The sequence below is a fragment of the Meleagris gallopavo genome, chromosome 4 (assembly GCF_000146605.3).
Source record: "Meleagris gallopavo isolate NT-WF06-2002-E0010 breed Aviagen turkey brand Nicholas breeding stock chromosome 4, Turkey_5.1, whole genome shotgun sequence".
Taxonomy (NCBI): Eukaryota; Metazoa; Chordata; class Aves; order Galliformes; family Phasianidae; genus Meleagris; species Meleagris gallopavo.
Genome location: NC_015014.2, coordinates 67,390,558 through 67,448,979, shown reverse-complemented (window position 1 = coordinate 67,448,979; position 58,422 = coordinate 67,390,558). Strand labels below are relative to the sequence as shown.

Sequence of the window (58,422 nt, the reverse complement as noted above, 5' to 3'; positions counted from 1 at the left end):
AAGTAGTGTTGTTAATTCTGGTGAAAATAAGCTAATACAAGCATGTTCAGATATTCTGATTGAGCTTGCCTCTATTTCATCTTTTCAGAGCTGTTTAAAACACACTGAGAAGGCTAAACAAAGAAATCTGTAGAGATTCCTGGAGTAGAAATCCTTCTTTAGAAGCAGCCTGAACACAACCTTTGTTTCAGTGAATATAAGTTGAGTGTGTCTGTGAGGAAAGATATTTAAACACCACCATTATTGTGGTTAAACTGTTCTTACTATATTTTCACACCAATTTTATTGAGTAAAAGTATAAGCTTGAGTATTGTCACAGTGACATCTCAGTGAAATAACTGCTCACATTAAACTTTCTTCTAAAAAAAAAAAAAAAGTTAGATGGGAAAGAGGAAAGGAAGAATAGCTCAAGAAGAAGGGATAGAGGCTGGGAAAATGTACTTGGGGGGCAAAGGGAAGTAAGAAAAGTAAAAAGGGAAAAGAAGATACAATTAAGTAAGAGATATCTGACAGGAGTTCTGTTAGAAAATGCCTCAAGATCAGAGGAGAAAATGCTTGAAAGTTTCAAAAATCATGACGATAATGATATGGTTAGCATGTAGTTCAATCATTAGTGCAAATGCACTGCTTGCTGGACTACATCCTTCCTTCAGCAGGTCATTTCTGCATTGCCACTGAGTTTAGTTAGACCGAGGATTTTGTTACTGGGTAAGTGGAAAACTTTTATCTGAAAAATTGTTGCAAAGTTATTTTCTTAATATCTTCAGTCAGTATTTTCTGTGTGATATCTTCCTCTCAGATTCTCAGTTAGCCATGAAAGCTTTTAACTCTTCAGTATTCTAAAAACTGTAATTCTCAAGAAGATTCAGCTTTAGATTAATAGTTTCACATAGCCCACTTCTATATTTTATCTGCTTGAGGATAGGAAGGCTATGAAGAGGGATCTGGGTAGGCTAAATAAATAGGATGTCGATCACAAAACTTGTCAAGACTAAATGCTGGGTGCTGTATATTGTCAGAACTATTTCATGCATTGGTATAGTCTTGAGGAAGAGTGGCTGGAAAACTGCACAGAAAATGATCTAGGGTTGCTCTTTGAAAGCTGGCTGAACATGAGCAAGTATCATGCCTAGATAGCCACCAAGATCCATAGCGTTCTAATCTGCGTCCTTCAAAAGATGTTCAGCAGGACCTGAGAAGCTATTGTCTCAGCAGTAGATTGTACTAATCTTGAGTATTTTGTTCAGTTTTGAGTTCCTGCAGACCTCTTGCTGAAGGGAGGCCTCACAAGTCTCTTCCCCCACCTGAAAGGGGGCTGCAGTGAGGAGGTGTCAGTCATTTTTCTCAGCTGTGAAGTGAAAAGATGCAAGGAAATAGTTTTAAGTTGCACTGGGGTGGTTTAGTTTGGACATTAGGAAGAACTTATCAACAAAGAAGGCAGTGAAGCATTGGAAGTGACTTTTCAGGGAGGTGGTGGAGTCCCTATCCATGGAGATATTTGAGACATGTGGATGTAGTGCTTACAGACATAGACATGATTTAGTCATGGGATTTAGTAGGTCATTTCAATGGTTGGATTTAGTCATCCTAAAGGTTTTTTTCCAGAGTAAATGATTCTGTGATTCTGACTCAATTATAGCATTGAGAGTCCAACTAGGCATACTCTTGGTAACATTGGGTATTAAGATCAGATTTTAAAGTCAAGAAGATACTTTATGTGAAGGCTATGTAACTTCAATTACCTCATGATTTGGCCATAGTTGCTAAGGGTATTGACTGACTGCTTCAAGTGAACAGTCAATACTTTTCATTCTGAAAGTTGTATGCCTCGCCCCTAATTTTGAAAGACAAACTTTCTCAGAAACATATTTATTTTCTGCACTTCAGAAAAATAGACTTAAGAATAAGAAGCAAAGCCTAGAAAAAAATAAAGCTAGAGTATATGTAACTGAAGTTTGAAGTATAGAACATCATTGGAATGCAGCTCCAGATCTCAGGTGAAAAGTAATTATTTAACTTGAAAGAAAGTATCTTATGTTCATTGAAACATTTCATGGAAAGGAAAAATTCTAACAAAATAGCATCTAATCACAATGAGGGAGGGATTAGCTGGAGAAAGGGAGAGAAGAAGCTTGAAGGGATGAAAAGAGCCATTAAGTGAATTGTGTGTGTTCACTGTCTCGCCTGTGAGCTGGAAAACTGTAGCCAATGCATGATGAATTATACTAAAGTACACCAATTAAATGGGTATTTTTGAATCAAAGCATCCTGACAGCTCAGCTTCTTTCCCATCCCATGCCATTCCTCACTGCCACATTGCACAGCCTAATATTGTGTGACCTACTCCCTTCTGCTTTTAGCTTTGCTGGATCTTAAATTGACATATTCTTCACAAACAAAAAAAAAAAAGCTTTACTTCTTAAAACAGCCCTTGGCTGACAGCTTTCTTACAGATGGATGGATATTTAATACAAAAAACATGTTTCATAATGAAGCGCAATATCAGTCTTAGTTTCTGTGCAGTCTCTACAGTCTTAGTGTTTTCAACTCATCTGTATGATTTCTTTCTTCCCACCTACATCTCCTGAACAATGTGCAAGTCTTGTAATATTTCTTCCCTAAGTTTTCAAAACCATTTCCACATTTACGTGTTAGTATCTTCACCTTGTTCTTACTTTGTAGCCTTGGAAGCATAATTCAAAATATCATTCCTGTGTTGACTTGGTTTACATTAGAGAAGATCCCCACAGTCAGGGTAAGTTAAAGGTCTGTTATTATTACCATTCCTATATTTGTGGATTTCTTCAACTTGCATGATCTTTTCATAGTACCTACTGCATTAAACAGTCAGAGGAAGTTCCAGAAGGAGTTCTAAAATGCTATTCCATCTTTGATTAACCTACTTCTCTTTTCACTCCACCAGCTCATAGTATTGCTGCCTCTCTTTATCCAGGAGCGTGGGCAGCACCTCCTACCCTATGTAATTTTCCACCGTATGGGGACCACACAAGCACCACTTGTAGGACATGCCTGAGCATCTCTTCTGAGGCATCTCCCAGTGGAGTAGTGCCTGTCCGAAGTACCAGAGAAAACCAAAGGAGTCTGGAGATGCTTTGTTTCCCACTTGCTAACAGCATTAGGATACATCATAGCCATCCCACTTGGAACTGACATGTTTATCCATGAGTGGAGTAACATGTTTTCTGCAGGTAAAGTGATGTAGTTGTCATCACCAGAAGGCTGCTTTTCCTCCAACATTGTTTCTCTTATAAGAGGATGATATGGAAAGCCTTTTGGGATCTCAGTTGTAACATTCCTTACCTGTGTCTTCAGCATTTAACATGTGCTTTCACAATCAGATTATATATCACTTATCGTAGTAGTCTTTACTTTTGAGCCATTCACTTCAATCTTTGTCATCTGTTTTTTGTTTTTTTTTTTGTTTTTTTTTTAACTTGCATTAGACCTGCCTTATTCCTCCTGTTTGTTTACAGTTTCAGGATACCGTGGACAGCTTGATGCACACTGATATAATAGAACAGTGTGTGGAAAGTTCCATTATTTTGGCTTTTTTTTGGTAATGAGCTTTTATCTTCCAACCACCTAATTTCTTAAGAGCCCAGTGCTTTTAACTTTTTTTTTTTTACTATTACAGAGTGAAGCCTAATGTCTTCATTTCTAAACCAGTAGCCACATAGCTCACTTTCCCTTTACTGACTCTGCTAATGATATTGCTGTAAGCAAATATTTTCCCATATTCTTTCATGGGACTGTAGTCTGTTTATGCCTCAGTGTCAATTTTGGATTGTGTAAGTAATTGATCTGCGTATAGACGATTACACAGAAGTAAGCACTATTATTTCATTACTCTGCTTTAATGCCTAGAAAGGAGGTTGCAATATCCTTGACGAACTCCTCTCCTTCAAGGCATCTGTAAGTGTTTCTCTCCTACTAGAATATGATTTGGAGTTTGAATGTGTCTTTTGCCACTGCATTGATAACCCCTCTGGCCTTATGAGATGCAAAATCTTATTGCCCACAACACATGTAATCAATTTCTTGGAGAGTTAAAGGGATAGAGATCATCCAGACGTGCTCACAGGTAGAATACAAGGCATTTCTAGAATTCTCATCTTTAAGAACAGGGCTGTATAACAGTAGCTGTCCTTGAATCTTCCTGCCCTTGTTTCATCTCAGTGAATGCACTCTGAGTCTTACGGTCTTCTACCTATGTCAGATACCTGGGTTGTCTCAGGACTTGCACTCATTTCCACTTGGGCTTGCTCATTGAAATGTGTATGTTTTAAAGCCTATCAGTAGCACACTTCTGGACTATTTTTCATGAAAGTCATATTTTGCTTTTACTTCAGCTGCTGTTTATTATTTGAGACTCTTCACAGGATAAGAGATCCATGTAGATATGTTTTGTTGCATTTCATCATTATTTTAATAGGCTTGCACTATAAAATTAATATTTGCATGTCCAGAGTTGTTCGTATCTGCAGCTTGGCTGGGTTTGTTTGGCTGTGTGAGCTTCCAGACACGTGAAAATCCCAGAAGATCAACCAAAATAGTCACATTTCAAGGGAGGAAAAGACATACGGGTCTTACTGCCCCTATGTTGGGTAAAATACATGAGCTTGCTATTAACAAACCATTATTAGGAAGACTGTTCTCATATGCTCTGGTAACTAAAGCACAGCCAGAATCAGTTTCTAAATTAACTTTTTTAAGGGATTGTATCTTTCACGTTTTAGCCACCATATGTTTGATTTTTCTACTGAGCTCTGTTGTCATTTGTGACGTTTCTTGACATCCAACTCCCTGGTTTCTCATGCTACTTGTGCTTCTGCCTTTTCTAAAAAAAAGAAACCTGGCAAGAATTTTAACTGAAAGTTAAATATGGGTATTAACTAAAAGCAAAGGGTACACTGATGCCCAGTTCTAAAACTGATACCTGTTCCAAAATTACTGCTACTTGAATCAAATTTAGTGAATGTCCTCAAACACTGAACTGTACTGAAGAAGTGAATGAGCAGGATCCTCTGGCAGTCTGGGAGGATGAGTGCAGATCACTCAGAATGGTCTCCCCAGTGTTCTTCCTTGCTGTTGCTCATATTCACATGTAACAGAACTATCCCCTGTGCATCTATGTCAGAGTTGCCATGGTTACTTTGAACACAGTTTATTTCCTAATGTGAACACAGTTTGGTACAGAGTGCACAGAGGGAACTGCGGTATCCTCTGAGGTGCACAAATGTCACAAATATCACCTCCATTGCATTCATGGCTGTGCCAAGGTCCTAATCTTTAGGTGTCAGCCAGTTTTAGAATTGCTGGGTAAGGTCACAACCTCTTTCTTTCCCTCAAGTATCAGTCGCATTGTAACTCTGTTAAGTTCTCCTGCACTTTCACACATGGGATACACGAAGTGTCTCTTTATAAAGAGGTGCAAAACAATGTAAACGTAGGGCAGTTTTGTTGTCCTGAAAGTAACAATAGAACCTAATTCACAGAATTCTGTCAATGCTCTCCACAATTTTGAGGAAATACTACTTTCTTCCAAGAAGATGTGCAACGTTGTAATGGAGGCTGTAAGTTTGGGAACTTTTTTTTTTGTCATCCTCTGTTTCTCAACTTATCTAGTATGTAATATCAGAACTAGGCCAATTTTATGTCACTTCAAGGACAATTGTGAACTTCTATATGCATTTTTTTTTTAATGGATGGAGTGTTAATTTTGCTTTTATCTACTTTAAAGAAAGCAGTTCCATGTCTGCCTTTCCTGCTTAGAAATGTAGAGCACAAGTCAGTCAAGCCCTGTGCATATTCAACTGCGTGTGTGCCTTTTGTAGCTTTACCAGTGCTAATGCTGCGAATGGAGCAGAAAAAGTAAAGGACTGGTGATTGGCCACAGGGCAAAGAATGGAAGATCAAGAACAACATTCTAAATAGATACAGTTGTTTTTTTTTATTTCCAACTACAAAAATGCATCCAACTAAAGCCCAAGAACATAGTGACTTCTCACCCTTTCCCCTATAAGTAGACTTTTCTGTATTGCTTTTTTTTTTTTTATTCAGTCATTAGACCTGTTGGGATATTACAAGCCTATTGGCCTATAAAGCCCTAAAGGATTTTAGTTGAATCTTAGGACAGGTTCAATTTAATGAAATGTCTTTGACATGCGCTTAAGGGGGCTTCTTCAGATTTGCCTGAATACTTGGTGAGATACCTTGTGATTTATTTCCATTAATTATCAAGATAGGTGGTATAGGATGTCTTTATCAACTGGAGATTTTTACAGTGTAATCATAAGAGTTAGACTGAGTTTGTTCTTACCTAGCTAGACTGAAAGGTTAGCTGGGTTCCAGCCTGAATGACTGAAAATAGTACATAGATCTGAGGATATATTCCCACTTAGCACACACTGGGGGGGAGGGGGGAACTAAAAAATGACTGACCCATGAAGCGTCTCTCTGCCAACTGTTACATATTAAATCAATCCTTAAATATCAAAGGGGAAGATGCTTTTTCAAGAGGGTTTGGAAATACGTAAGAACATCATTTCACCACCTGCTTCCACCCAGAAGAATGTGGAATGAAAGTTCTGCCCAGGAGAACCTATAGCATTAGAGGATATGGGAAACATGCTTAAAATGGATAATAAAATATTCCCTTTTCCCAAAAATTAATAAAATTAGAATGAGAGAGGTTGATATAAACTTCAAGAGAGAGAGAACAGCAGCACAATTTCAGAGAATAGCTGTTGCTAATCAGCAGTTGGGAGAGTCATAGGTGCTACTAAGCCTATTTAAGAGCATTTTCATCTGATAGGATAAAAGATTTTTTGCCACCAGTGATAACTTCTCACCTGTACCATTTTTTTTTTTTCTCAGAAACTTCTTTGAACTTTAACTACAAACTAATTCTCCAATCACATGGTACACAACAGAAAGGTTTTAGCAGAGGCCTCTTGTGAAACATAATTAGGAAGTGGATATTGAAAGAGTGAATGGATAAATCTAGGTATTTCTTTGGCATCAGGAAATAAATTGTAAGCTTCTACTTTAGTGATTAAGTGCAACATCATTATGAAAGTTTCTCCCCATCTCTTGATTAAAACATAAATATTGTGTATTTTATTAAATGTCTCTTCTGTAAGTTTCTGACACAATAAAAGCAAAAGTTTATTGGTTTTGCAAAACTGGTAATAACTCAAACAACTTCTGATCTGTTTAAAACAACCTAAATACCTACAGTAATGCTAGTAAAAATGAAGGTTCTTTAGACCATGGTGATCTAATATATTTAGTACATTGCTGTTAAATTATGTTTTCATTATTTTATACACAGAAGTTAGTTTTTAAATTTGAAAATTTCTGGTTTAATACTTTTTTTTTTCTGTTAAATTCTCCTTTGAAATGAGAGAAATGCGAGAAAAGGAATTGAGATCGCTGAAGTATGTCAAATTAGAATTTTGGTAAAATTACTATCCCAAATTCAAAATTGAATTGAGAGAGGGAATATTAAATAGTGACAGTTAGGAGATAGCTAGAGATCTCATATAACAAAAGATATCTATGAAGGTTATAAAAATGCATGCCAAAAATTCCTTAGGAAAAAAACGTGCTATCAAAATTCTAGCTGCAGTTCTTAGAATACATTTGATAAAAGCAGGGCAAAAAGGTTGAGCGAAAAAGACTACAGAGCTGTAAGAAAATAGAAGTGTGGGAAATGGAAAATGGACATGATCCATACAGTAATATGAATTTTAGTGGTTGCTTTGGATCAAAAGAGAAAAGATGTCCTGTAAGTCAGTGAAAATGAAATGGGAGCATAATAACTCCCTAGAAATCAATGGGAGGAGGAGACTATTCTTAGTTATCAAAGACCAAAGCAAGGCTTAGATCTAAATGCTGTTGGACAGGAAAAAATATATATGAGAATAACTCTGTGTGAGGTCTGAGGGATTGAAAGATTGGAGATGTTTTCTAGGTAACCTGCTTGAGCAACAAAATTTATTTAAAAATTATCAGAGATGGTGGAAAGAGGCTGATTGGCAGAAAAATGTGATGTGTTTGAGTGTTCGGTTTTATTAAAATAGAGGAAATGCAGTGTATGAAAAGCAATGCCAGCGAGAATGTCCAGGGACTTGCTGCTGTAACAGTGTGCATGCACGTGCATCATACCCCATAATTCTTAAAAATAACATATGCAACCTATTAATTCATACAGCAAGGCTATGTTTTCTTTTGCTTGTTTCACTGCACCAGCTTAATTCTTTCTAAAACTCACATTTCTAATACTTTATATCTGCAAGATCCTTTTGGAATTTATATATTCTCACTGATCACCTGATGTAAGGCTGATTTCTAACAGTCTGTCTCTCCCAGTAACTCAATAGTAACTGAAATGTGTGGACCTCAAGAGAAAAACTGAAATTTGTGTTTATCTATTTGGATGTACTCAGGAGGGAATTCTAAAATTACTGGAGGAAGAAGTTAGTGAACTGTTGAAGCCTTCAAGATATTTATAAGCCTGTTTTCCACCATATGGAGCAATATAAGAATCATGGTTAAGCAGGACTTCTAAAGTGAAGCGAGAAGGTAAAACCCACGTATCTTGATTCAAAGGAATACAAAATCCTATTGCTGTGGTAAGCTTCAAAACCTTACAAACAGAAAAACAAAGTGCTGCTAAGTTGTCTGCATTATAAATATTAAACATGAACCTAACTAATTTTGTTGGCTTTATGCCACTATAATTAGAGTCTCTTCTTGGGGTCAGAAGTAGATTTTGCAGTGGAAATGTGCAATTTGCATAGAAATAATGTGTGGTTTTTTTCCCTGTATGTACAGAACCAATTGGTATCTTCTAATTTTGAGGTGCTAACAGATGTCTGGGCAATTGATTCATTTTCTGGGGAATGGATGCAAGATCCAATCAACTTGTGTTGCAAGACTGATCAGGATAACAAAACTGAATCAGAGAACGATCAGTCGTTGCTGGTTTCTTTCTCTAATATGAGGAAATAGAATAGATTCTGTAAATGCAGCTCTTCACAAAGATTTCTTCCATGGTTATTGTAGGAGTTGAATCACAGAATTATAAAATTGCTCAGGTTGGAAAAGACCTTAAAGATCATCAAATCCAATCTCAACCTAACTATACTACCCTAAAATGGGTAAAAAAAAAAAGTCCTAAAATGGACCATAACATTGTGTGCGTGTATTCATCAATGGAGGAGGATCCCATTTTTTTTGCATGTATGGTATTGCATGTATGGAATTACACAAAGATAAGAGCTCAGTATAGTGATTCAAAAAGCAAATAACACCAAACGAAATAAAAATTCTTTGGTGCCAGGATTGGTAATCACTGAATGTGATTAGCAGCATGAGGGACGTTTTGTACCATGCTTTGTATCAGTCTGTATGCTGTGCTTTGCTCTTTGTATTTCTTTCATATTTTTAGTGTCCTCACACTGAAAAAGTAAAGCGGAAGAAAATTATGCTTCTATTCTTCCATTGTCTTAGAGGTAGACTTATTCTCTACAACATGGGTGCTGGTGTAGTTGGACAGAGACTGTGGGACCACAGGAGCAAGGGGAGAAGTGAGGTTAGAATAGGATGATCTATACATCAAAAGAAACAATAAAAAATAAAACAGCTCGCTGTTTCTGCAGCTTCTACCAGTGGTGATGCCTTGCAAAAACACCTAACTTCAGTAATTATTGTGTGGAAAGCATCCTTTTGGATATGCAAAGAATTTGTAGCCTCCTGAATACTCACTTTTTTTAAAGTGTTACTTAAAGTATTTGTGATATTTTTCACAGTGTTTTCATGGAGAAGGGAAAAATGTTATGCCCTATGAATGATGAGACCAGACACAGCACATCCAGAATATAATTGTTCTGTGCAAGTATGATAAATATGTTCTTTCAGCCAGTCTAAGCTTGTGACACAATTGCTTCAAGACAACACTAAATTCTTCCTAAGAATCTCAACTTGCTTATATCCTGGATAAAAAATGAAAAGATGATGATGAAAATTAGATGTAATGTAGCATGGCACTGGCAAAAGAGGAGGAAAAATTAAAACTGAGTTTCCCACCTAATTGCTCAGAAAAAAATCACGAAGATTTTAAGGCTCTCATTAGATATCCTGAGATATCTAGGATGACATGTATAGTTGACATGGTGAAGTGACTAAGTCATATCAAATGATGTTCACATTTTCTTTGACTGCTAATTCATCTACTTTGCATAAGAAAAAATAAAATCTTTTCCTGTAAAGAATTAGGCACTATCAAAATTTGGCTATTTGTTTGTGGATTCTTCTGAACATACTGAATTATGTTTAACTTCATTACAAATCTCCAAAGACTCTGTTAGCTTCTAATCAGACCCAACTATAAACAGCATAAAAAAACATGAGTAAGTATTCCGGCATGCTTTCTAATTACAACATTTCTAACCCTCAGAGCAATATTTGAGGGCTTTGATTTCATCATATCTTAAGCAAAAACCTATCTGGGCTAGTTTTCTAGTTTCCTAGAAGGAGGGGACAGTCGAGCCTGTTAGCAGCTCATTATGCAGCAGTCTACTCTCTGTCTCACTACTGACCATGGTAGAATGGAGTAATGTTTCTTGGATGACAGATAAAATTATGTTTCTAATCAGTCATTATCAAAGTACGTATAGCATGTTTGGCAAAAGAAAGATGATTAGCTTTGTTGTCCTTGCTAGTTTTCAGTTTTAAAAAGCTCTGTTCAACAAAATGCACATCTATCAGATAGTTTTGAGGATAGTTCCTTCTCCTCTTACACGTCACGTACTGTGGTTCTATGAGTTATTGAACAGCTACCATATTCCTCCTTGGGTTTAAATATAAAGAATCATTTAAAGACTTGGGGGATTTAGAAAAAAAGAAGTGTTAAATTGATAATATTTTTAGATTGTAGGGTGGAGAGGGAAGATTTGTTATCTTTTTTCCTACCATCAAGAAGGGAATAAGAAGAACTAAAGAAATGTTCAGTAGTGCTACAGATTCTGTATTTTTTTAAAATTAGATTAATTGTTAAATATCCAGAAGTCATCCATAAACACTATATTCATCTGACGCACAATCTTACTAATATTTTTAAATCAAATCTTGAAAGGGAAAATCCCTGTTTCTTTTACTGCTCTGAGTCTGTGTTTAAGACAAAATTGAGAATTTGTCTACCACAAACAAAGTAGAATTTTGGAAAGACCCAGGATTGTGGAAAAAGTATGAATTGGAGAGTTCTATGTGAAAAGCACTTCTTAGAAACAGGATTTATCCAAGATGAATGGCAGAATATGCAGTTTTGATTCTGCAACCCAAGTGCCCAGATCAGTTCAATAAGGTTGTGGTGTTTTTTTTTTTTTTCATCTCTATATTTCATATATCTGGACCACAGGTAGCAGTGAAGTGATCTTCCCAACTTCAGGTTTTTCTAAGCCAATGCAATTCACATTTTCAATCCTTAGAACAGTTGTAGCAATGATTAAAACCAAGGTATTGACACACATTTGTTCTGTTCACAGAACTGTGAGGGGGTGAGGCAGCTACTGTTTATGCTCATGACAGTAACTTAGATGGGATCATGTGATCCCAATTGTAGGAGCCTAAAAAGCAAGATGCAAATGACTCAAACTATAAGTTTGTTTCATTTTGCAGATTATTTTAAAGATTAAGGAAAATATTATTGGAATGAGATATATTCGTGTCAGTATTTTTACTCTTTGATTTTTGATACTTTCTGCCTTTTTGTTGGAAGTTATTTACTGAGTAAGCATAAGTAATTGTTTCTGTATGTAACAAAAGAGTATGAGGAAATTCACTTACTCTAAGCTTTCAATCCAAGCACAAACATACTGCCCAAACAAACACTTTAATGGACACATGATTTATGAGAGCTGCTCTGAAGTAAATGCCTCCTATTTTATGATGTTGGCCTCAAAATCAGAGGTAGGTGTTGGTAGTATGGCAATACGTGTTGAACTTTCTTATCAGTTTTCCCTTACATTTTGTTGCTGTGTGACAGATAGCAGCAGAGGAGCAGTCTGACAGAATGGTACCTCACATGGGAGTGTGTATGGAGCAAAGGTGTGTCACTGTGTTTCTCCACGCAGATAAAATGGTACCCATTGATGTTCATTGACAGTTGAAGATTTATGGAGACCAAAGAGAGGTTGTGAGCATAGCGAGGTGGTAAGCTGAGTGTTTTAATAGTGGTAACAGTGACAGTGGATCACTTCTGTTGGTGCAGACTTTTACAAGTGCAGCGTGCAGGCTCCTGTTCATCATTGGTGAAAATACATAGCTAATGCTAGTGACTGTGTTGAAAAACAATATTTTGTAGCAGAGAATTTGCTTTCTCAAATAGCGTTATTGTGGTCTTTGTTTCTGTTGTATTTTCCATGGGAAGAAAAAAAAAAAAGTCAGAGACATTATTTTTGGAACAACCTATGCATATTATAATAGGCATTACTCAGTGAAGTAAGAGTTTCCGAAATTCTCAATGAATTTAATTGGTACAATTAACAAAAAACAAATAGCAGGTCACTGGCAATGATGTGAGTATATTCAACCAATGAACATTAATTCAAGCAGAGAGTATGCTGCTAGGAAAATAATTACTTTTAATCATATTAAAGTTTTATTTCTGAGAAGTGGATTGTTACTGAAATAGGATGCTTGCTTTTTTTTAACGTCGTTTCACCCCTATACTTCTAAGCATCTACTGTATTCATCTCACAGTGTCAGCATCTGAAGAATGCTTGTTTGGACTCTGGAGGAAGGTGTCCCTGACTGTAGCGGATGGGTTGGATTTAGATGATCTTAAAGGTCCCTTCCAACTGAAACCATTCTACAATTCTAAAGAGTACTGATAGAATGCATAAGGATCACGGAAAGTTACAAAGTGTCAGTGTTATTTTTCAAAGTAGATAATTAAAGGAATAGCAATAGATGTAGATGTAAATTGTAGATGTAGATGTAAATGTTCTAGGTATTTTTGTTGTTGTTGGTTTCTGAGCAAGAAATGTCAAAGAAGAACACTTTTGCTGAGAATTGGAGAGAGTTATTTGGTACGTACAACCAGTATAGTAAGCTTGGCTCAAGAAGAGTAATTTAAGATAGGTATTAATAACTTAATTTGAGGAATTAGGATTAACTGATGAAAAAGCATTGCTGTAAACTTCATATTAAATAAATATATAGCTTATCGTTCCTAACTGTCCTGTGACCTTGTATCCTCTGTCAGATTCTCTATTTGATATGTATGAAAATCATTTTCAGTAACAATTCTTCATCACTGGAAGTAAGGGAAATAGATAGAAAAAGAAACATAACAACCTTAATATATATATATTCAGTTACCTGGATCATACTGAATGATAGATGATAAGCTTCATGCTTTATTTTATGAACAATTAGCTTCAGTAAATAAGGTCCTTGTATGGACTAGTTCTGACAGAACTTTATTTTTTTCACCTGTGTGGAATCATCATGATTTTAAGTGGACTTGTAGGGCCAGCTGTGATTTAAGGTAGGGGCTGCTTACTATTCTAGGCTTGTGCCCCCTCTGAACTCCCACGTTTGCAACTCTCAGCATTTACATGACTAGAAGAAACAATTTCGTAGTATTTTACTTAGCAGATATAAACTACTGGTGTTTATTCAGTCCTTCATCTCCCCTCAAAAATACTTAACACAAAGCTACCAGTTAAATCTATTGAAGTTGCATTATAAAAATACATGTACATTACTGAAAATGATACAGAACATGTTTTCTTATATATAAGATGAGTGTATAAGGGGTGGAGAAAGAAGATTACGTATTCTTTTTCCAAATCTTGGCATTTCACTGTTTCTTTTGAAATGGAAATTTAATGCAAGCAAGAAATTTGTGGCTGGCAGGAAAACTCCTCAGTTTGCATTTTGCTTCACAGAATGCATCTATCAGAACTAGTACTTAGCATTATATTGCCATAGTTTTGCTTTGCAAATCCTACTTGCAAGTGTGAAATGGTGCTCCTTTTTTAACGCCTGCCTTTGACCTCTTTTCTGAGAAGGTAGTTTCCTAGAACTAGTTTACAAAAAAAAAATTCCTTGAAAATGAATGGTTTCTCCACTGATACAAAGCAATCTGGGATGGTACATGTTGCCCTGACCTGGGCTGAGCAGGGACTTTGAACCAAATATCTAATGTAGCATGGAATTCTCATCTACTTATTGCCTACCTCATAAATGCATGTACTCTTTTGAATCAAAGTGCTCACCTTTTCCACTGGGAAATAATTATTCCCTATGCCTGAAATCATTATGAAGATTTGGTGTTTTCTTAGAGGGCAGCTTAAAAGACCTTTTGAAAGTTTCTATGAAAAAGAGTTTTTTTCTTGTGAAGTGGACTCCTCTATTTTGCAGTTGTCAGCCATCTAAAAGCTATCCGGGAGATTTCAACCATCTAAGCTGTATTTATCACCTCTTTTATCATTGTAACTCTAAACAGTGACTCATTCTGTCCTGAGACAGCTGAGATGAATGGAACAAACTGGCCTCTGGAACTCTTCTTTGACTGCAGAAGACATCTAGACAATTAGCTGTATTATCTGAAGTTAGATGGGATGAAGCACACTCTTGTCCTCTTATCCTTTTGAAATGTTATGTTTTTAAAGAAGATATGACTTAAAAAAAAAGAAGCAGGAAGCTTAGGTTTTATATTCTCCCATTGATCTTCTATTTGGTCTTGGGTAAATATATTCCACTTCATATACCAGTATTTCACTGTTTGTTTATTTAGCTTATCCTACAAATGTGTTGGAGGTGGGAAGAGTGTTAAGTATAATCAGGACTTGCTCTTCACAATCATGCATTTTAAAGAACAAGAAAATTAATTCAGAGGGATTCATAATGTTCATTTAAAAGTTTAGCAGTCTTTACGGTACTGGCCAAGAACCCTTCTGTTGTCCATACAGAGAGATGCAGATTATGAAGGCAATGCAATGCATGAAATCTATTGTACATAGAAAAAATGCTAGATGAATTGAATTCAATACTAAAAGACAAAATATTGAATTTCTTGATTTTTGTTTTCCCACATGTAAATGTTTTCTTTGCTACCACTCATTTGAACTACTATGACTTTAGTTTACTACTTCTCCAATACACTGAAGTTACTGTTAGTAATCCAAGAGATTAAAAATACTTGTAAAATTATAAGAATTTACTGTTTCATTTGGGATATAAAAAGAATGAAATCAAAGTATCTTTTTCCTACTGAACAACAGCTTTTCTTCATAATGTGAATAAAAGCTTGGAAGATGTGTGCAAGGTAGACTGTATCATCCCTTGGGTCTGATGAAAGTAGAGAGAACAGTCAAGATGAATGTGGCTAAGGTGAACATATCAGAACTAGCAAACAACCTTCTTCTGTCTGTGATACAAGTGTGCAAAGTTCTCACGTCAGTAAAATACAGGCTTTGCTATGGTACCATAAGGAATTCATGTCCTTTGTCATGTCAGAGACTCCCAAGTGCTCACTGTGGAGAAGTTCATCTGAGCACAGTTTTTCTATGAGCTTGCCAGTTCACGTAAGGGAACAGTAACATTCAGAGCACAATGGTGGCCCAATGAGCTGACAGGAAGAAAAAAGATTATTTCCCACTGGAAATGAAAATGAACACAAACTTCATCATTGCCTATCATTGTCCAGTCCAAATGCAAAAGACGTTCTTTGTGTTCTGGCATAACAGGGATACATTAAAAACCACACTCATTAAACTTCAGAAAACTAAGGAGAATGAAAAAATCTTTATGTTAGAAGGTCCATAAAAGTGTTTTGAGATCTTTCATTCTTCACATACACTGATTTTTCTTAAAGATCAACTTTCAAGGGAAACAGAAAACATTGTTTTCCTAGATGTATCAAAGGCAGAGAAGATATTGTATTTGAGTTACCTACAAAGCAGCTTATTAAAGAGAACTGTGATTCTCTACAGGAGTCAAGAAAAGAACTGCAGGTGAGGAAATTGTTAAAAGTAAATAGTATCAGCAATTTTTTAAATTTCATGTCATTTGAAGAGTAGGATCTAAAGCATTCATACAATGAGGTACTACTTATCTGCACCGGAATGGAAAATGAGGTTTATGGAATGGAATCTCAATGGAAATCAGAGGCTCTGTGAAATTGTAGATGTGAGTCTAGATTTTGTATCAATGTGTACATTTACATTAGCTGTTTCACTGGTATCTCTAAGAAAACCCTGAAAAAATCTCTTAGTTCCCACATTTCCATAGTTTATTTTTCTTATTGATTTTTGATATTGTAAGATCCACATCTCTTTCTGGATACAGACCAGAACATGTCATAAAATGTTTTGTAATTCATATTTTGTAGACACAACTGAATTTGAATTTCTGTATTATGCATGATTGGTATATATGCATTAATGAAAGTCCAAGTTTTGGTTAAATGTCAGCTCCATGTTTTGGTACGAATACCATCAACCATAGAGACAGTTGTTCCTTCTTTACTGCAGTATTTTCATAGTGTGCCTGGTTTTGGGATGTATGGCTTTAATTCCATCCTTTGGTGGTCAGGATTGAAACTGAAATAGAGAATATTTCAAAACCTATGTTTAAGTATTCAAGAAAAGCATCTCTAAGCCTCCTGCTGAAATTGCTCAACTTTATAGAACAACTAAATATTCATTGGACAAAAGTGTCCAAGATAATAGTGATTAAGGTATTCATGTGACAAGGGAGACATGAGTTCCTGACGTATTCTAATGAATATTTACATAATTTTATATGAAGTATTCACTGGAGCAGAAATGCCAAGTTGCCTAATAGCTTACCTATAGAATCATAACTTTCTTGACTTTCAGCTCAATTAATTTTTAATTGTTACTCACAAAGAAGAACAGCCTGAAGAATAGGAACTCTCTTCCCAGAACATTCCAGCATTTTGAGCATTTACCTAACATCAGTGTTTAAAGTCCCTCAAACACTGTAGATATTTGAAGTTTTTGCTTATGCTTCCTCAGGATCCTTGACAAAGAAAGAACATTGCTGCATCTCCTCATTTTTTCTAGGCTCATAATTTTTGGAAAGAGTTGTACTTCATTGGTGTTTTTATTGGAAGTTTCATCATTTTGGTCTCTTTGATTTGTGATTCAAAATAACCTCTGATCCCAGTCTTGATTATGTCTTGCTATGCTAAAGCATTTGTTCTGGACTAATATGATTTCCGATCTTGGTAGTTACTAGCATTTCTGTTTTCATGTCCATTTCTGTGGAATACAAAAGCTGTGCTTATGTATATAGTGTTTTTTACTCCCAGGAAATCCAGAGGTACATAAAGATAAATTACCATAAATGTCATAAATATCAGACCTGAAGCAACCACTTGTACTCCATGTGTCAGGAAATGAAAGTGCAATGGTTTGTGCACATTGATTTTGCAGTGTGCAGGACAAACCCACTGACATATGGGTAGAAAATATTTTTTCCACTATTAATAAAATAAAATACAACACTATTTTAAAATAAGGTAAAGATGCAATAGAAATATTTATCCTTTCTCATCTTCCAGTTTTTGAGCATGTCTTTTACTCATCTTTGCCCATTTTATCCAGAAGGCATTTTAGATTATTTAGGAATCTGGGGAAATGGGAGCATCTCAAGATTTTTAAGTGACAACACTGCTCTGGATGGTACAAGTCTAATGCATCCTTCTGTTCTTTGATCTGTTTCATTCTGACAGTTCTGCTTGCCATTATGAGGCATCTTCCAGCAATGGTAGCAAAAGAAATGGAAAGCTTTCTGTTGGTGGTTCTGGTGTAGCGAAATTACTGTGGAAGTTCAGAAGCTTTCTTACTACAGAGAGACTGCTCATGGGACTGTTGATGTGTTTTTACCTATTTTGTTTTTGCCTGCTAAATGCTACTATAGATAATCTGTAATCTAGATGCGTCTATCTGCTCATTGCAGTGATGTCCAGGCAGCTTCCTTCTCAGTGGTGAGAACCCTGAGAATTATGAGCTTGTTTACCATGATTTTTCATTATATTTAATCACAAATAAATTTATTTAGTACTCCCTAATGTATCTAGTGTTTATTTCCAACTTTACCATTTCACTGTTGAAGTAGAATATTGTCTATAAAGTTGTGGAAAGATGTGCCAGTATAGGAACAGGAGAGAAAAGGAAAATCTGTTTGTCATTACAAACAGCATGCGTATCTATTTTACCTCATGATAAAATGCCATAATAAGTGTTTATTTCTGAATAGAAAAAGAGCAGTGAGAACAGTATTTTTACATGAATGATTTTTGGAAAGTCTTTCTTCAAAGATAAGAAATTTGGCCACTCTTCTGCTCCCATTGTTCCAATAAGAGGTTAGTCTTCAATGGTGGTAAATATAAGACATAAATGGAACAGAGAAAGTAAATAAAAGGTTGCATGTGGGACTTTGGGGAGAAAAAGTTCAGTAACTAGAATTCAACTTGCTCCTGGATTCTCTTTACTTGTGAAACACTATACAAGGCATCTGAAGCATGTCTAAAAAGGCTACAGTCCCAGAAAAGGAGATTGACTGGGCTTTGGCCCATAATTTCAAAAGTCCTGAAAATTACCGCTCTCATTCAGGCTTAATTTAAGCACGTTTTACATTTTAAGTTTATCTTTTCAATTTGTTCACTTACTGGTGAAAGGAGAGAGCAGCTCAACACCTCATTTGTGCCCAAGCCTATGCCGAGTTGACAAAGAAATCTGTCTTCTCCCTCTGTTGCTTGAGGAACTCCATGTTGGAAGTTTTCTTAGCTCATGTACAAAATGCACTTGCTGGTTCCCCAGGGTCCCAGAAAATATAGCAATAGTTGATTTTTTTTTTTTTTTCAATGCAAAGTCCCTCACAAGAATAATAGGAATATTTTTATGCAGCAGATTAACAGCTATCAGAACTTCAGATGATCTGTATTCAGCTCTCTCCTCTATTTATTGGGTTAATGGGACTTAACTCCCCGCCTCTTGCATTTTTGGCAGTCTGCTTAGCCAATACACTGGAGGCTGCTTGGAGGGAGGGCAGAATGCCTCAACAATGCCAGCTGAAAAGTCTTGCAGTGTGCAGAAAAAACATCCAGGCTTCATTGGGCTGGAAAAATAAGATGGTAACAAGGCCAGATCCAGCAGCAAGGCTAGAGACCTCCTCTAGGAGGACATGGATGTCTAGGCTCCTGTTCCAAGGGTTGTTTATCTGTTTTTCCCAATTGTGATTTCATGTAAAATGCATAACGTCCTAGCATCAGTGACTGGGACCTCAGTCTATTTCTACCCACAGCTACTGACAAGTGTTATAAACACTAGATTGCTCTATGAAGCAGGAATTAAAATGTCCCTTGAGGCAGCTAGGGCAATCCTCCCTCTTCAAAGTTAAATTAGGTTAACTAACTTCTTCCACTTATTGAAATGAAGGCCATCAGCAAAAGTTATGTCCTCTATCTTTGCTATCTTTGTTCTTCCCCTTAAAACATACTCCCTTTAATCAAGTCCTGGCAACACTATTATTGAACATATTTATCATCCCTAGACTTTCTATTTGCAAGTCACTCCAGCAGGATCTACAGAAGGTTCATTGAGAATACACAGCTGGTATCTCAGCTGCCTGATTCCTAAATGGACTGAGCCAACAGCAGCCTGCCAGCTCAATGTAACCAGCACTAGCTTGCTGTTCACAATCAAATTTACACAATTCTCTTGTCACTGGCCTAGGAATGCCTGGATTTACTCAGGGAAGGCAGTAGAACTTGCTCTCTCATTTCATTATATCCCTGCATCATGTGTTATAACTAGAACCACTGTTAAACTCCTGGGTATAGATGTGTCTTCTGTTGGAAAGGGAAAGGAAGGTAATAATTTCACCCATTGCTGATTGCTCATAAATGTACTCTGAGCTTATGACTGCTGTCAGATGAGAGGGATCAATGAACTGATACAAAGTAGGAAGAATACAACATTTGTTTCCTGTGCGATAGTCAATAGCACTGGAGTGAAATACAGAGAGATGTCCAGAAACTGAGCTGAGTCTCCTAGGAGATGAATGACTCGCTGTATCTCTAGTTAGACATAAATAATTTTGTTAAATACACTGATTATTAGATTTAATTTATTAGTTACACAAGGGATTAGACTGAAATATTGCTGTATATCTTTAGTATTTTTTGTTGATAGTCTGTAGATAAACATGAAAACTGTTCCATATGATAACACATGGGGCTATGTTGATCATTATATAAGCTCTCTGTTACTTGCCAAGTTGGTCTGTGTGCATTGCATGTTCATCTGCAAGTTATTAGTCTTTTGCTGATTTTACGGTATAGAAATTATAAGACTTGCATCAGATACTGATGTTTTAATGTTAAATAAAATTATGACATTTCTTTTTGGCCAAAGTAGTAACATTATGTTTAACTTCCCTCATCTCCATTAGAAAGCAAACAGATTGCATACCTTGATATTAGGAGAAAACAAGATTATTTCCCTCTCACCAGCATCCAAGAGTGAGGAAGAACACTGTCCCTTCCTTGCTGACCAGCTTATTAGTGAAATGAGCAATGGACAACAATACAAGCAGCTTCCCCAGAATAATTATGAACCAGAAGTATAATGTTCATTTTATCAAAATTCACTGGAGATGCTGATCTCCTGCTATTTAAAACATTTAAAAATCAAAGAATTATTCATAAACCACACTATTTTAGGAGGTTGTGGAAAGTGTCATCTTTTTATTGAGTGCATAATTAGTCATTAGATCTAAAACTTATACTGAAGATTCAATCATCCACACAAAATATCTTTATTTCACATATCATGATCAGCCTGAATTTTAATAATTACCCCATGGCAGGTATGGGAGGAGCAGTGAAATTTAAGGGTAGCCACCAATCTCTGTTCACAGTCACACTGAGCATGAACTCTGTGACATCTTTCACACAGATTAAGGGAAAAGCTCTACTTCTAAAAGATTTCCTCTCCCTAAATTTCAATGCTGTTGTAACAGTGTAGTGAGGTAATTCACAAGCTCCATTTTATTTGCCAAATGGCATATTTGACTCTTGTTATTTTAAAAAACTTCAGTGCAAGTTTAAATAAACAAATAAGTTAAATAGGCACCTGTTTTTGCCGGCACTCACCTAAAAATATTCATTTTTGTCCTGAAAGCGATTTTTCATACCAATACCAAAACAATATCATTTCTGTACCACAGATTTTAGTCATTGCCCTGGAATGGGTCTGTTGGGACCATTTGCGTAATCATCTACATTTTCTTGGCTAGATACAGCATAGGAACCAGCATGCCTTTCTGTAAAATATATTGAAGTCTTTCCTGCTGTTCTATCAAGTAGTTTATTATTGCTAGAGCACCATAAGTGAACAGAAAGCCTTAGTAACACATACAGAGGCATAGTGCCTGCTGAGATATATTTACAGTGCAGCCAGTCAAGTGATAAGAAATCAGGTATAAGAACTCAAGTTGCATACACCAAGCAAAACTCAGCACTTCAGTTCTCTTTTCCCTTTACTTCCCTTCCCTTCTCTTTTTTTCTGGCATACTGCAGCCAGTATTTGCTTACTACTTCTTAGTATTGTTTGATTTTTCTTTAACTTTCTTGAAGTTTCTTGAAAAGGAGAAAGACATTAAACGTAATATGAATGTGTAAATATAAATGTATAAATAAAACGTACTTCCTGACTCATCCCATGTAGGTTCTGAGATTTCTTCAGAGGAAAGGACTGTGAAAAGATACTTTGAAATGCATTTGCCTGATCCCTATGAGCAAATGTTTCTGAACATGTCATTTTACAAGTTTCACAGCATCAGGCTCTGCACATTCTTTGTCTTGTCATCTGTCCTCTTTTTGTTGTGTACGTGAATTCCCCAGATCAAAGGAGATTAACAAAATTTATAAGAAAGAGATGGGTTGTAGAACAATCTCCTAAATGCTGGGAGAGAGATGTAAGACTGCTTTTCTCATTACACAGCTTTGGTGTTTAGTATCTGTGTAGGATTAGTTATGCTCTCTTTATATGTTTTAGCTTTAAGGAGAATCAAGCAATACAGCCTGCAACACTAAATCCTCAGAAAAATGCCTTATCCAATATTTCTCTTTGGGACCTATGCCTCAGTCTCAACCAAAACATGAGGCCTAAAGGTTCACCTTCACTTGAGGTGAAATTAGCTAAACTGTAGAGTATAAATTGTGGAGCAATTGGGCTTATAAAGCTGAGGATAGTATCAATTTCTTTTTCAAGAACAGAATACTTGACTTACAGGCATTCGGAGTTAAACACCTGAAAAAGCAGGCTGTGTTGGCTAACTGCAGGACTTCTGGCTTGGTGTGTAAGGTCTCCAAATCTTTTCCCAGTTTCATATTTTTATTAGTCAATAACTTCAATTAATTCACTGAATCCTGAGACATATCTTGCAGAATCGCCCTTGTAAAATTCACAAGTAAGATCTGATGATATGGACTGAAAATATTTGCAATACACATTCTATGGTAGAACCAAAGTGTCTAAGTGCAGTATTTTCCACTCAGATTCATTAAATCTTTTAGAGTCACTTGGGGCATATCGCTTGAACAAGAGATGGCAGCAGAACCGTGGCAGTATAGACTGCTCCAGTAGGAAACTCTTCTAAAAGTCTTTTTGGCTATCTGCATATATTTTATTTATGGGAAACTCTAAGCTAGTATGGCACCCACAGTTCATCTTTGTTCTTTGAGGCATTTTGAGGTGTGCATAAAAGAAGGGGCTTATGCTTTCAAGAAGATAAGATTGGGCTTTCTTTTCACAACTATTTTTGAATGTGTAATTAAAGTTATTTCAGTGGAGTAGTTCCTGGCTGATTTCTGAGTAAGCAAAAGAGAGAAGCATCTTTGCCAAATGCTAAGAACAATGAAAATTTGCAGGAAGTGTATTGTATTCTTGCCTGATTGAACTGACTGCTGAGCACTCTTGTACAATTCTTATCTTCTTTCAATTTTACAGAAAGGAATATCAACATCTCTTTGTAATGTACTTTGAGACATACTTATGAAAACAGCTCTTTAGGAGATAAGTGGCATTGCTATGATATTACAAGTGGACCACATGCAGCAACAAATCCTATTTTCCTGGATGTTAAAGGATATATTCATCACTTTGTTTTTATTTCTTATTTTACTACTGACTTTCTAAGGTTTGTTTATTGCAACAGTAGAGTCATACAGAAATCTTCGTCTGTTTAGAATACATCTGTGATATTTAAAGATTTGCAAGTAACTATCTTTATCTTTATGTATAGGAATAACTACCTAAACAGGTGATTACACAGTGACAAATGACATACCTGTGACACAAAGGGCATTGACATTTATCTTTGTTTTGATAGGGAAAATAAAGACAAATATAATTTGTGATATCTTTAAATACCTCCACTTAATTGACCTAAATTTTATAACATGCTCTACATAGATGACTTAGCATAATAGACTACTTTGCTCTAGAACCCCAAACTGCGATGATTGGTTCACTTCTCTTCATTATGAGAAGCATCATTCTAAGCATCTACAGTGTCATATTTCCTTCCATTAAAAAATCAGCAATTCTTTTCTGGGTGGGTCAAACATAAAAGGTTGCGAGTCTGAGCTTAGTGTTAACTGATAGATCTCAGGATCTAGAGTTTTATATTTAATCATGGAAGGTTCAAGGCCAGAAGATAACTTTTGATAGAGTAAAAAAAAATTTCAATTCACATTGTGCATCTCTATGTGTACAGAGCCCAAGAAACTGTTTTCTGTAATGCTTAGTCTGCTTCTTTTTTCCTTTATGGCTGTTCATTGGAAAAGACATACTTCACTTATTACAGTATATGTATATACATCAAAGATACTAGAGTAAATAAAATCAAAGAAGAGATATATCTTTTTCTGGTTTCTCTCTCTTTTTTGTTTCCCTTTTTAAATAATTTATTAAGAATTGATTCATTTCACAGGAAGAAAAAACAAAAAACAAAAAACAAGGTAAGAAAACTACTTGGGAATTCAAATAACTTTCTATTTCAGTTTAAATGACCAATAGTCTACAGTTGATTCTAGCTGTTCAGCAATGTTTCATATCGTTTTCTTGGGATCTATGAGGCCAGTCTTCAAATAAATTTCCTTATCTGATTTATTGCATGTCACATCTATTTTTAGTAATGTAAAATGTTTACATAAAACGTTATACCATAATTTATTGTATATTCTGTGGACAGAGGTAGATTTCATACTTAAGATGTTTTAGACAGAAAACATTACTTTCAAATAGGTCAAGCTGCTTTCTCCACCTCTTAGTAAAGTAATTTTACTTCCTTGGATTCTTGTCTGGAAGAAATGTAAAATGTTGATTAATCTGCTTTGCTGAACAATCTGAAATCCATGAAGAAACAAGGAATTATGTCCACCCATGGTTAATTTATTGTTGGTTATCTGCATCACCTTGTCAAGAAATACACAAGTATCTCATTTTATCAAGGTGTAAATCAATATTTGTATTTAGCAATTTTGAGAATGAAAGATAAAGAACATCTGTCTGTAGATAAGGACATTCAAATGTATTCTTTGCTCCTATTGAAAATGAAAACAGGTACAATACAGAGAAAGGGTGCATCCTGATTTTAAAAAGCCGATAAAAAGGGAAGGCAGGACAGGCACAAAAGTAAACCCTCCTGACAGTTTAGAGAAGGCACAAAAAAGTGTCAGCCCCCAGAAACCAATTAATTGAAAACTGAGTGACCTTTAGATTCCCTGCAGAGTGTTAAGAGGTTCTGGCTAAATGCCATCGTTATGAGTCACTCCAGTCCTATTGGTATAATTACTGCTACCACCAGGCAAATCTTCTCAACCTTTTGCTGATCTCTTGTTTAAAACAAGCTGCCCACCAACAGCAGATTTTGAGATGTGTATCACCAGTTTTTTTGTCTAAATTAGCAGAACGAGGGGAACTGGCCTCAAGTTGCACTAGATGAGTTTTAGGTTGGATATCAGGAATAACTTCTTTGCAGAAAGGATTGTTAAGCACTGGAATAGGCTCCCAAAGGAGGTGGTTAAGTCACCATCCTTGGGTGTGTTTAAAAACCGTTTGGATGTGGTGCTCAGGGACATGATTTAGTGGAGGACTGTTAGAGTTAGGGTAGTGTGGTTAGGTTGTGGTTGGACTCGATGATCTTTAAGGTCTTTTCCAACCTGACCAATTCTGTGATTCTATGTAGTTTGACATCTAACTGCAACATTCTCACCATCGCAATAGGTAATTAAAACCCAAGCAAATAAATTAGATTGGATGAATAACTATTACATTCATCCTCATGGAAGCCATTTGCTAGCCATCCCTGCCTATAGGCAGAAATACACACTGTGACCAGGTCTGTAGCTGGACGATTTGTAGACTATGGAAATGCTTGCTACTTCCAGGAACAGAAAACAATTTGTCTATACCAGTAGATTGAAAAAAAAAAAAGGAAGTACTTTAGCTGACTGCTCTATCCAATGATTACTCATCTGAATCATAAGTTCCCCTAAAAGTCATGTTGTGGATACAATTAGTGTTAAACAGTTGTATAGCAGTATTTAATGGTTCATCTCTTAAACTGGACTATTTGTCATAGACATGATACTTGTCCATTGTTTCTGAAATGCATCTTTTGTGAACAAGAGAAGCAGGGGCACAAGAGGTGTCTCATCCTTCCTCCTTTCATCTCTCAGGAAAAATATGCCCCAATGTGAGAATCTCCAAGATGTCGGACTGCTTTACTGCTATTATTAACTGGCTTCTTGTTTCAGGAGGAATGATCATGCCACTCGAATATGATACAAACATTACAATCAATTCAACCACTTGTTCCCATTGTTCCCATGATTTTTATATCTGACTTACTTTATTTCTGAACTATTCCTAGCCATACTGGCAAAAGGGGACCACAGTGATCAGAAGTAGTCCGTAGCATATATATATCATCCAGAGCAAATGGGGCTCTTCCCATCCTAGAATACTTTCTTTCCTATGACAATTCTATTGTACTTTTCCATCCTATAACATCAGTGGGTTTTCAATGATTTCAATTTCAGCATGCTTCTGATCTTTGTATAGGTGTCTTCTTATCTGCAGCCTAAAAATAATAATCTTAAAAATATTTTCCTCCTTTCAGGATTTTGCATAACAGGGTGAAAATCTTACTTATTCGAGAACTAGAGATAAATCTTAGTCCCAGACAGTGAATCATTACCCCAGGTTCTTGTAAACAAATCACAGAGCAAGTAAAACCTGACTATTTAGATTAATGAAAATGGTTTCCTTTTTTTTCCCCTTTTCTTTTTTTTAAATTTTAAGAGAGAAGCTGACAAAATCAGAGCAAACACAGCTTGCTGCTTTTTATTTTTGTTTGCTTATTCTATGGTTTGTTAGAGCCTCTTGAATTCAGAAACAAACCCAAAGCTCTCAAGGCTGAGACATGTGCAATTTATTCTGCTTCTTCAACCACAAAGGGATCTTTTTCTGCCTTCCGGCTTGAAAACCTTCTGGTCATGAGTCTCGGCACATCTTCTTCTTCAGTCTTGACATTTTCTGTTTTTGCCTGAGGAACTAAAGCACGGCGAAGTCATTTAGGGTTTGCACTAGAGAGCCAGGTAAATGGTAGTTTCATTTGTTTTATTCTAAACTGACAGAGACTGCAGGCACTTTAAAGCAGGCAGTGCTGTTGCCTGGTCTTCACTTCTGATGTTCTGGTTTTACCTGCTTATTATTTACTTCTTTTCCTCTAGCAATGTCACTTACTTTAGGCTGTAAATCAAATTCAGACTTGTTCCAATTTTTTAAGATAGAAGGAGAGTAGTCAGGGAAAAGAAAGGGAAGGAATCACATCCTCTGAGTGGGATACTCTTACTAATATATGCAGAAACACATTCACACACACCCACATGCATGCGTATTCACATTTAATCTAAAACAAGAATTGGAAATACAAATTGCTAATCTTTACATAATTTAAAACTAGACCACCTAATTATCCATGGCAAGCATTGTCTGGAAATTACACATAGAGTGAAGCACGTGTCTAAAATGAAGTGCCTATATAGATTCATTTTTACATTTCTCCGGAAGAAACTGAAAAAAAGGCCCCTTTTCTAATACTGCAATATACATACAACATTAAACTCAGAACCCTTGGCTTTCTGTATTCAGTTATTTCACTGTAAGCCAGAACTAATTTCACCAAATCTAGTTTCTCCTTATTTTTCAGGCATGTAAGCAATATATACCAAAATACAAAGTAAAAATATTGGAAGTAGAGCATCTGTTTTGCTGCTGGATTTCTTCTGATAATGTCAACAATGCTGTTTGCAAATACCACTGCCTGTCTTCTTTTCTGAAGCGGGTGAGATTCAAAAGCAAATGTATTATACAGGAACAGAGAGTGAATTCACACACTCCCCCATCTGCTGATGGGCCTGTATAATGAAAGTTGGTGAGACAGGAGCTTTTATGACCAAGACACTCAAAACTATCTGAGATTTTTGTCCCCAAATAATGAAACCTGATAGGGAAAAGAATCATCAATCAGAGTGAACAGAAATTAAGAGACAATCACAAAGATGATTTTTAAAAAGAAGTCAGCCTGAAAAGAGGAACTGAAGCAATCTGTCCTAGTTTGCAGGATGCAATGCATAGGAACACTGTTTTGTTATGCAAATGTGATCCTATAGAATCTTGCTCACCATTTAGAAATGTGTAGATATTTCTAATATTTTGTGTGTGCCTGGTGTTGCGCTTTATCTGATGTGTTGTTGATATCAATGCCAGATATATAATTCACTGATTGCTGATTGTACATACAGTACAATGTAGTCAAAAAGCTACTAACTCTTATTGATAACTCTAGTTTAGTAGAGGCAGTCTGTATGTGTGAGTGATAAAGATTTGTGCATTATTTGTTTTTTTGCTTAAAAGAGCTCTTAAAATATGTATCAGAGTATCAGAGAGGTTGGAAGGGACCTCAAAAGATCATCAGGTCCAAACCCCCTGCTAAAGCAGGTAGCCTACAATAGGTTGTAGGCAGCCAGCTGGGTCTTGAATATCTCCATAGAAGCAGACACCTCAACCTCTCTGGGCAGCCTGTTCCAGTGTTCCATCACCCTTACCGTAAATAAGTTCCACATGTCATTTCAGAACTTCCTATGTACACCCATCTCATTTAGTAGGGAACCCACATTTTTCCTAGTCTTCCTTTTACTGTTGACATAGTTAAAGAAAACTTTCTTGTTATCCTTTACCTCCTTCGCAAGGTTTAATTCCAAGAGGGCCTTAGCCTTTCTCATTACATCCCTACCAGGCCCTGACAACATTTCTCTATTCTTCCCACTTGGATAGGCCCTTTTTCCACATTTCATGGACCTTCTTCTTTCCTTTCTGTTTATCCATGAGTTCCTTGCTCATCTATGCAGGCCTCTGGCCATCTTTCCCCAATTTCTTTCTCTTAGAGATGCATCGATCTTGAGCTTCGAAGAAGTGGTGTTTAAACACCAACTAGCTCTCATAGGCCCCCTTATCTTATAACACTCTAGCTCATGGGATACTTCCAAGTAGGTTTTTGAAGAATTCAAGGATGGATCTCCTGAAGTCCATAGTAGCAATTCTACTTATTGCTTTGCTTCTTCCACACAAGACCTTTAATTCCACCATCTCATAATCCCAAGAATCCCACAACCATCACATCCTTGACCAACCATTCTTTGTTAGTAAAACCAGGGTCAATTAGCACACTCCTCCTCGATGGATACTACTCCAGAAGGTTATCACCAATGCATTAGAGGAACTTCCTGGACCTTGTGTGTCTGGCCATGTTGCTTATCCAACAAATACCAGGATTGGTTGAAGTCCCCAAAAAGAACCAGTGCCAGGGATCATGAGGCTACTTCCAGCTGTTTGTAGGCCTCATCTGCTTCCTCCTCCTGATCCAGTGGCTTGAAGTACACATCCACAAGCTCTCCACTTCATCATTCCCCCCCAAGTGGAGCTCAATACATTCTAGGTGTTCTCTCACATAAATAAAGAGCAACTCCACCACTTTAACTTGCCAGCCTGTCTTCCCTAAAGAAGACATTGCCATTCATGACAGCATTCCAGTCGTGTAAGCTGTCCCACCATATCTTAGTGATTGCAATGATATCATGGCCCTTTGACCACACACAGATCTCTAGTCCTTCCTGTTTATTTCTCATGGTGTATGCACTGGTATACAGGAACTTTAGGGAAGCAGCAGGTTCAGGTATCTCTAGATAGATGCAAGAAGGTTTAAGCCTGGTTACTGACAATGTTATCTTCTCTTAGGAGTCCTCCAAGATCCAGTTAGACAACAGTGTCTTTTCTCCACAGTTTACTAAACAGGCAGCATGACCAGACCTCTCTTTTTCACAAGGAACTCCATCGCCTTCTCCCGTAGAATCTAGTTTAAAGATCTGGTAGTCAATCCAGTGAGATTGCTCCCCAGAACACTTTTGCTCAGCCAAATTCCATCCAACGCCCACAAACGTGATCTCTCAAAGGCCTGCCCAAGATCACAGTGCCCAAAACCTTGATCCCAACACCATCCCCTCAACACGTAATTTACCTTGCAGTTTGGCACTTTGTAAACATGTAGGTGGAGTCACTCCTACTGTGGAGATTTCCCAAGAGACAAAAACGTAAAGGAACTGGAAGACTGCAAATCAACTGGATATAAATCAGTGAGATGATAGCCTGTGAATAGCATAGCAGCAGTAGGGCTTTTGAATTGAGAATTAAACTCAAGGATATCCACACCCTCCAAAAAAGTCAGCAGCACATTTAATGTTAACTGGCAATCCCAAAGACATTTTACTGACCCCCTGTTGGGACCACAGATGATGAGAACTGAATGTACACAATGACTGAACAATCTTTTTTCTTCTGGCAAGTCAGCGGGGGACCGAAAAGGATATTTGCCTACTGTTTGCTATTCTCTGTGGATAAATCCAGGATTTCTCCTGCTGCCTCCCACTGTGAACATAAATTCATTTGAAAAACAAAATAGAGGAGGGAAAAATAAGTTCCTAATGCAAATTGCCTAGTACTATGCAAATAAGAAGCTAATAATAAGTGATAGCAATATAGTCTCATATTAAGAAAAATGAGAGAGAGTCATTTAGTGTCAATCACATTTACAAATTAAAGATGGAGGAATTTCTTTTGTGTGACTACTGTTTATAAATCTTCACCCTTTCTCTTCATTTTCAGATCAGCAATTTCTTTCATCTTATTTGATTATCATATAATAAGTCACTTACTGACTCAGGTTTTTTTTCCCCTTCTTCCCTCAACGTAAGTTTCTTTTACCAATTAACAAAGCTTACGCCAAGTGTTAATAATGTAGGGAAAATTTCCTTTTAGTGTAAAGAAAGAAGTGAGCTGCCCAGAGAAGTGGCAGAGTCACTTTCCCTGGAGGTTTTCAAGAAAAGGGTAGGTGTTGCACAAAGGAACAAAGCTTTGTGGGCATAGTGATCGTGGGTTGGTGGTTGGACTACATGATGTTAGTGGTCTTTTTTGATTTAATGATTTGCCATTGTAACAGAACCTGTAATACAGATTCTAATGTATTTCTGAGAGTTTCTGTGCTGGTGAACCATGGTGCTATTAATCACAAGACACAAAATGCTTCTGTCTCACAAGCATGAGAATGAGCTAAAAGTAGGCTTAGAGAGATGCCAAATTGCAGCTGTCTAGTAAGTTATTATTCATTGGCTGGGCTATAGTAAATGACTATTTGTACACGTATTCTTAGGCCATGGCAAATGTGAGATAACACTTCTGATTTTAGGACATAAAAGCACCTTCAGAGTAGGTCACAGTAGCTCAGATGAATTATGATAACTCATTGACGACCACTAATTAATGGTTACTACTAATCTTGTTTAGAGAGCTTAGAAATTGCAAAGGCTTACCTTGAAGAACAAGGGGATTCATGCAAGAGTAGTTGGCACCATATATTGAAATTTAATAAAAGTGTTCTCTGTTAGACTTCGGGACAAACAGGGTGTAAACCTAATAAATTGCCACACTGAGTCTATATATTTCCTGTGCTAGGTACAGTGCATTTGTATGTTAACCAGATGATTTTCTATCACTGTGAATAATACATAATCTTGTATATACTGTTTGAGAAGTAGTAAATCCTCCCATATCTTTCTGTGCAAAGACATAAAAGTTACTGGATAGAACTTCATTTTGCTCAGATCAGATTCTTTGCTGATAGACATGAGGATAGAGGTAGGAGTGAGTAAAACTAGCATTTGAAATCTCTGTTTTGCCAAAACTGCAATTCCTATACAGTTTCATTAACTATTTCCTTTTGTTTTTCTATGAATAGACACACTAGAGTCAAATTGATCAGGTTATATTTTGGCCTCATTCCACATGGGGGAGAGAAAGTATTTCTGGCTGAGGAAATAATCTTTGCTGTGATTTGTCTGCAATAGTATTTTACCCAAAATTAAAAAAAAAAAAAAAAAAAGAAGAAAGACAAGAAAAAGGAAAAAACCACAAACCCACAACTCATGGGTTCCACAAAACAGCATTCCCTTTTTCAAAAATAGCTTAATTTAACACAATTTAAAAAATTCAGCTGATTGTAAACAATCTAGAATTGCATAGGAAGGTGTTCTGTCGCAAGTCTATTGTAAGTTAAAACCATAGAAGAAAATATCTGGAACCTATAAGACCACTTGTAGCAGAAGTATCTTCTGATGTCCTGAATTTCAGTGTTCAGACAAACTAGCTTTGAAGCAGTCAGACATCTTGCAAAAATCCAGTATTCAGATGGATACCACTTTGGCAAGTACAAGCAGAAAAAGAAATACAAAATCTAATTTACTATACCAATCCATAAAAGGCACTATGAAGATTTCAGGGAAACAGGAACAATTCTGAGTCTTTGGCCTTGGATACACTGGTTACCGCAACTAATATATAGTCTGAAACCAGATCAAATAGAATTAAAGAAACAGACTGTAAACTTCGGTAATACAGGATGTGTGGCTTCCAATATCAGTCACATCTAAAGTAGTGGTAAGTGCTGGATTCCTCTGAGGGGAAGAAAATGCCTCCTTGAATGCAATTGGCACATCACCCACTCAGCACAGGGAGCACTCACTGTCTCCATCGAGAGTGGCTGACTGCAAAAAATGAAACACTTCTCAACACTAAAAGGAAGAAAATAACCCAGAGGTATCCTGAGTGGAGAACTGCCTTTCAGGGAAGAAGAGCTATTTCTGAAAGATTATTCCATCAGTACTTTCTCAAGGTCTTGTTGACTTTGAATTTCTTTTCATAGATACTCCTACATGTAGAACAGGATGAGGTTGAGTCCTTATACCTTTCACAAATGGAGAGTTAAAAGTTTGTTAGCAATTCATTCTATCAAAATTTTATTTTGCTGTTGTGCAGTCCATGCTTTGTAAGTAAATTCCTCATGCCATGTAAACTAACCTCTGAAAAGAAATAAAAACTCTTGTGACCATAATGATCTACTATTTGCAATGTTCACCTTTGAAATTCAAAGCTTGTTTTCTTTCCTTTTTGAAAACACAGATTTGAAGATACCTCAGTGTAAGGATTAAATTTAAACTATTTAAGTTTAAATAGTGAGAAATTATTAATAATCCAATTCACTTTTTAACAAGAGTAAGAAATTAATGCTACCCGTCAATAATTTCCAATTTACCTGCTTAAAAGAAATCTTGCAGCTGTTATGGATTTTAATCTGAAACAAAATAGGCAGATTTTGATGAGGCATTTCCTTCAGTAATAGCTATTCATCCAAAATATATTAAAGTAAGTAATTAAGTAACATAATTAAATTAATTTCCTTTTTAAAATTTAATTGAGATTAAGAATACCTTTCTCCCATAGTCCACTGAAACTTCAGAAAACTGATATCTCTAACCTATGTCAAGGCAAACAAAATCTGCAGGCTTGGGGACTGGATAATTAACAAAACATCACAGCAACTTTATTTCCTATAATATAAATAACTAATTTTAGTTGCACTGAAGCCAGTGGCAACTCTCTAAGTGTGTAATTCTTGGCTAGTAATTATCAAGCAATTAAGAAAAGATCTCCTGTAATGCAGATTTTGCAGCACGCTCGTGCAAATTGCTCTTAGGTCCCAGTAACGATATAAGTAGAAAATTTTATCCTAACAATAAAGTATCCTTTCTTTTCATATAGCACAATTACTTATTGCACAATCAACAACAGTTATGGAGAGCATATATTTTCTTTCTTCTTTTTTTTTCCTTTCCCAGACCACTTTCCACATTTTCACACTTAGAATCATAGAATCCTTAGAGTTGGAAGGGATCTCTGAAGGCCATGTAGTCCAAGTCCCCTGCAATGAACAGGAACACCACAGCTAGAGTAGGTTGCTCAGTGCCTTATCCAGCATCACCTTGAAAGTTTTCAGGGATGGGGCACTTGCCTTATTTTCTCCTGAGTTATCTCTTTTCTCAAGCTTCACAAACTGCAGTTTTGCAGTTTATTTCAGTCTTTCTTGTGAGTGATATTTCTTAAATTTCTAGAATTTTGTTTAATCCTCCTCTCTGGGTACTTTCCATCTGCTCACAACTACTATAAAGTATGCTGTGCAACACCGAGGAGAGAATTTCAGCTAAAGCCTCTGAGGAGATCAGAAGGATTACTGAAATTATTCCATATGTCTTACAAGATACAATTTTTCCTTTCATCTGACCTAAATTCCATTCATCCCTTCATTTTTATTTTACAGATGGAAAACTCACATAGAGGTAGACTAAGTAAATTACCCTGTTCCATGCAGGAAATTTTGTTATCTGGGAACTGAGTGCACATCTGAGAGGTCTGGAATTCAATTCAGAGAGAAATTTTATATATTATACCGCATCTCCATGGTTTCACACAATATTGTTTCTCCCTTGCTATCTTTCTCCTTCAATAGTTTCACTACTCTTTTAAGCCTTTTCACTACTGTCAGATACTTTCTCCTTGAATTCACTTCAGCTAGAAAAATCTCCCTTTTTCTTGTATTAAAATTCTCAGAAAGATCAAATTCTTTCACTAGTTACAATGACCTTATGTATTACTTCTTTCTTGTCTTTCTTTTGCCTATTTGGAGTCATTCTGCACGGAGACTGTCCATTCAGGTAGCTGAGAAGTGACTTTTATACACTGAAAATCACACCAAAAAGCATAAGCCATCTTTCCTTTTCATTCCCACTGTCTGCTATTGTAAAGCACTGGATCAACTGGAGGCATTTTTACTTGACATCAGTACGAGAAAAGTCTAAGAAAGTTTATGGCTATCAAATGAGAGCATCTGAAGAACAATTTGCAATACAAATTGGATATGAAAAACTGAGTTATCATTTGCTATTAATCTAGTTATTACAGCACAAATAGCAAACAAACAATCAAGTTTAATTTGGGGAACATTTGCATCTTCGGAAATGTTTTCAGAAAATTAACCAATGATGTAATTTCACAGCAATAAAATGTCTAGGGAAACCATGAGAAAAATGTAGTTTGGAAAACCAGAAAATTTTAATAATAAGTCTAAGTCATAATAAAAGTCCTTCAATACAATACCAGCCCAGAATGTGAGATATGAAAAGTTTGTTGTAATACAGCTATGTAAGTTAGAAGAGCACATCTCTACTTGTTAATACATACAAAAACATGGCAGCACGTTTAACAAGTCAGTGATCTGAAGCTGTTTTTTCCTGAGCTGTTGCTTCAGGAAAAGTCTTTCCTTCTGCTCTAAAGTCTAATCCTCCAGCATGCAGGTTACTCTACTCTTTATCCAATTTAATTTGAATTGCGGAGTGTCTTGAAACCTATTAATGTCATTTGATTTCCTCCTAATTTTTCTTATTCTAAGCATGTTAAATTGTTCTTTCCAGAGCATTGACTTCCTGGCAAGACTGTTGCTTAACTGATCACGTGATTCTCACCTACCTGAGATTTTCAGAGAATATATCATAGAGAAAACTATCAAATATCTCACATACTTAGGTTTTTATTTTGTTTTGTTTTGGGAAATATTTACAAATCCAGATGAAGTGCCAAAACATTAAATCTATTTGTCATTTTCAATTTAAATCACAATAATCACAATAATTAAATCTTCTGTTATTAAGTATTTACCTAGGCTGCAGGCCAATTTAGGATTCTAGAAAGGCTCAATGAGATGGATCACCTACACTAGTATGGAGGCAGTGTTGATGAAGTGCCTTGAATTTTCCCCATAATGTTCTCACAGAAGACTGATGAATAAGATCCTCAGAAACAATTACAAAAAACAGATATCCATCAGCAGTCAAAGCTAACTTTTTTCCTCCTCTTTTTTCTTTTTCATTTTTTATCCCCAGAAGTTTTTTCCTGGGTTGGATTGACTTTATTTCTAGAGTTTTAAATGTCTTTTCTTAGAGAGACCTATTCATAGAAGCTCCAGTGAGACCAAATGATTCAAGACAGATAATTTTGAAGGCAGTATTTAACATGGCATAAAAAACGTCAAATCCTATTTGATGATTCCCTACATTAGCCTTCTCTTGATTGTTAAAAATGGGTAAACCCTTCTTATTTTACTAGAACAGAGCTTATGTGACGAAAAGAAAAGAAAAGAAAAGAAAAGAAAGTTTGGAATTTCTTATTTATTTACTTATTTATTCTGGAAGGATAATTTTAAATTGTCTGCTCTCTAAGAAATATCTTACATTTTGGCAAACCGCATTACACATCTTTGAACACAATACTGTGCACCAGAAAGGAGTGTATATTACAGAACCTGTACTACAAAGCTGCATGTATTTCTAATTCTAATTGTTATTATTATTGTTATTACTATTATTTTGAGTATATTGTTTTGTTCCTGACTGCTTTCAATGTGTAAATAAGACCAGGATTTTTTTTAGTTCAGTTTCAATGTTATGCGGAACACCAAAATATCATATCACAGTATTCCTCTATTTGCATGTCCCTTGTTACATGTTAGTGTAACAAAAGGGTATTGCTATGATAATTATTATCAAATCTCTTCATTTCTAAGATTTTTTGGAAAAAAAAAATAAAGCATTTATATCACGTGGAAGTTACTCAGATTCTGCTTTGGCAGGCTGGCAGATGGAAGGTGATAATTCCTGGAAATGCAGAGACATAATGTAAAGAAGTAAGTCAACAAGGCTTATTTTTCTTTTTCTTCATCCCTGTAATGAATCATTTATTCAAATTCAAGATAAATCTGGATTTCTTAGTCCATGAACTTGAAAAAACAGCTAATGTTGCAGTTAATGTATTTTCCAAGTTTAGGGCTGCAGGCAATCGAACTAGAATACATAGAAAATGTTAATACAGCTCAAATCTTCCTGAATATCAATAGGAACTGAAGAAAAAAACTATTATTTCATTTTGCCTGAGTTACAGGATAAAAACAAATTATGCCATTACTAGTGACTTCTGTCTTTGGCCAAAACAATTATATTGTCTTCAAAATACTTGCCACTAAAGGGCAAGATTAGTATTTTCTCTAGCTGTTTATAGCAAGCATTTTCTTAGTGCATAGCGGATTGTGATGAATCTAAGTAGAGAACTGCCAAAAGCCTTAGCAATTTCAGGAAAATGAATCATTATCAGCACTGTAAATATAAAAATGTATGTATGTACATAGATAGATTCACACAAATGGTCAATTTTGGGACTCTCATCATAGTAAGAAGAAGTAAGCTGATCCGTGGTACAGATTGGAAACTGGTCAAATAATTAATAAATATTATATTTTCTATGAGGGAAAAAGAACATTGTGCATAGTGTGCAGAAAGGCAGCTTGGTATCCTTAATAGGTGAAATGAATGCATCCAATTATCTTTCAGTGACATGAATGGGATAAACTCAAATATACAGATATGGGTAATACTGTATTTAACCGACACTACTAATCTGAATGGATTTCATGACTGCATAACTGCGTGATAATAGGAAGGCACAGAAGAAAAGCTTTGGGTTGAATGTGAAGTATGTGGTTTCAAATTGCACCAGGGAAAGTTTAGATCACATGTTAGGAAGAACTTACTCATGGTGATCAAGCATTGGAAAAGACTGCTTAAGGAAAAAGTAGAGTCCCCATTTCTGAAGGCATTTAAGAGACAGTGTGGACATACAACTAAGGAACATGGTTTGTGGATAGAACTTGGTAGATCAGGTTGTTGGTCTGACTTGGTGACTTTGAAAGTCTTTTCCAGCCTAGATGATTCTCTGATTCTACAGTATCAGAAATAGGATTGATACCAGTGATACAACATCTTGCCATGCACTCAGGGTTATCTGGGATAAGTTAAGCTGGGAGGTGTTCTTTCCTAAGCGATATCAATTGCCTTTTTGGCATAAGTTAAGGCAATTACTTCTATTAGTAAATGCCTCCAAAAAAATGGTACAGATTTACATTAAGTAATATTTTAATCTGTAAGACCTTAACCTCCTTTAAAAAGAAGTCAATTGGTAGCCTTCTTTCTACTTCAGACATCTATAATGATATCCCAGATACTTTTCAAGAGGATGTTTATAGGAAATAAAGGAAAATGTGTCAAGGTAGGATGTGATAACCTCTCTTCATTTGCCTTTATTAGAAGGAAATTAAAGTATTAAATGCTGTTCTTTAGTTACTGATTAGAAAGAGAATCTAAATGAATATTTCAGAGAGGGATGTCTACATGTCAGATACCTAAAGCCAAGAACAGCAGATACCATCCAGTGTTACAGTTCTCTTCACAGAGGTATGAATTCCAGATACATTTAATTCACAGCTGTATCTCTCTGGTCTGACTGAGGTCATTTCATTTGCTCCTTAGGGATGATGAATGAGAGTCTAACATCACATAGGAATAACAAGAAAGTCTCAGCAGGAGCACCTGTTTTCTCTGCCGAGGTCCTTAGAGTATTGAAATAGATCCTATTTTCTTTTCACTCTCTTCTAACCTTGATAAAGTTAGGAAATAAAATATGAGCAATTCCTAGATAATGCTGGAACTATTGTTTCTGTGGTAACATCTGTCATCCTGACCACTCAAGGATATGTCCATATTTCAATTTTATTTTATAATCTATATCTATAAATGTGCTTTTACTTCTCTACCATATATCTAAAAATGTTCATAATCATTTTAGTCTTTGTATGGTGATCTAATTAAACCTCAAACCATAGCTTTGTACACAATGCAACTTGAATAATCATTAAATACCCATCCCCTCACACTCTATAACAAGTCATTTAATAGAACAATCACGAAAAGTACCCTTTTAATAGTAAGTTATTAAAAGATAAATCCATGAATCTCCTGGGCAAGTAGAGATTAACACCGATAGGAATTTTGAGCAGAAATTTTTAACCATGACAAATGTTATTTCAATCTGTTGGATTAACTTTGTATCATCAGCATAAAACAATCACTATGGATATTGATTGCGGCACATAGAAGGTATGTGGTCTCATATGAAGGTGACTGATTTTGTGTTTAAACGCAAAAAAAGCAGCAGGCAACACTGTAGAAAGGGCATGGGCACTGCTGGCATAATCTTCGGGTTACATTAACATAATCTCTTGAAAACTAAGGGTATTAAGTTAAGGTTTTGCAACAAGTATTCATTGGCCTCCTGAAAATCCATGTCTCTACATTTCTCTGTATAGGATATTGATGTTCAGATATTTCTGTATAAAATGAATTACTGCATTGCATATGTTCTCATGGGATATGAAGGAACAGATGTTAAATAAGGGGCACAACAGCTCTCAGGAGAACTCAGTAGTAACTCCAATGCTAGAGGGAAGAACTGGCACTGTCTTCAGAGCCCCAGTAATGAATCTTCAGGGAACCTTCCTTTACCAAAGAGTGTTCCCATACCCTTTAATTAAGTACCTCTAAACTCAGATCTAGGAAAAAAATGCCTTCCAAGGTTCCTTGTATTTTCAAGAAAATAGGTTAGCACATAGTACTCCCATATACACAACGGAAAGTCTCTACCTGCAATTTGTAACTTGTATTTTCTTGGAGGCGCAGAAACAGAGCAGGTAGAGAATGAACACAGAAACAAGATTACTTTGATGTACACATTTCATCAGTTAATTATTTCCGAAAAGAGCATACTAGGTGCAAACAGTGGGGAGGAACACTGCTTCTGTAGTGTGACTGAACTACAGGACTGCATTTGTTCCTCATAAACAAGGAATTTGTCCAGGGGCTATGAGAAGAATGGAGGGATGAGCTCAGCTCATGTAAAATAACTGAGCACGCAGCTAATGGTGGCTCCATTACAGTGCTTGATTTGTGTCAGTGATCTTTCATCCAAGCATGGATGTTATTCAGCCATGGCTGGTTAGCTCTGTAATTGACAAAATCCTCTGCTCGAAGCAATCTCTTATCTGTTCTTGCAGTCCTTCATTTGTTTTGATATATAGACAGATTTTAATCTGTGTTCATTTGCCTTTTATTTGTATACTCTGGCTTTCTTGTATCCATAATTATACTATATAGCCATTATCTTATTTTAATATATTTATCCTTTAATTTCAAAATATCTGATTTTTCAAATCAGACCCTATTTTTTTGAATATTCTATACATGTGCTTGCATTTTTTACACTCCTAGTTGTTAGTTTTCACATCAATTCTAGTATCTCCAGTCCTCAAAGTGACAGCATGAAGACAATAATGATTCAAACCTTTTTTTTTGACTAAACATATTATGATATTTTAAACTGACTTTAGTTTGAATTAATAAAATGAATGTTGCCTTAGAGATTTCTACGAATATCATTGAGATGACAAGAGAATTATTACCCTCTGAAACACTGTAATTCCTTTGTGAATTCTGTTCGATAAGTAGCCTTTATTTTATTTTGTTTTGTTTTATTTTATTTTTTATTTTTTATTTTTATTTTTATTTTTATTTTTATTGAAGCTGCATTATTTGCAAATCTCAAAGAGGAATGTGTGAAATTTCCTATACATAGTAAAATTGCTTCATGATTCTTTTTGGCATGGATGAAACAGAAACAGAAGTGAGAAATGACTGCTGTAAGCATTCCAGAGCAGATGTTCTCAGCCTTTTCAGAATGACCACTGTGTCTGGGAAACAGCAGACACGAAAATGTACTTTCAGCTCTCTTTCATGCCAAAAAAGTCAAATAACAGACTCAATTATAAGCTTATATGACTTTTTCAGGAGAATGGTGGATAGTGGTTTATCTTGAGAAAAATTAGTCAACCTAGACTATATTTAGGCTGTCTTGTAAAAAATTTCCTGATAACCAGAACAGTGTGAGTATGTGAGGGTGAGGGTGTTCCCATGAGAACTACGGAATGCTGGGGAACACCACAATTGTTTCTAACAGAAACTCTAAGTTTCTGAATGGATTTTATAAAATGGTAGAATACTTCAATGAGGGGTTGGATTTAATGGCTCAGAAACATTTTTGTGAAGCAGCAAAATGAGCTGGGAGAACAAATCTCCCCGCCTGAGCCGGGTGCTCATTTATAGCTCCTCAGATAACACAGCTGATCTGCATAGGTACACATATCTCTAGTGATAAAAGGCTTTTAGTCATGGGTAGCTTCCAAGACTGGATTCACCTTAGCTATGTTGCAGCTGCTGTGGATATTTTAATATATGTTTATGTCACAATTCACTTGCTTTATGACACCAAGCCTGAAGTAGTGTCCCTCCATACCCCTTCCTCGTTCTTCAAAAGGTCTGGAACACTCAGGGTACGATTACTGCTGTCTATCTTTTGCCTAAGACCAAACCCAGCTGTAGAGCTGTTGCTGACATGGGCTGTTCTCAGGAGAATTACTTATATCATTCTGGTTCATATTTCCTTGTTTGTGATTATGGTATGATCAAGATGCATCAAACATACCGCTGAATGTGTTTGAATTATTTGAATTATTATCTTAATTTGTATTGAGATTGAGCTCCTGAAATGAATTTCTCAGTTTTTCCCATTCAATCCTCCATTGGATTTGTCTCATAGAGCACAACATATGTTCCTTCTATCAGATGAAAATAAACTAGAGAATCAGCTCTGTAACTACATTTGATGTGGTCCATATGATAGTGGTTGTTCTGTCAATGACACCAGATTATAGTTATTCCTATAACGATTCCTGAAGTGCTTGTCTGGATCTTCAGTGTTAGTCTGCAGATGCACTCCTTCTGGTCTGTGTCGTTTTCTTGTACAATTACGTCCAGCACTGGCAGAGATATGACCAAGCTGCATAGGGCCAGAGCTTCATCAAGAATCATGCACTTCCAATGACATCAATACTGATGTAGAAAAGCTGAATGGCTGATATGGAAATGGGACAAAGAAGATTATCCGTATTAGAAATATGGCTGAATTCACAGAAGTGCAATTTTAAATATTAGTCAGGCTCTCGAGTGGATAGAATTAGATCTAAATGAAGCCAAATCTTTCCCTCTGTGTACTTAATTACAAAGTATAAATTTTTTGCTGCCTAAATTAAATATCTGTCTTAGTATACTGTTGCCCATATATTTCAAGATAATACCTCGTGCATATTCCTCTCACACTTTCGTATTGGCATATCTCTACTTCCAGGCAGGTTTATCCAAAGTCTAATATTTCTCAGCATAGTTTTATTCTAAACAAATCAGTCCATGCTCATGCATGGACTAAGGTGCAGACACATGCACCTAGACTAATTTACATTGCTGAGTTGGTGCCTCAATTATCCAATGGTTGATGAAAATTAGGTTTTTCAGGAGAGTTTACAACACTGACACACAGAGCTACTTACAGGAAAGAATTGGGAGGAGAGTATGTTTTATGAATTGTATTAGAGATATGGTTGTCGACCTGCAAAATGAAGTAAGGTAACTAAAACCAGGAGCGAAAGACTTAATAGTTTATCTCTCTTAAGCACACAACACATTCCTTTTTTTTTTTTTTTTTAAGTTGAGACAGTGGATCTGCCAATAAAAGTGGCTTGAAGAAGATGTGGTAAAGTGTTGTTCAGTTTTTGTGTATCAGCACAAAGATGGGGAAACCTGCTTACGAGATCAAAACCCCAGGTGATAAAAAGAGAAATCAAAGAAATTATTAACAAAATAGTAATCACTTCCTAGGAACTGGCTGGGCCCTGGAAAGACATTTTGTTTCAGAAGAGCAGGTACAGAAAGCATAATTTGAAATGATGCCTTCTTGAGAAATATATACTCCTGGAATAAGGAAGTCTCAGGTTTGGGACATTTCCCAAGAGTGTTTCTATATTGATCATGTTATTTCTCAATGTATGGCCCAATGAATCTTGCAGACTTATTATTTATTCCTTCTGCCACTATCTTCTCATAGAACTAATAAGCAGGTCTTGAAATATATTAGTAACTGTCATTCACAAATGCATCAACAAACACAGATTTGATGCAGGTTTTTCAGTTGAATGTTGTCACCTGGGTCTGGCCAGTTAGATCAAGGAGATGTTTGAGACTCCTGGATGTCAGAAAATAAAAGCAGGAAGCAGAATAATTAAATAAAACAAAATTCTACCAGTTTTTAGAAACTTTCTACATTAAAAACAAGTATTGGTCTGCATTTAGCTGACAATGTTTACTGTTAAAATATGACTTTTTGTGGTTCCCATTAATAATTGCGTTAGTGTATTTCTGAAGTGAAAATCACATAGGCTTCACGGGAAGAACAATTGCTCTTTGTAGATGAAGGTTAAACTACCAGTGTAGAATTGCTTCCTACACAATGGGAGAAGTGAACTATAAAATATGCTTCCTGTCAACAAGACAGCTTTAAAGCTTCTTGGCTTTGTATGAATCCCTTGAATTGATAGTTTGGGAGGATGGCTTGTGCTTCCTAGGACTCAGCTCAGTTATAAAACAAGCAGATCCCACTTATTTATGCAGAAAATCTGGAGATAGTAATTTTTCAATGTATTTCAGAATAAATGATTCTCACACAGTAGTAACTAGTCATCCCAAAAGAGCATCCTTGTTTGGGTTTGTTTATTTGTTGGAGAATGTGGAAGGAGGGAAATTAAGAGAAAAAAAACCCAAACCTTAGAGTAACATGTAAATCAAAATGGAAAAAGCTAAGGATTTGTAGACATCTAAATTTTATCATCTGCAGTAAACAGACTGATTTTTATTAAATGCCAGCATTTTTGCAGACGTTACTGGAATGTGTTCTCATTTACATTGATCTTACATTACTGGTAGTTAGAAAAAAGGAAAGAAACAAAAGAAAATGATATTTCTTAAGGAATTTTTAAAATAAATCTGGTCCTTGTAGTTTCAAATGAGGCCGTTAAGTGTAAGTATTTTTAAATGAAACCATTAATGAAGCCAATATGATGTGTTTCTGAGCATTTATTTTCAATTATTTTTTATTATCAGCTCCTTTTCATCTGATGAAATTTAAATCAACAGACCCAGCAATGTAGCCAAGCACCAGAGTATCTAATCCCTCAATTTTTGATCAATGTCACAGCCTGATGAGCACTAGATGGAAGGCCTGCATTTGGTCTGAAAAACACTGGAATTGTTACTAATTTTGATTACGTAGTGAGTGGGTTCTAAGATTTCGTGCTTTTGTCTCTTTCTGCAGTGATCCTGTAAAGTTATACTTACTGTTATTATTATTTCAATTACAGTAAATATTCTGCTGAGTAGACACAATTTTAAATAAGAAACCTCTCTACTAGGCATGTACATTGGCATGGTTCAGTGCTGGGACTCAGTAGGTCAGGCTGAGGGTTGGACTTGGTGATCTTGAAGGTCTTTTTTGACCCAGATGATTCTGAGATAGTATGAACATAAAACACAGTGTTTGCTCTGATGATTTTTTTCTGAACAGATAGAAGAAATCAGCAGAGAAAGTGATACATGCGTTATTGAGTTCATTTGCAGAAGATTGCACCTTATTGATGGAAATGCCATATTTTCCTTAAGGTTGAATCATAAAATTGTAGAATGGTTTGGGTTGGAAGGGACCTTTCAGTTCCAACTCTCTTGCTATATGTAGGGACACCTCCCTCTAGACCAGATTGCTCAAAGTCCCATCCAGCCTGACTTTGAATTCTTCCAGGGATGGGGCATTTACAACCTGACTTGGCAACCTGTTTCAGTGTCTCACCACCCTCACAGTAAAGAATTTCTTCCTAATATCTACTCTAAATCTTGCAGTTTAAAACTATTTCCCCTTACCCTGTCACTACCTGCCCTTATGAAAATTCCTTCCCCAGCTTCCTGTAGCCCCCCTTCAGGTACTGAAAATCCACCATTAAATCCCCCCAGTGCCTTCTCTTCTCCAGGCTGACGGGTTCCAAATCTCAGTCTATCCCTACAGGGGAGGTGCTCCAGCCCTCTGACCATCTTTGTAGTCCTCCTCTGGACCCATTCCAACAATTCCATGTCTTTGCGTTGAGGGCACCAGAATTGGCTGCAGTACTCCAGGTGGGGTCTCAGAAGAGCAGAGTAGAGGGGCAGAATCATCTGCCTCAACCAGCTGGTCAGACTTCTCCTGATGCAACCCAGGATATGGTTGGCCTTCTGGGCTGCAAGCATACATTGCCAGCTTATGTTGAATCTTGAGCCAACAATGTGTACTTGCAGCCCAGAGGGGAAACCAAGGGGAAAAATATATGGGAGACAAAAAAAATAAATATTTAATAAACCTCTCCCCTATCAGTTTCGAAAAAATTTCCATCACCACTGATATGTCTTTGCAAGAACTTTGGCTCAGATAGCAGATTGCCATTTTATTCTCCCCATGTGTGCTGTGCTAAACAGAATGAGTCTGAAGCTGTTAAGTCAAATCATGTAAGTAATATATAGTATGAGTAATCGGGAGTGGATATAACCCTACTCTATACTGAAGTGGGGGTTTTGTCTTACTGGTCCCAGCATTAAAAAACAAGCTGAAGTCTCATACTCTGCAAGATTCCCTGCACAATAAATCCCAGGATGCTCAGTGTAACAGAAATTCTCCATATCCTAAGCCACAATGAAACTGAGAGAAGAAAACATCATTCAAAAAGGCTTGTTCATAAAAAAGAATAATCAAATAGCAGAGAAAATATTGTGCAATATGAGTTCATAGAGTTCTAGAATGAGATGCCATAAAAAGATCTGTATCAGTGAATCCCTACTGCCAGATAATTGGTGGATGGGTGTGGGGGGTATATAATATTGAATTATGCTCCAGAATGTGCTTAATATATAATATTGCAACTTCTTTTTTCTTTAAAAAAGCAATTCTTGCTTGCTTCCCCCTAGCTAAGTTTTATTTTTCCTTTTCTGTTTATCTGCATTCATTCTTTTTAACTTGTACTTGAGTTTGAAAGTTTTGCGGTTGCTCAGTGCTTGTTATATAAGTTTCTGTTTAGGAAAAAAAAAAGAAACAAAAAAGCCACCACCATTACTGATGTTTTAAAATGTTCATTAGTACATGCACAGAAAAGTCCTTGGCTTGATTCTTATACTAAATTACTACATTACGTCTACAGACTTCAATTAAGCTCTTTCTGATCTGTTTTAGGGGAGGAGTGTTAAAATCAGGCCCAGTATATTTAATAGTCAATGCATAGCCTTTATTCACAGCAGAATATGAAGAGAAATCAGAGCAAGTTCTGACGGAGAGAGCACGATAAAAGCAGTGCTGTGTGCAGACATTCGCTGCCTTTAGCTATCACAGTGATTCCTTTCTTCTAGACTGGATTGAAAACACACATGTTTGGCAGGCTTACTCTGACTCTTTTTTCCATGAGTCCCAGCTGTGATTTCACTTTGGGTAATGGAATAAAAAAATAAATAAAACAGATAGTGATATTAGATAAGGAGCATTTGCCAATAGATGAAACAAGGAAAGGAAATTTGGAAGCATGGCCCATATGTAGCTGTAATTTTTGGTCTTCATGAGACAGAAAATGAGTTTCTTTATGTCTGCATCTGCTCATCTACTCCTGCATAAGGCTGTGAGCTCAGGGTCAAGTTTAGACTTCAAAACCTACACTGTTTTGAAATTCAGAAAATTGAAGTCTTGCAACCAAGCATCAACATGCTGTTGTGACATTTGTTTGTTTGTTTGTCAAGGAAGGATCAAAAGCTTCCTAGAATGAGAAATATCAGGGTATTGTCTGTTGAAAGGATAGATGAGACGTGTAAGATGCTCTGTTTGGGAAACCTGTAGGACAGCATGGACCCCTGTACACATCCAGCAGAGAACAAACATGAATGAATGGAGATAGGTTGGAGCATATGTGGAGCTTTTTGGCTTACTTCCATTAGCAAGCCAGCCAAGAGCATCGATTCCCTCTATATATATTTAGTACAGCCTCACTCTGAATACTGTGCATAGTTCTGAGCTCCACAATACAAAAATGACTTGAAAATTCTTCAGTATGTCCAGTGGATGCACCAAAGCTGATAATAAGGCTGGAGGTATGTCCTGTGAGGAGAGGTTGAGGGTACCTGGGCTGTCCAGTCTGGAGAAGACCAAGAGTGGACCTCACTTCTCCCTGCAGCTCCCTAAAGAGGGAAAGCAGAGAGAGGTGCCGAGTTCTGCTCCTTCCTGGGAACTGGTAGCAGAAGGGGAATGGTACAGAGCTACGCCAGGGGAAGGCTGAGATGGGTACTGGGAAACATTTCTGTACCGTGAGAGAGGTCAAACACTGGAACAGGCTTCCTAGATTGGTGGCTGTTGCCCCATACCCACTAATATTTAAGAGGCATTTAGACAATGCCTTCAGTATCGTGCGTTAACTTTTTGTTAGCTCCAAAGTGCTCAGGCAGTTGGATTCAATGATCTTTGAAAGTCTTTTCCAACTTCCTACTCTATCTTTCCTAGTCTAGTCTGGTCTAGTTTATTCTGGAAATGTCAAGTTAGAAATTTTTTTCTTATTGGCTTACAAAAGAGTGGAATTTTCTGCAGAAAGTATAGGATTTTTTCACTGTCCTTTAGGCTTTCTTTCCATTATACTTCCCAGCAATTGAATGAAATTATTTTGGGATACAATTACTATCAATTAAAAAAGACATCTATAGTCCAGTTAAGCTTTGAATTATCCTTTAAATGTAAATTTCTCTCTTTTTTAATATTTTCAATGGCAATAAAAAGACAAATGATAAAAATATAGATATGAAGAACAGACAAGCAAAACAATTAATTTTACTAATTAAAAATTGAAGGCAAGCTTCAACTATAGTTCTGTGCTGTGTTCATGCCAAAGTGGTGATCAAAAGTGTTCGGGAAAGCTTTTCTTTGCCTTAATCCATGAAAGTAAACTGCAATGGCAATTAGGCTTCAGTTACAGTGAGACCAATGACTGTTATGATATCTAGTGTCAGCATTACAATCTTTTCAGTTCTAGATTCCCAGTATTTGGGACATACAGAGTTCAAAAGAGAGCTATGAATACTATCAAGGAATTAGAGCAGCTCTGCTGTGAAGAGAGGTAAGACTTCAGCCCGAAGGAGGCTCAAGGGGATCTCATCAGTGTCTATAAATGCCTGAAGGGAGGGTACGAAGAGAATAGAGCCATGCTCTTATCACTTAAAATGGCCAGCAAATGAATAAGAGTCTTCAGATGATTTTCCTATTTCAAATGCAGCATCTCTGTCTTAAACTGACTGGATTTTCAAGAATGGAGATTGAGGACCTACATCTTTATGTTTTGAGAAATGTGGCAAACTGAAAAAGAAAACAGGATAATAAGGATTAATTTGGTTTTCAAACACATATCAACAGTTTTCCTATTAGTTGTTTCTTCTGACCTTCTCAAGTTAGCAACCAACAACACAGTTCCTTTCAGCCTGGCATTACTTTGCAAATAAGCCATTCTGGGGAACTGTAGTGCTAAGATTCAGTGTGATTAATTTCTAGACCTGCTGAGGTGTTCACACTCCTCAGTGTTTTGTTCTTACCTGCAATCTAAGAAAATCAAGTGATAACTGATGGATAAAGTGCCACTAATCCTCAATATGTGCCAGTATGGAAGGCAAAAATTATCATCCCAGATGACATTTAGAATAACGAATACAGAAGAAAATAAATGTTCACAGCATCTCTAACCCCCTCTGTGACAGTTACTACTCAAACTAATCCAGCAACAAAATCAATTTACAAGACAATACTGACTGAAATAACAAACCAATGTTGCAAACGCTTGTCATACCTTACCATACGACTGCCACAAGTTTGACAATAGTTCAGTACTGTCACCTGTTTTATAGTAATGCTTGCATAATTCTGCATTTTGTTATAGAATTTTTAGTCACTATAAAGAAAGTTTGATTTGGATCAGGTAGATAGGTAGATTAACAGATATTGAGGATAGCAGGGTTACAAAATGCAATAATATATATTATGTATATATAAAAAACTAATATGGGTTTACTTAAATGAAAAAAAGAAAGAACAGCAATCCGTCATGAATTATAGCTAAATTGTTCAGATTTTTAGTTTGAATATTGAAAGCTCAGTTAGTTTATGAGAAATCACATTTCCCTCTTACCCAAAGGAAATCATAAAGGAAACTATCAGGTTATCTTCTGCTGCTAAATAACTGTCCCACGAGTAAATGGGGAAAGAAAGAATCCAGGATAGTGGGATTTTTTACTACATTACATTTTCTGTTATTTTTTTTTTTTTTTTTTGTCTAGATGCATTCAATATGCATAAATATTTAAATATGAAATTAAAAGATGTATGAGAAAAGAGGTAGCATATTTGAAACAACTGAGGAAATGTGATTTTCTTTAAATTTAAATAATTGAACAAAGTCTTTAACTACAAGTGAAAACAGAGAAAAGATGAATACATTTGCCTTCCTCTGTACAAAAGAGTTAACTTTGTCAAAGTTAATTTTCTGCTTCTCAGATTGCAGGGATGCAAGCCAGAGCTGGAAGGACAGATAATTTTTATGCCAAATTAAGGATGACTCTAAAACCTAGTGACCTTTAAATGGGATGTGAAAATCAAGGATAATTGAGTGGCATGTCTGCTAATTATTTAAAGAAATTAATAATTCAGAAATAGGGAACTAGCTCTGACCTAGTCTACAACTTGAGGGGCATATATCCAATTTTCAGAATCCATCATCTGCCTTGTGACCTCTACTTGAGGCTTTCTGAGTTCAGTCTAAGACGTATGGGATAAATTAGAGTACTGGAAATTATGGCAAAGGTCAACTTGTAGTTGTTGTTCCCCATGAGATAGAGAAGCTGAGAGCTGAGTTGCAGCCCCAGCAACTATCAAATAACTGGAGATAGGGAAATACCAGTTCAGCTGTATTCTCACCACAGTCGATGGGACAGGTCTGGGGGGGGTGGCAACTAAGCATTGTTTTTTGTTGATGTACTACGATTCATCTAGATTTCTGCCTATGTGCCTACATACGAGTAGGGATTTATCTAAGCAGATGTCTTGATCACATATACGTTTATCTGAATGCAGCACCCACTGCTTCCTTTAGAGACAGTAGAGGAAAATGGCTTCTTCAGTGCACAATTAACCAGATCTTCATGTAGATTCAGAAATACTTCAGATTATTGATCCAAAATAGTGCAAATTTGTTTTTATATAAAATAAAAAGACATTTGAGGCAATCAGTGCTTCAATGGTATTTAACTGTGGGTGGAAATAATCTTACCAGATCAATTTAAAGACCTTGCTAACTTGCATAGAGTAAAATCCATTAACTCTTCATTTAATTTTCTATCTCAAGTTTGCAGTCCTTTTTTCGTCTTCTATAAGTTCGTGTGAGGATTGATTGAATAAAATAGTTTGGGAATTTCAAAGAAAGTTCTCTCCTTTTACTTTTAACTAATCTTCTTGAATGAAATATTATGTCTTGTTCTGTTTTAATTCTCCCAGTGATCTAAGTATTCTTGGGAAAATTCCACCAAGATATAACACGTAACTTAGCACATAACACTAAGCATGAACCCTCAAATTCTTTTTACAATTATATATGATGTCTTAAAAATAAGATGTGGGTATGTTGGTTTTTTGTTTTGTTTTGTTTTGTTTTGTCCCTTACAATTCTTTATGGAATTAGATTGTTTTCCATCTGTAGCAAGAAAGAGGTTTAACTTGCATTATGATCCACCTGGACTGAATAGTGGAATTAGTGTATCTATGCTACTGAGCTCTTTAGGCTAATTAATGGTGGTGTCTCTAGAAATCTTTGCCACATGCCATGAGCGTATATCCTGTGGTCCATGCTATATGGTGGAATTCCACTCACAGAAAGTCTCTAAAAGTAGATACTTATACCTGTATATAAACAATGTACTTAAGATGTCATTACACTGGTGAAGATCTGGTCAATACAGTGTAATTTGGAGGATTATTTTAGACAGTAGAATCTTCCTTTTCTTTAGCTAAGCAGTTTGTAACAGTTCAGCACATTCAGCTCTCTTTACTGTCTATGTGGGCAGGGACTGGAATGACAGTTTTAGTCATTTAGATTACATGCAAACATATGCATCTGGACATCTACATTTGGATGTTTTAATATGCAAGTTGAAATCCATCCTTGATGTGGCTATGCCTTAATTCACAAATCTGGAAAAGTAATCAACACAATTGTTCATCCTTACAAACACACATGAAAGGAGTTTGCTAAGAAGGGATGTGTTCAACAGTAATGTTTACAAACACAAAATCCCACTGTATAGAATCATAGAATGATTTGGGATAGAAGGAACCTTAAAGATCATCTAGTTACAACCCCCTGACATGTGCAGGGACAACTCCCACCAGGCCAGGTTGCCTAAAGCCCAGTTCAACCTGGTCTTGAAAGGCATTACTTTCATCATAGTCCTCAAATATTCATTTAAACTTCAAAAACCTGTTTAAAAATATCCACAGGACACACACATTACACAAATTCTGAAGAATAATGTGCTTGTGTTTCTCAACAGAATTTCCCATTCCTGTTAACACAATGGATCCTGCTGAGCTCAGTAAGAATCAGCTTGTATACTCCAAAAAGGTGATAGGTTACAGAGAAGCAACAGGGCATGAATCAGTGTGAAAAATTCAATATTGTGATTTGATTCCTGTATCTAAAGCACCAAGAATCAATATGAACGCTGCATAAGAGAATTACAAGTCTGTTTCATCTACTGCTAGTAAACCTTTCTCTGTAAAATAGCGAAAGAACACTCAACACCAGAGAGCTCTAGTGAATATCTATAGAGTGTGGATCTGTCTTTTGTTATCAGCTACTGTCACAGAGGACTGTATTTTTTTCTCTTTCCATGGCTCAGAATTCATATTTCAGTTTTCATTTTCTTTTATCTTTAAGTTTCCAAGCTGATATATGTGATTCATAAATTCATTCAGGAATGACTTTTGTTGGCTCAGTCTTTAGTAGTAGTATTTGTGTTATTTGTAAGAACAAATAGTTCTCATAGACTCAGATTCAATAACTCTCCGTAAGGATTGTAAAGAAAAAATATTGAAGATAGATTGAGGAATTTCTGGATCTGAGGTGAGATTAGTTTGCCACTGTTCATATACAGAACTTCATTTCTCTGAATATTACACACATGTAGTAGATACGAAATAGGCAAAAGAAGTCTAAAGCAAAGAAGTCTGGCAGAAATACATCTGTTGTGGTGAGATTCACACCTGTTGTGGCTATACTACTGGGGACATATTGCTTTTCTATTGCTGCCTTCTCTCCTCTCTCTGATTTTGAACAAGAGATCAGCTATGTTGTCAGTGACAGGTTTACTGAAAAGCCTCTCTGCTTTGGCCTTAATTAGTGGGTTAAACTACTTAATATCTGTTGCATGTAGGCAAGCATGAGGAATAGGTTGTGCAAGGTGAATTCTTTGATTTGGTTGCATCAAGTAAGACAAAGGCATTTATATGCTTTGGTTTTTTGCCCTGTTGGACACATCCCTTAGCTTCCCTATCTTAAAATTCCTCCTGGAATATAGAAATCAAGTGCATATTGAGCAGTTAAATATCAATACATCAATCATTCTTCTGTTTGAAACAACAGAAGCACATGGTCTTGAGTAAGGATAAATCAGACAGCTACTTCAGTCTAATAGCAACAAATTGCTCTCTGGGAGAAATGTGCTGACTTCACCACTAAAGAAGCATGGTTAGATAGTGGGAACAGCTCTCAAATAGTTTTACCTATCCTGAGTGGGCATAGGAAACTATGTACTCATTCTCCACTATAGTTTTTGAATTGCATACCCTGACTTTCCCTAGCCTACCCACTCTTAAATTAACTTTTTCTCTCTTTCCAAATAACTCTTATTTCTTTCCCAGTTTCCTTTGGACATAATGTATTACGGTCTTAAAATTATTACTGTGAGCATTAATGTATACCCAGAAAGTGCATATATATCAAAGGTTTATGTTTTCCCCTCCAAGGGGGAAGCAATTAAGTAATTTTTTTAAGTTTTTTTTTTAGAACATTGATTATTTAGTGATTGATTATTTTTCACACAAGCAATGAAGAGGAAAATTTTTACAATGCTATATAGCCAAACATGCTTTAGGAGTATGTATTCCCTTTGAATTTCTACCTGGTTCTTCACACACAGACACAGAGAACTGCACTACGCATTGCGACACGACTACAATGATCTACAGAATATGGACCTTTCTAATATGTGTATTTCCCAAAGTGTCATTAATATTAATGGACCAAGAAGGTAGAACTAAAATGTCCTGCAAATCAAGGAAATGCTTGCTGCACTGGTTACACTTACTTCCCAATCTGCATAGTGGCAATTATTACATTGTTTTCACTATAATTAAGGGTTGTACCATGAGGAAAAGAAAAGAAAAAAATAAAGAAAAAAGCAATACATTAATATTAAAGATGATAATTTGTATTTTGGTAGGTGATATATGTACAGTATTTATTTTGTTTTGTCATTTACCATACAGTAAAATGAAAAAATTACATAAATCTTTGCTTTAAATGGAAACTGCAGTTTGGGACAGAAATTGAGAGACCTGTCCAATCTACTGACATAAACATTTTTTATTCTCGAACATATCCTTAAGTATCTATCTTTTTAATCATGGGGAGAAGAGAAAATGGCTTACATATTAACAATAATGAAATTCTTAACAGGAAAAAATATTGTTTTTTCACTGAATTCACTGAATGAGGATGGGAGTCTCTCTAAATCCAGGATATTCGTATAAGGCTTGAGAAAACAGCTGCTGATTAGTTTATTGCATAAAAGTTGCAGAAAGTTTAGGTTTTAATTACTACTTTGAATTGCTAATATCAGTAACAGATTTTTTTTGTTCTTATATTAAATCCAGCTGAATTCTGGAGAAGTGATAGCTGAGGAAGGTGATCTTAAAGGACTGTATTTTGCAGTTAATTGTATGTGTTGCAATATTAAAATTGTCACAATGGTAATTAACATGATAAAACGTTTTAATGAAGAGGGAAATATGAATTGCTGTGTTACAAAATAATGCTGCAACAAGATGGATATTGCTGATATTGTCAAAGATTTATTTGATAATACTGATCTATGTGCCTTCCACCATTATAACAAAATAAACACTAACTTAAAATGGCAGATGGTCTCCAACAGTGTTTCATATAAGGGAGCATTAAGCTAAAAGGTAAAAATTTGTTTTAAATCTAATTTCTTGATGCAGACTGGAAAAGGGCACAGGTGTAGTTAAAACCCCAGAAACAAATTCTTAGAGGTTGTTTCAAAGTGCAGATCTCACGTTTTTCATGTAACACTGGGAAATCTTTTTCTTTTGGTATATGTTTTCTTACTGCATTGAAATATCAAGTGAAAAGAATACTTTTTCCCACACTGCCTGTCCATATGTGCCCTAATTTTATTGAAACTATCTCTCACCAAATTCCAATATTTAAGATAATAGGGTTAATAACTAAGCCATACACACACATTCAACAGGAACGTTTATTAAAATTGTGAATACCAGAATTCAAAGTTAAAGTTTGCTAGAATAATTTTGTCTTTTATGTATGTATGTATGCTTGTCTTTAGCATATGATCATTCTTTTGCAGAGATCATCTTTAAATGATCTGAAACTTCAAGTTTTCATGGCAAAAAATCCTGCAGAAAATGCATTTAAAAACAATTCTGTGATTTTGGTCCTGGAGAACTATAAGATGGTGAAATAAGAGTGGACTGAATGGATTTTATCTGACAATATTAGCTTTGGGTCTAAATTACATTAAGTATATCCTAGGATGCATTTGCCATAAATGGAGGGAAACAGATGCTCTTAGGGTGCAAAACGTCCTTTCTAAAAATAGATGATTGTAACAGAAGTCCTAAAAGCATCTATCTTTCTCTTCTCAAAACAAAACAAAACAAAACCCTTGAGAGAGGAGGTCAAATACGTATGTGGGTAATATATGCTTTTCAGCTGGTGAGTACTATCCCAAATGGCAGCTTCAACAGTAGACAAAGTAAAAAATGTTCTGAGTTCTAATGTGATTATCAGTCTTCCCACGTCAACAGCATGAAAGAAAAATGCAAACACTCATTTCACTCTAATTTGCTTCGGATCATGCTTTATTTTTTAAGAGAGTGAAATGTGGTCTTGGGATGGAACTGATCCTTATTAAGACAAGGTAATACAGCTTTTAAATGTAAAGTCCATGAAAAACTGCATATAAGTACAGCTATGCAGCATGCTGAAAGCTAAAGGTGCTATCTTGGGTAGAGGAATACAAAAAGTACCCATTGCAATGCAGGTTATTAACAAAACAAATTGGGTGCAAGCTTTTGACATAAATAGATTTTAGCAACAAGAATTAAAACACATGTATTTTCTAGAGCTTAGATTTCACCCTGTGTACCGAACGAGATTTTTTAAAAATCTTTTTTGGAAAAGCTAAATGCATAATTGAAGTTCAGCATAGATAACTGTAAGCCAGAACTAAACTGGAAAACTAGAAATAGTCATAAACAACTGCATTTAATATGAAATTTAAATTAAGTTTGGGCAAATCGTAACACATATGGAAAAAATATCGAAAGAAAAGTATAACTAAAAAAGAACGTATTACTCAAGAAAAAATAAAATGACTTCAGTAGCAGATGATATTTAGATCATAATATTAATCTAGCCAATGCAGAATTTTAAAAGTTAAAAGAGGAACCTTGAATGTGATCTGTACTTAGTTTGAAACCACTGAAGCAAGAGAAGAGTATGAGTAACGTAGCAGTAATGATGTCTGGAATGTGCAAAGACACTAATTGCAGTATTCTTTGCTAATTAAAGAACCTATAATTATAGCACTAGTGTGTTGAAAACTGTCTTGTACAGCACTGAGACAATGTCATGTGAATTACTTCTTCCATGAACACAAAGCTGGACTTTCACTTCCACATGCACAAATAATTGATGTCACACCCTTTTCTGATTAAATAGATATATATGCTAGTGATCAAATGATTTTATATAAAAGGAACATACTTTGCACTTTTCTATTCCTTCATGATCAGTGTGCCTTTTGGCCTAAAAGAGCAACCTTGCACGTATAAAGTATTTTTTTTCCTCCTTCTTTTCTTTTTTCCCCCGACAGAATCATAGAGAAAAAACTATGTTTTGGGGAAATACAGTTTTCATATTTCCACATGAGGCTGTGTTTAGATCAGTATATTGAATCTATGTGATTGACATGGAATATGCCCAGAATCCTTCTAATTACTTGATAGAGGCCAGGTGACATAAAGGTTACTTGTGGGACAGAGCATTAATGTCATTCATTTCCTTGGACTGAGTGACAAACAATTACCTCCATGCTAGGATTTAACTGGATTGATATCCAGTGTTCTAGCACTGACAGCTGCCCCTGGGATGAATATTTTTTGATATATGCAATTACATGCTATCATGAGATTGTTGGTGATTAATGTCAGCCCTTCAGAGCTGTCACCCAGAAAAGGAAATAAAGGCAGAGACTAGTGTTCAGCCTGAAAGGATAATGATGACCCTGGAACCTTCATTGTGGCTCTTTGATAAAAACATAGATGCCTAAAATTTAAAGTATTAGAGCTTTAAAGAAAGCCTGCTAGTCAGAGTTTGAGCAGGCCTCCATTTGTTGTATTAGTAACCTCAGTATGAAACACCTAACTCATTTTGAAAAAGGTGTCAGAGGAATTAAAATGAAGCAAATGAGAAGCTGTTTGGACGCATGAGAGTCATGTAAAGGTTTAGCAATAAGAGAAAGATAAGTGTATCCAGCATGAGAAATGCTGCATGTCTCCAGAGTTTGCAGGAGTTAGACTATAGCAGTAGTGTGTATCATTTACTAATGGTGTGCAACATACATTGCTGCGAGCAGCTGATTGTTCAGGAAAATAATCTGTGTCACAGAACAACCAGCTTCAATCTTTTAAAGGAATCAATCTGGGTACTTCATTTTAGAAAAATCTCAGTGGTGGTCTTGGAAAAAATTTGTCTATGTGATGTGTACAGATCAGATTGAGTATTTTTTTTTTTTTCTTTTTTTCTTTTTCTGGTCTTAAAAGAATCTAGCTTGTCTTTTCAGGCACTTAATGAGTGCAAATTCTCATGTGGAAAAATAAGATATGTCCCAATAAACTGCTGTGTGTAACTTCTTATCCCATTCTAGTCTCTTTTTCCTTTTGTCTGTCAGAGAACAGCAGACCTCTGCCAAATTTTCTCCAGATTCAGGAGAACATGTCTAGCTTTATGAGTCGCATTTAGTGCTGATATTTACATTTTCTTCTCTATAGAAAAGTTAGAAGCATTCCAAGAATCTGATTTGGCTTTGCAGTTACCATATAGATGTAAAGTCTCAAAGTCTTTTATTTTCACATTCCAAGTTTACACTCCAGTTCTCTGAGACTGTATTTATGCAATAGTTCATTTTTTTCATAAGATAAATATATAGACTTACTGAAATTCTTCACTGTAATCTTTAATCCTTTTGCATGTTCTCAAAGCTATTCTCTAGGCTCACTCTCTTTTTCAGCAGTTTTTCAGCCGTTGATTGAAGAATGGAAGCCAGATTTCTAGAAACTTTCTTCTTTACGGGAGCTGTATATAGTGTATACAGTATATATAGTATCATATTTCTCTTTTCCTCTTAATAAGCCCTTTCTATATCCAAAATATATATTATATCTCTTGATTACTAATACCCTGAGAGTTCATTCTGAGGATTTGCAAATGTTCTTAATTATTTATTTTTCAGAACTGATTTTCCAAGAGATGAATTTGCTTACCCCGTATCAATGGCTAACAACCATGGCACAAGTGACTTTACACTTCATAAAATGCACTTGCTTAATCACAGACACAAGCGTATCCGTAGAAGTGACCTGTCTCTATTTATATAGTATTTATAAAATTAATTGTATTTTTATAAATTATTTGCCATCTGAGTTAACAATTTACTATTAGTGATCCTAGAAACACAGTTTTAGATCATTGGCTTAGGTCACATAATGGTTTGATATACAGGGAATATGTGGTTTGGGACCAAGTGAATGTGGCAACTATGGACAAGTTTTCTTTCATAATTATTTGATGAAACTTGAGGGCTAGAGAATTTGTAGTATTTTTGTTGTTGTTGTTTTAATTGTGTATTAAAAATTCAGCAGTCTGTTACAGTGGTGAGATTGATTTCACCAGCCAAATTTTTTAATCTCACTCAAGATACAAAGTTAGTTTGACAAGATCTGTTTTCTTTGTTGATTGACAGTGATTATTTTATTCTTTTAATTTTTCATTAATTTAATCACTTGTCAGCTGTTCTGTTATTTTGATCTGGATCTACTGATCAGGCTGACAAGAATATAATTACCTGAGTAGTTCTGTTATCCCTTTTAAAAATGTTGGTACCTACGGTTCTTTTGAGTCTCCATCTTAGGAAAAAGATCTATCTCCTAACAATATTTCTTCACATTGCTACTTAATACATCATGTAAGAGATGCTCTAAAGAGAATTTCACTGCAACGGCTGTATGGGAATTGCTAAGTCACATCCTGAACCAATGATTGAGTACCTGGTGAAGGGACACACAGTCAGCCCTGGGAGCATAGGTGAAAGCAATCCACTTGCGTGACCTGAACAGATGGAATATGGTTCCACTCCTCTGTAAACCTCATTTATGGGCTAGATGCTGCAAAAGGAGGATCTAAAAAGATCCTTCCTTTTGGAGTATTCAGTAAGGTCTGATTCTTGGCACAGTTAACTAAATCTTTTTTTTTTTTTTCTTTAACGGGATTGAG

At 36.0% G+C, this 58,422-nt stretch overlaps 1 long non-coding RNA gene across 2 annotated transcripts; it reads left to right on the top strand.

Moving 5' to 3' along the window:
• The first annotated feature begins 651 nt into the window (after positions 1-651).
• Positions 652-18,123, top strand: LOC104910893. Of its 2 annotated transcripts, XR_793493.2 has the most exons (4): positions 652-708; positions 2,683-2,755; positions 2,924-3,209; positions 17,795-18,123. It is a non-coding gene; the product is annotated as an uncharacterized LOC104910893 (long non-coding RNA). The 2 variants fall into 2 exon arrangements; XR_004159713.1 differs by lacking the exon at positions 17,795-18,123 and having other exon boundaries at positions 2,924-7,188.
• Positions 18,124-58,422: the final 40,299 nt, after the last annotated feature.